At 48.3% G+C, this 69,698-nt stretch overlaps 3 protein-coding genes and 1 non-coding gene across 12 annotated transcripts; all 4 read left to right on the plus strand.

Moving 5' to 3' along the window:
* Positions 1 to 5,533: 5,533 nt before the first annotated feature.
* Positions 5,534 to 13,586, plus strand: LOC113879931 (serpin A3-7). 2 transcript variants are annotated; one of them, XM_027521793.1, is made up of 5 exons: positions 5,534 to 5,616; positions 7,414 to 8,049; positions 9,679 to 9,949; positions 12,029 to 12,179; positions 13,211 to 13,586. In XM_027521793.1, exons 2-5 carry the CDS (start codon positions 7,416 to 7,418, stop codon positions 13,406 to 13,408), a joined length of 1,254 nt encoding a protein of 417 aa, XP_027377594.1. In that variant the 5' UTR covers positions 5,534 to 5,616; positions 7,414 to 7,415; the 3' UTR covers positions 13,409 to 13,586. The 2 variants fall into 2 exon arrangements, with proteins under 2 accessions (XP_027377594.1, XP_027377593.1); XM_027521792.1 differs by having other exon boundaries at positions 5,538 to 5,620.
* On the plus strand, positions 5,543 to 36,852 carry LOC113879933 (serpin A3-5). 3 transcript variants are annotated; one of them, XM_027521797.1, is made up of 5 exons: positions 5,543 to 5,620; positions 29,155 to 29,781; positions 31,613 to 31,883; positions 33,493 to 33,640; positions 34,703 to 36,852. In XM_027521797.1, exons 2-5 carry the CDS (start codon positions 29,157 to 29,159, stop codon positions 34,895 to 34,897), a joined length of 1,239 nt encoding a protein of 412 aa, XP_027377598.1. In that variant the 5' UTR covers positions 5,543 to 5,620; positions 29,155 to 29,156; the 3' UTR covers positions 34,898 to 36,852. The 3 variants fall into 3 exon arrangements, with proteins under 3 accessions (XP_027377598.1, XP_027377596.1, XP_027377597.1); XM_027521795.1 differs by lacking the exon at positions 5,543 to 5,620 and adding an exon at positions 27,193 to 27,281; XM_027521796.1 differs by lacking the exon at positions 5,543 to 5,620 and adding an exon at positions 27,203 to 27,277.
* On the plus strand, positions 27,201 to 58,174 carry LOC113879928 (serpin A3-8). 6 transcript variants are annotated; one of them, XM_027521782.1, is made up of 6 exons: positions 42,599 to 42,761; positions 44,625 to 45,260; positions 47,105 to 47,378; positions 50,302 to 50,452; positions 51,513 to 51,581; positions 58,148 to 58,174. In XM_027521782.1, the coding sequence occupies exons 1-6, from the start codon at positions 42,614 to 42,616 to the stop codon at positions 58,157 to 58,159; spliced, it is 1,290 nt and encodes a 429-aa protein (XP_027377583.1). In that variant the 5' UTR covers positions 42,599 to 42,613; the 3' UTR covers positions 58,160 to 58,174. The 6 variants fall into 6 exon arrangements, with proteins under 6 accessions (XP_027377585.1, XP_027377587.1, XP_027377583.1 ...); XM_027521783.1 differs by lacking the exon at positions 58,148 to 58,174 and adding an exon at positions 54,829 to 55,018; XM_027521784.1 differs by lacking the exons at positions 42,599 to 42,761; positions 58,148 to 58,174 and adding an exon at positions 27,201 to 27,281 and having other exon boundaries at positions 51,513 to 51,939.
* Positions 58,175 to 64,593: 6,419 nt separating this feature from the next.
* TRNAE-UUC lies at positions 64,594 to 64,665 on the plus strand. Its single transcript has one exon. It is a non-coding gene; the product is annotated as a tRNA-Glu (tRNA).
* Positions 64,666 to 69,698: the final 5,033 nt, after the last annotated feature.

A 69,698-nucleotide genomic window follows, 5' to 3' on the forward strand; every position in this document is an offset into this window, starting at 1 on the left:
CTTTAATCCATTGTATATTCTTGCCTCCTTTGTCAAAGATAAGGTGTCCATATGTGCGTGGATTTATCTTTGGGCTTTCTATTTTGTTCCATTGATCTATATTTCTGTCTTTGTGCCAGTACCATACTGTCTTGATGGCTGTGGCTTTGTAGTAGAGCCTGAAGTCAGGCAGGTTGATTCCTCCAGTTCCATTCTTCTTTCTCAAGATAGCTTTGGCTATTCAAGGTTTTTTGTATTTCCATACAAATTGTGAAATTATTTGTTCTAGCTCTGTGAAGAATACCGTTGGGAGCTTGATAGGGATTGCACTGAATCTATAAATTGCTTTGGGTAGTATACTCATTTTCACTATATTGATTCTTCCAATCCATGAACGTGGTATATTTCTCCATCTATTAGTGTCCTCTTTGATTTCTTTCACCAGTGTTTTATAGTTTTCTATATATAGGTCTTTAGTTTCTTTAGATAGATATATTCCTAAGTATTTTATTCTTTCCGTTGCAGTGTGAGTGGAATTGTTTCCTTAATTTCTCTTTCTGTTTTCTCATTATTAGTGTATAGGAATGCAAGGGATTTCTGTGTGTTCATTTTATATCCTGCAACTTTACTATATTCATTGATTAGTTCTAGTAATTTTCTGGTGGAGTCTTTAGGGTTTTCTATGTAGAGGATCATGTCATCTGCAAACAGTGAGAGTTTTACTTCTTCTTTTCCAATTTGGATTCCTTCTACTTCTTTTTCTGCTCTGATTGCTGAGACCAAAACTTCCAAAACTATGTTGAATAGTAATGGTGAAAGTGGGCACCCTTGTCTTGTTCCTGACTTTAGAGGAAATGCTTTCAATTTTTCACCATTAAGGATAATGTTTGCTGTGGGTTTGTCATATATAGCTTTTATTATGTTGAGGAATGTTCCTTCTATTCCTGCTTTCTGGAGAGTTTTTAATCATAAATGGATGTTGAATTTTGTCAAAGGCTTTCTCTGCATCTATTGAGATAATTGTATGGTTTTCATTTTTCAATTTATTAATGTGGTGTATTACATTGATTGATTTGTGGATATTGAAGAATCCTTGCATCCCTGGGATAAAGCCCACTTGGTCATGGTGCATGATCTTTTTAATGTGTTGTTGGATTCTGATTGCTAGAATTTTGTTAAGGATTTTTGCATCTATGTTCATCAGTGATATTGGCCTGTAGTTTTCTTTTATTGTGGCATCTTTGTCAGGTTTTGGTATTAGGGTGATGGTGGCCTCATAGAATGAGTTTGGAAGTTTACCTTCCTCTGCAATTTTCTGGAAGAGTTTGAGTAGGATAGGTGTTAGCCTTGGTAAATTCAGAAAAATTGAAATCATTCCAAGCATCTTTTCTGACCACAATGCAGTAAGATTAGATCTCAATTACAGGAGAAAAACTGTTTAAAATTCCAACATATGGAGGCTGAACAACACGCTGCTGAATAACCAACAAATCCCAGAAGAAATCAAAAAAGAAATCAAAATTTGCATAGAAACGAATGAAAATGAAAACACAACAACCCAAAACCTGTGGGACACTGTAAAAGCAGTCCTATGGGGAAGTTCATAGCAATACAGGCATACCTCAAGAAACAAGAAAAAAGTCAAATAAGTAATCTAACTCTACACCTAAAGCAACTAGAAGAGGAAGAAATGAAGAACCCCAGGGTTAGTAGAAGGAGAGAAATCTTAAAAATTAGGGCAGAAATAAATGCAAAAGAAACAAAAGAGACCATAGCAAAAATCAACAAAGCCAAAAGCTGGTTCTTGGAAAGGATGGTAGGATTATTGATTAACACTTTTGATTAACTGAAGGATATTGAAATGGAAGTTGAGGAGTTAATTCTGGATTATTCATGTGAACTCTAAGTGCCAAGAGTCCTGATAAGAGATTGTTACAGAGATTTAACACCAGAAAAAAAGGGAAATTAATATGATGGAAGGAGAGATTGGAGTGGTATATCACAAGAGAGCAAAATTATCTTTTAACACAACAGTAGGTCCCTAATTTCCTTTTTAACTCCTTTTGTGGGGTTCAGAAATATGTTTGGGGTCCCTTGGGCTTAGAGGATGGTATATTGAAAAAGGATCGAAGAGTGAGTAGGTAAACAGGCTCCAGTGGTCCTGTAGTCTTAGTGGCTATTGAGAGATAATCTGGAGGGGTTCACTTCAGAGACGAGGAGCCAATGGATTCTGGATCATTACAAATTATCCTCTTATTGGCTATAGACAAGATTTTGACATGACCACCTTACATGAACAGGGGTTGATGATCTGCAAAATATCTTGTACCAATATTTGGGACCAGCAGATCAATTGGTACAGGACATTTTTGGAATCCAACAACCACCGTTCATGTAGGGTAGTCAAGTCACAGTCTTCTCTATAGCCTAATGACAGCATTAAGAAAAATGATGGCTCCCCTGGGGCCAGAGGACTAGGGAACACTCAGGTAGAACGTGGTGGCAAGATCAGAAGTCATGATGCATGTCCATTCTCATTTTCTCTTGAGAAAGAAACCTCCCATTTTCAGCTGTGACATGGGTTATCCAATGTAGAATATTGACCTCACAGCACAGCCTCCTTGCAGCAAGATATAGCCCTAGGATCAAGCTCTGGGCAATGGAGCAGAAGTGGAAAGAAGACAGGTGATATTTAGATAATTTATCTCAAAGAGTAGGGTGCCTTTCCTTTTATCCCTTGGTTTAGTCACTAGGCTGTGTCCAACTCTTGCGACCCCATGGACTATAGTCTGCCAGGCTCCTCTGTCCATGGAATCCTCCAGGCAAGAATACTGGAATGGGTTGCCGTTTTCTTCTCCAGGGGATCTTCCTGACCTAGGAATCAAACCCAGGTCTCATGCGTAGCAGGCAGATTCTTAAACACCTAAGCTATAATGGAAGCCCTAAAGTGATAGTGAAAGTCGCTCAGTCATGTCTGACTTTTTGCACCCCCGTGGGGTATACAGTCCATGGAATTCTCCAGGCCAGAGTACTGGAGTGGATAGCCTTTCCCTTCTTCAGATTTTCCTAACCCAGGGATTGAACCCAGGTCTCCCATAATGCAGGTGCATTCTTTACCAGCTGAACCACAAGGGAAGCCCAAGAATACTGGAATGGGTGACCTATCCCTTCTCCAGAGGATCTTTCCAACCCAGGAATCGAACCAGGGCTTTCTGCATTGCAGGCGGATTCTTTATGAACTGAGGTATGAGGGAAGCCCTATCCCTTGCTCTCCCGTTAAATAGAAGGTGGGTGTGGCAATGAGCCATCTGGGACCTGGCAAAGATCATGAGGAATAAAAGCACCCTGAATCCCTTACAACATGAATTACCTTGTCAACCCGCTATTTACATCTGGACTTAAAACAGAAAAATAGACTGCAGCTTTGTTTTCATGTCTATGTTCCTTGTGATTTTCTGTAACTTAAAAATATACAGTCACTTCTGGAGATATTTGGAGACTGATAGGACATAGATCATGATCTCAGGAAGGACGAGCTCTTCTTGATCATCTCAGAGCCTTTCTGTCACTGAATACTTTTTAAGTTCTGTATGGATGCAGAGGCCCCTTGGACGTCATGGAGATCAAAACTTCAATCCTAAAGGAAATTAACCCTGAATATTCACTGGAGGACTGATGCTGAAGCTCAGTCCTTCCAGTCCATCTCACCTGATGAGAAGAGCAGATTCATTGGAAAAGACCCTGATGCTGGGAAAGACTAAGGGCAGGAGGACAAAGGGATGACAGAATGAGATGGTTGGATGGCATCCCCAACTTGATGGACCTGAATTTGAGTAAACTCTGGGAGATAGTGAAGGTAAGGTAAGGTAAGTCACTTCAGTCGTGTCCGACTCTGTGCGACCACATAGACGGCAGCCCACCAGGCTCTCCCATCCCTGGAATTCTGCAGGCAAGAACACTGGAGTGGGTTGCCATTTCCTTCTCCATAACATGAAAGTGAAAAGTGAAAGTGAAGTCGCTCAGTCGTGTCCGACTCTTAGCGACCCCATGGACTGCAGCCTTCCAGGCTCCTCCGTTCATGGGATTTTCCAGGCAAGAGTACTGGAGTGGGGTGCCATTGTCTTCTCTGGGGAGATAGTGAAGGACAGGGAATTCTGGCATGCTCCAGTCCATGGTGTCACAAACAGTTGGACACAACTTAACATCTGAACAACAAACGATGCCACACTATGCAAAACAACAAAAAGTTGTTCTACTAGAGCTCAATTCAGTATTATTTGACTAAGTCTTCACAGAGATGTCCTCCCATGCCTTTCCAGTCAGGGAAGTGTTGTTATCCGCATGCATTTTAGAGTTGAAGAGTTTAAGGTTGATCGATTTCCAGCAAATTGCGTGGGTTCAAACAGCTGGTGAATAGTACTTTCAGAATTGAAGGTTACTTCATGGAAAAGCCATAAACTCAGCACAAAGCCAGTGGTTTGCAAACTGTGCTTGATGGAACCCCCAGCGGTCCCCAAGGGTCTGTCAGGGGGTGTCATGGCTCGAGGGTGGTGACTATGAGGGATGAACGGGTAGGTTTATTCCCTGAGCCCATAAAATACCTGAGATTGGCTCAATGAGACATCTAAGATATCTCATTAGGGGTGGAGGACAACCGGCTCTTTCGTTGAACACATAGTGAAGGGCAGAAGGATGAAGGTCATGGCCGAGACCAGTGGCCCCAGACACTGGAGCTCCTGACATTCTCTGGGGTCCTCAGGCTCACATCAGCCCTGTGGGAATGCAAAAGGAGTGCCTCAACTTGCAAATCAAGCTGCAAACAAATAGCTTATAGCATATTAACAACCATGTGTGAGGGCCTTCCTTGGAGGTCTGGGGGCTTAGGCTCAGCGCCCCCAATGCAGAGGGCCTGGGGTTGATCCCTGGTCAGGGAACTAGATCCCACATGCCCAAACTAAAGATCCCGCCTGCCTCAACTAAGACCTAGTGCAGCCAAATGAAAAACAAAACAAAGAAAAACATGTGTGAGTTTGTGTTTGGAGATTCCTATCACATAAAGGCGCGTGCACACATACACACTGCAAAGAAAACTCCCAACAAAGACACACAACACAGTGCTGACTTGGGATTTCCCTGGGGATAGAGTGCTAGGGAATATTTTCCAAGCTCTTTACATTTTCAGGGTTCTACATGATCCTCAATGAGGATATCAGAAACAGGAATAAAACACCAATAAGAGTCGATAACTCTTTAAAAAGAACAACAATTTGGAGAAGTTTTCAATGGTCCATTTGATGTTTTCTGAGTTGTCACATGTTCCTCAATGAGTATTTTATAAACAGAAGAAAACTCTAACACAGGATAGACTTTTTGTGTGTGCTAGTTTTATGGATATTTTTTAGGGGGAAAAAGCAATTTCGGTAACTAGATTGTTTGAGTAGATCTAATGAAACCTGTTACCAGGAATGGTCATCTGCCCATTTCCAGTCAGAGGACAGAGTCCTGTGTTGTCCCCGCCAATGTTTCACAAGCCTGGGAGGAGGGCTTTGCAGGATAAATAGGCAGCAGCACCCGGGAAACTCCAGCATCCGGGCAGGCGGCGGCTCTGGATCCACTGCCCACACCCCGCTCTCGCAGGCAGGTAATCCGTGATGCTCCCACACTGGGAGCCAAGGGACCCCTTTCCCAGGGTGGTTCTGGCCTTGATCAGGGGTCAGTAGAGCCTGAGGCAGGAGGGAGGCAGGAGGACATGTGTCTGATGCTGGGAGGGTTCTGAGTCCTCTGAAGACCAGTCCTCTCTCTGGGTCTTAGTTTTCATCTTGCAAAGGGAGGGATGTGCCACCAGGGCTTCTGGGGACATTTCTTCTTCTGACTGTTTTGGATTGTTATTCGAGCCAGCTGCGCTCCATATAGCTGTGCATCCAGCGTCAGGTCAGAGCTCCCCCAAGGGCCTGAGGTGCGTCTCCTTGCCTGGGACAGGGCACTGCTCTTAGAGAGCCCTGGGGACAGAATTAGTGCACCAGGTTCCGCTGGGCAGAGGGGTCTCCAGGGGGGTTTTCTGGGCTCCACTGCCTCTCTAGGGCCCCTGGCCAAGCAGAAGGGAGGTGAACCTGCTTAGAAATAGAGCCTTAATCTGGCTAAATAAAAAGCACCATTCCTTCAAGATAATTTTGGAAAAAAATATTTAATTCTTTTTGAAAGAAACCATTGCATCAGCACTGAACAAACTGAACTCTTGGGGAAGCTGATCGCCTCTGTCCTCAGACTTGTGTGAGGCCTTTCCCCTGGGCTCTGGCTGAGGCTCAGCTCAGGCTTCTCCCCTCCTCAATCTCCCCACTTCCCCCGTCACCACCCCAGCAGTGCTCTCTCCTCTGAATCCTGAGATGACAGGGCAGAGGTTGAAGGGAAAAGGTCACCAGTTTGACCTCAGTCTCTCTTGGAGGTTTCCCGGGCAGTATCGCGATCCTCTGTCCCCAGGGTTCACAGTCTAGCTTGTAGAGTCCTAGAGAGGGTGGCCAGTGCAGGGGGTGACACATCTGGAACTCCTCTTAGGAGCCCAGAACCTTCTTCCTGTACGTCACCTGAGCCGTTCCATATGTTGGACAGAGGTGGGAACTGAGGATCAGGGAGGTGCAGTCACTGCTCGTCACCACACAACACTCACAGTAGTCCAATAGACATCCTCGACCAGGTCCCTGAGACTCTGAGCTCACCCTGCTTCTCCCCACTAGGAGGCCTTTCCCGGTTCTTGTTGGGAGCACCCTTCACATGTCCCCGTGGCAGGGGCTGAGCAGAACGCTCTGCCCTCCTTGTTCTTTACACCAGCCCTCCTCAGGGCAGCCAGGCTCCAGCATGGCTCCCGCTGCCTCTGGTGGCCTCTCTCCTGAACCCTCACTGGGACCAGACACCTCGACAGGAGAGCCTCCCTGAGGTCACACCCTTGTCCTCAGAGGTGGGGAGAAGTGCTGTGTCCTCTGATCAGTGCAGAGCTCCTTCTTGGGGGTGACAGAGTGGGGGCACAGTGGGAAAGGAGCCCTGCTTCCTAGGCCCCTCTGACAGTGTCAGCTCCCAGGAAGAGGGAAATGGGTCTCGCTGGACAGCACCTCACACCCATCACCAGCTTCCTCGCCCTGGAGCCAGGCACCCCAGGCTCCTCACTCTCACTCTCTCCACTGCTTACTGTGTGACCTTGGGAAAGCCCCTTCCTCTCTCTGTGCCCAGTCTCTCCACTGGGGAGATTGCTAATGATCACAGCACTTGACCAAAGGGTGAGAGGGAGCCCAGAGCCTCCTCGTGTGTGTTGGGAGCCCAGCAGGGTGCCTATCCCTGGAAGGTCACAGAGCAGCAGGGCTGAGAGAACAGAGACCACGGGGGACAGTGGCGGGGGTTGGGACATCATCTGACATGCGGACTGAAAGGAGCTTTGCTTTTCAGACATGAGGACAGAGAGAACTTCCTTCCTCCTGGCTCTGGGGCTCCTGGTGTCTGGGTTCTGCTCCAGGGTCCACTGCCTCCCAGAGAATGTGACCCCAGAAGAACAGCACAAAGGGACGTCTGTGGATGGCCACTCATTAGCCTCCAGCAACACTGACTTCGCCTTCAGCCTCTACAAGCAGTTGGCTTTGAAGGACCCCAATAAGAATGTCATCTTCTCCCCTCTGAGCATCTCCATAGCCTTGGCCTTCCTGTCCCTGGGGGCTCATGACCACACTGTGACAGAGATCCTGGAAGGTCTCAAGTTCAACCTCACAGAGACCCCCGAGACAGAAATCCACCAGGGCTTCCAGCACCTCCTGCAGACGTTCAATCAGCCCAGCAACCAGCTGCAGCTGAGCGTGGGCAACGCCATGTTTGTGTCAGAGGAGCTGAAGCTGCTGGACAAATTCAGGAAAGATGCCGAGGCTTTTTACGCCTCTGAGGTTTTATCCACTAACTTCAAGGATTCTGAAGCTGCCGTAAAGCTTATCAATGAATATGTGAAGAATAAAACTCATGGAAAAATTGAGAAGCTCTTCAATGATCTTGACGTGCTCACAAATTTAATCTTGTTGAATTATATCTTCTTTAAAGGTGGGTGCCTAGTTTGGGGTTTAGAGGAATAAATATTTATTTTCTGAGACTTCAGGGCTATTTCCTGGCTTAGTCAACTGTCATTAGGCGAAACACTATAGAGAAGGCTGCCCTCAGCTTAAGGGGCTTCGGCACTGAGGCCCTGCCCCAACCATTGGCTTTGATCGTCTTTGGATTTCCTAAATTCCAATGTTCATTATAGGATGTTAGTGCAGGGAAGCTGCTAACCCTTTTTCTGATGCAGAGGGAGAGTTTTGTTTTGACTTAATCTTACCTGGCTGCTAGAGGAAGGATCTTCCCATTCCCATCATTCTTGTGTGTGTCCTTCCTGATGAGGTGGTGGTGGAGCCCTCAGGACCCTAGGCCCTGCCCACCATGGGCTGGTTCTGACCTGCCGGGGGACTTGGTCTCTGGAGGCTCCCGGTGAGGCCAGGGGTCTTCACGGTGAGAGAGACTCTGGGGAGCCTGTGCGTCCCAGGGTCTTCATCTGTGCTCTTCTATCAGCTTAGGGGGGAACAGGCCAGGCCACCATAAGGGAGCAGCCTCTACAGAAGGGAGCCTCCTAGACAGGATCCTATCCTGGCTGCAAGCTGGTCTGACGCCCGGTCCCGGTATCAGGAGGTCAACATGGCAAACCTCAGCCTGGATATTCACAAGGGGCAGAGTAGAGGCAGATGGATTTTGCACAGGGAGCAAGAAGGGCCAATAGGGATCCAGAGATAGATTATCAAGTCAGGAAGTGGTCAGCTATGGAAGAGACACCAGCTCTTGGAGACAAGTTAGTCCAGAGCTGGGGGCTCCTGGCAGAGTCCAGAGCAGCCCTCTTGGGCCACTGTAGTTGTCTGTAAATAAAAGCTTAGAAGTGAATTATTCTTAAAAACGAATCCAGGCCTGTCCTGCTATGTTTGGTTTTTGCGTTTTCTGTGCTTCCCTTTCCTTTTCCACTTCAGGACATTCTCCTTACAAGTCTCTTCCCCAGGGGCAACCGAGGCAGCCTCCCTTTCCGTCTACCCCCGCCTCTAACCTTGAGGACACAGGCAGGGGTGGAAACAAACAGGAGGTGGTGGGGATACACATTCCCTGAAGCCCCAGAGCCCTGAACTCCTCTAGAAGTCCTGGCCTCAGCGAGGATCCATCCTCCTGGGTGGAGACCCGAGTCCTCTCCTCTGTTGACCCCGCCCTGCCCTCTGGATCCCTGTGTGGCTCCTGCTCCAGCCGGGCTCGCAAGGCTGCAGGGATGTGTGTCCTCCCTGACCAGCCAATGACTAACCCCTGGTCACTAACATGTCCCCTTGAAGGGCCAGGAGGTCCCGTATCTCCCCAGGCCCAGCCTCATCCCCATCTCTCCCTTGCCCTCCATATTTCCTGTTGACTTTGCATGTAGCACAACTAACCAGCTTTGCTTCATGCCCCCCTTCTCAATCCTGACCTGCGGGGTTCACCCCATCCCCAAGGGCTTACCCATCTGCCCAGGCACATGTGCACACCCTGGCAGGCCCACACAGAGGCACATGGTACGGGGGCACAGCTGGTGCAGGGAGGGTCTTCCCCACTGAGGGATCAGGGCAGAAGAGGGAGAGGACACAGTCCTTGTACTCACAGAGTCCTCATCTATCACTTCTCCTCCAGCCCAGTGGAAGACGCCATTTAATCCTAACCATACTTACGAATCAGAGTTCCACGTGAGCCAGAACGAGAGGGTGATTGTACCCATGATGACCCTTTACCTGGAAACCCCTTACTTCCGGGACGAGGAGCTGGGCTGCACGCTGGTGGAGCTCACGTACACCAGCAACGACAGCGCCCTCTTCATCCTCCCCGATGAGGGCAAAATGCAGGACCTGGAAGCCAAGCTGACCCCGGAGACGCTGACGCGGTGGCGAAACTCCCTGCAGCCCAGGTGACTCCCCAGGACCCGGAGCTGTGGGTTCACTTGCCCTCTTGGTCCTTCCCCCTCTTCCTGGACTCCTGACTCCCAGCAGCAGGGCCTCAGGAATGTCAGGGGGCGGGACAGTGGTGGGAGAACCTGTACTGAGATGACTTTGCCCTTTGCTACCTTAGGGACTTTGGGGCAAAATTTTTCCTTCCATAGGATGATGACATTAGAGGAGGGGACGGCAAGGGGACTGAGGGTTCCTCTCACATCAACATGTATTGAGTCAGTAGGATCCTCAACAGAACACCCAACGCTCACGCAGTTCTTTCTTTGGCTCCACCTTTCGACGGTGGAGAGGAAGGGATAGAATCGGGATCAGGTGAGGGCTCAGGTGAGACAGGCTCTGAGGACCAGCTTGACACTGTCTTTCCATCATAGCCACTCATTTATTCATTTATCCACTTGGCACTGGTTGAATTAATTAATGAAGATCGTGTTATGTCTAAGGGCATGATTTAGATCCCGAGTCGGCAAATAAAACACTAAATTCCCACCTTCATGGTGCTTAATTTGTGACTGGGGGAGACCGATAAGAAATAAATAACTAAGTAAGTTTGTACTCAGAGAGATGGGAAATGGTGAGGTGAGGGAAAATAAAGGAAAAAGAGAAGGAAAATTGGATCCAGGGGTAGTTTGTGATTATAATTAGGATAGCACTTAGGTGATGTTTGAGGTGAGGGACTGAGTCATGTGGATGTTGTGGGGAAAAGCATTGCTGACCAAAGGAACAGCCAGTGCAAAGCCTCTGAAGCAGGAGTGAGCCTGGTGTCATTGAGGATTAGTGAGGCCAGAGCAGGAGAGCAGAGGGAGTGCGAGGGGAAGTTGGGAGAGGTCAGGGTCCTTAGGGAGGACTCAGGTCAGTTGGAGTCTTGCAGATCCCTTGACTCCCCCACCATCTAAGAGAAATGGAAACTCATCACAAGGTTTTGAGTCAAAGAGCGAAAGAGCTGAGTGATGTTTTAGAAGAACCACCCAGGGTGCTGAATGGAGAGCAGATGGCAGAGGACCTGAATGGAGGCAGGGAGGCAACCAGGAGCCCAGTGGGGTCACCCAGGGGAGGGCGCTAGGGGCTGGACCAGGAGGAGCCGGCAAGTATAGGGAGGGGTTGAGTTCTGGGTAAACTGAGGGTAGACACAGACCAGGAGGTGGGATTCAGGAGACCGATCTCAGGGGGACAAGAGAAGGAGAGGCAGCTGGGCCAGGGTCTGCAGGATCGGGTAGGGAGGGGGTGTGGGTAGCTGTGCGGACACCCCACAGTTTAAGGGGAGACTCCTCATATTTGGCATCTAAAACCAGATAGCCTGACAAGACTGTTAAGGGAAATACAGAGAGAGGGAGGGAGGCCTCAGGGTGGGAGACAGCATCTCTTGCTCCAAGAACCTGCCTGCGGTTCTGCTCAGAGCTGAAGCTGTTCTGTCCTCAACTGGGAAGGCAAGATGGAGACTCTGAATTGGATGATTCATGTCCCCAAGTCCCCTGACTGCAGCCCCCAGCCCCCCATATCCCCTCCAAGCCCCTGTTCAGCTCCTTCCTTCCCTGCCGCCCGCACTCAGGCCGGCCTTGGATTGTGGAACTGCCCCTCTGGCTTCCCACATTCCTGCAAGTGCATCCACCTCCTCCTAGGATCCTCTTCACCCAGTTAGATCCATCCCTTCCCCTGAGACTCAGGCCACATGCCATCTCCTGCAGGAAGCCTTCCTGGTGCCTGTGAAACAGCCCCCCCGGGCACAATCTCCTAGCTACTGTGAAATCCCTGTTGGAGGAGGGTGTTTTCCTTGCCTGCAACCGTGCAGGGGAGAGGCAAGGACCTTTGTGGGCAACACCACAGCCCCAGCCCTAGGGACATTAGACTCTTGCCGTCAGGAATGCATAATTAGGAATTAAGGAGAGTTAGCCTGAGGGGTCTAGACACTGAGGAAGGATGTTCATCTTTACAGTATTAAGGAGGTGGTTGGAGATGAAACTACAGAAGATCAAACTGTGAGGTGGAAGAAAGGCAGACACTGTCCAGCGTGAATTCAAGTTTATCTTTCTCATTCCTAGACTTATACATCGACTCAGGCTGCCAAGGTTTTCCATCTCCAGCCACTACCAGCTGAAAGACATCCTTTCCCAGCTGGGTATCAAGAAAATCTTCACCAGCGATGCGGACTTCTCAGGAATCACAGATGACCACAAGCTGGCAGTTTCCCACGTAAGTCTAAACTTTGCACAATTCATCCTTTTTATAGGAGCTTGAATGGGGGCAGACAGGCAGATGTTTGGCTAATTCTGAATTTGCAAATTCATTGAATTTCCTATAAATCAATCACCCTCCCCAGGACTGAGTTACAATCATCTTGGGAGTTGTCCCCACCTTCCCTGAAATATAATTTGACCAGGAGTCCATTATTGGGAAAGAATTCCCCTGGAGTGGAATCAGTGGACCCCGTTGCAAGCTCTACTTTTCATGCCTAAACAGGCAAATAAAATCCTGTGGCCCTTAGTTCTTTTCATCTACAAAATATGGTGATAGTTCTTACCCAGCATGAAGAAACTGGCAGAGCAGGTAAGAGGTACTAACAATGGCTCAGGGCCATCATGATGAATATGCTAAGAGCAGGAGAGAAGGACCCCAGGGGTCCTGGTACAGCCATCCTAGAAGCAGAGAAGTTAGAATGAATGGGGGTGGCTGGACAGCCCTGCAGTCTCCCCTGCACCCCACCTGCCAGAGGGCCTGGTAAAGGAGGCACAGGGGCCCATGGGGCCTTGTGGTCCAGGGCTGGGAAGCCAATTCTAGGCAAGGTAGCTGAGGGCTCAGGGACACGTCAGCTGGGGCCACAGTGGCGCAGAAAGCAGTGCCGCTCATCTGCAGCTTCGGTATAGAAGGACTGTGGACGGTTCCCTGTAAGAAAAGTGCCTCGATCTGGCCCCTCCCCCTACACTAGGGGGTGCTTGGGGGACAGCAGAGTCTGTGAACTCAGACAGAGAGGGATCCAGATCCAGGAGCCCCTGCTCTTTGCCTCTCTGACCCTGGGCCCAGGACTCTCAGCTTCCCTTTCCACATCCATGCATCACAACGGCAAAGCAGCTGATAGTTGGATGGGAAACAGACAGATTGAACAGGTTGACAGCACAGTGACAGACCAGGAGCAGGTGGATGAACGTCGGTCCTCAGAGGCGCTCAGGCCCCTGCTCACACCCTGCCTCCCCGTCTCCAGTGGTAATGTTCCGGTGTCCCTACAGGTGATCCACAAGGCCGTGCTCGACGTGGGCGAGGAGGGCACGGAAGGAGCTGCTGTCACAGCTGTTGCAATGGCTACCTCATCACGCTTGCCCACGCTAACTGTCATTTTCAACAGGCCCTTTCTGCTTTCCATATTCTGCAAAGAGACTCAGAGCATCATCTTTTTGGGCAAAGTCACCAACCCCAAGGAAGCCTAGAGCTCCCCTCCTCCCTAAGGAGCTGGGTGCCCAGGTCCCTGGAAGCAGCCTGGCCCCCTCTGCTCATCCCTGGAAGGTGACAGCGACAGTGCTAGGGGCTCCAGGTGCACGGGCGCTGTATGTCCTGGTGACAAGGAGGCTCTGGGCCACAGAACAGCAATAAAGCACCTTCCTTGGACTGGAGGCTTTCCTGTGCGTCTCCGCCCTGCTGCTGGGCCCCAAGGCCAAGCCTCCCGCCCTACCACACACGTTCAGCCCACCCCCCTCTGGGCCCCTCTGCCTCAGCCTCACCAGCCGGCCCAGGAGCAGGCTTTGCACCTGTGACCAAGCCCACTGGACCTCAGGACTAGAACTGCGAGGGGCCCTTGATGCCGATGACCACTTCCAGGGGCTCTGGGTCCAGGTCAAGTTTCACTCCTTCCTCCCCAGGGCTGGGATGTGCCGTGGTGCTCACTTGCATGGGCTCTGACACTGACCTCTTCTGGCACATGCCCCTGGACCCCTCCTTCTTGCGGCTGAGTTAGGCCTCCTTCCCCAGGATCACCCCTCTGCTGCCCAGCACCCCAACCTGGGAGACCAGCTACTCCCAGGATCCCAGCTGAGCTCCTCCACCGCCTGGCGAATTCCACCTCCTCCCCTGACAGAGGATCCCCATCAGCCACCAATATGGCGCTCCTAGGAGTCAAAGAGCAATAGACACACAATGTGTAATAACAGCAACACACAGCCCATCAGCCCCCTGACGAACTGGGGCTGTGAGATCCCCGGGGAGAGCACACGGTAATGATGACGTCACCCAAACTGACGTCTCTTGGAAGAGATCTCTCTTCCAAGCAAGCTGCTAAGACCTCTACCTGGAATAACCCATTTACGTCACATGAGATACCTGCTGTTACTCATCCCATTTTACCAATGGGCAAACTGAGGAACAGAGAGGCTCAGTAATTCCCCCAAGGCCACAGATCCCCACAGCTAGAAATTACTGCCAGCAAGATGTTATCCCAACCAGATGGATGTCAGAGGAACATGCTAAATCACACAGCCACTCGGCCCATAAAGATTTTTGCAGCAATGGGCCTCATGGGACTTAGAATATATGGGGGAGATGGGTGATGAAGAAAGGGATTGGAGGCTGAGAGGGGAGGACCAGACTCAGTGGGCAGTCAGGGAAGGCTTCCTGGAGGAGGGGATTGCAGTGCTGCCAGCAGAGGAAAGGTAGAAGGTTGTGGGTGAACAGAGAGCAGAGTGTTGCCAGCAAGAGAACAAGCGAGGGAGGCATTTTCAAGAAAGGGAAAGAAATTGGGCACAACTGGAGCAGAAAGTGAGGGTCGGCAGGGAGCACAGGGCCATGATGGAACCGCTGGAGAACCGGGGACCTGGGACTCAGTGAGGGTTCTGGGAAAGTTCCATGGGGTCCTAGGCAGCTTTAAAGGGATTTAAACAGAGGGTTGATGTGAGGAGATTTGCATGGTTCCCAGGAGGCAGCGAAGGCATCTGCTCAGGGGAAGTTCAGGAGAGAACCAGGCAGGAGGGAAGCATCAGGATTGATCCTCCCAGGATGGACAGGTGAGCACAGATGGAAGGAGGTCCCCTAAGCTGAGTGCCAAGGGGTGCAAAGAGGAGGACACCCAAAGGCAAGGCACCAGGGAGAGGAACAGAGTGGGGAGGAGCGGGGAGCCAGGGAGGAAAGCCGTCACCCCAGGACCACAGGAGAGGCAGACAGCGGACAGGGAAGGGGACTTAGGGGTAAAGGGAGAATGAGTGGTTTCTGGGATGCAGTGACTAAAGCCACAGCGGGGCGGGGCAAGGACAAGATGAGCAGAATGAGGGAAGCCCCGCCCTGGCTGGAAAGCCAGAGAAGGAGAGCTAAGAGGGGGTGCAGTCAACTTTTCTAGAGTTCAGCCTTCAGCCTGGCAAGAGCTGGGCTGGAGTTGGCTTGTGCGTGATAAAGATGCTGCTAGTTCTTTGGGTCTGTTTGTGTGAACTTAGGAGAGACTCAGGGGGTGGGGTGACCAGCCACAAGGCTGCAGCCTGGCACAGTCCTTAGGGATAGATATCAGATGTGGCTTGACAGCACCCTAACCCGGGGCTGCACAGGAACAACCCAGGGGGCTGGTGCCCAGAATCCCTGGAGAGAGCCGAGTGCGTGGGATGGAGGAGGTAGGAGGGGATCCTGACCAGTGGAGGATGAGAGTTAAGGTCAAGACTTCCCCCGTGAGGGACAGGTGGGTTTCCTGATAGGATGCTCTGGTGTCTCCTTAGCTCCAAGGTCTCTGCTGATTTCCAGTGTTGGAGCCAATATCACTTGCTGAGTGATATTTGCCCTGCAGGTAGGTAGGGGGAAGCCTGAGATGGGACAGAGGGGACCATGATGTCATGTAGATCTGCCAGGCTCCGCAAGGGGTTCCCTGACGTCTGATTTCAGGAATTCCTGGTGCTCGCCCTTCCGAGTCATGGACTCTCTGTATCCCTCCTTAGCAGCCTCCTTGTGGAGTTTGAGATGCCAACTGCATGGCTGAGGATGGAGGTGGAGAGGCCTGAAAACATGGCCCAGAGAGACATGCAGTCATGGGTCTGAGACTCAGTGTGGGCGGACACAGCCTAGGGCAGAAAGAGTTGAGGGTGAGAGATGTGGGGTCACTGGAATGGGCACAAACAGTCTGTTGGGTGTCGGTGAGATGGAGAAAGGCCACTCTGCCCCGTGGCACAGGGGTGGGCCTCCTTGGCCCTCAGTTTTCTCATCGACAGTGGGATAAACGGTAGAGTGTGTGTGTGAGAGAGTGTGCGTGTGTACATGTATGAACATGTGTGAGAAGACAGGAGGTCACTGAAATGGTTCTTCCCGAGTCGGATGGATCCAGAGGCAATACGAACATCCCGAGAGTCTTTCTCTTGAGAATTACGTCCTCTCCTGCCTGAATGCTGATGCTCATGGCTGTTTGCCCCTTGGCCGGGGCCACCTGGCATTGCCTGGAGGAGACTGTGAGCTGCCCCAGCTCAGGGCTGCGACCCTCCTGTCCTGGGTCCAGGTGTGCAAGGAGCTGGTTACAGCCCAGGGTGCATCTGCATCCAGGTCTGGGTGCTCCTGAAGGGAGATGAGCAGCTTTTTTTTTTTTTTTTAATGCAGCAGAAAAGTTAGTATGTACTCAACAGAGAGAGTGTTTGCAACACTTTTACAGCTCGAAGGCCTTCTGCTTCCTGAGCTGGCCTGGTGGCAGGGGTGACACTCAGGTGGCCTCCAGACTGAGTGCAGAAGCAGGGTGAACATGGGTTAATGGGTGTGAGCCAGACTCCATCTGCTCCCAGTTTTGTTTACTTCAGTTCAGTTGAGTCGCTCAGTCGTGTCTGACACTTTGCAATCCCATGGACTGCAGCACGTCAGACTTCCCTGTCCACCACCAACTCCCGGACTTTGCTCAAACTCACGTCCGTTGAGTCAGTGATGCCATCCGAACATCTCACCCTCTCTTGTCCCCTTCTCCTCCGGCCTTCAATCTTTCCCAGCATCAGGGGCTTTTCCAAGGAGTCCGTTCTTTGCATCAGATGGCTGAAGTATTGCAGTTTCAGCTTCAGCATCAGTGCTTCCAGTGACTGTTCAGGACTGATTTCCTTTAGCATGGACTGGTTTGATGTCCTTGCAGTCCAAGGGACTCTTAAGAGTCTTGTTTCCTATGACTTATTTTTATTCTGCTCATCTACTGCCTGGACATAAACACACACAGTCTCAGTTTTCCTTGACTTGTCAGGATCTTCAATTCTTTCTCTTGATGTTCGCTTGATGTTGTAAAGGGAAGGAACACAAGGGTTATGATGATATGCACGGTATCCACGCCTTCCCTCCTTCCTTCACTCACTCATGAGCCCCCATTTCATGCTGAGGATGCATTAAGCACTGGGAATCAAACCACAGTGTTTCCCTCAAGGACTTTTGGTTTCATGGAAAAATTCAGGCATTGCACAAATAGAGAGGATGACATAAACTCACATACATATCAGCAGCTTCAGTCATTATTAACATGGGGCCAATACAATTATTCCCTGCCTCCTAACCCTTTCCCTCTTTGGGATTTGTTTTGTAGCAAATCTTACACATCTTGTTATTTTAATCATAAGAATTTTAAAAATACTTAAAACGGCATATCACGCTTAAAAATAAGCATAAGTCCTTATTTTTATCAAATTTCAAGTTATCACTCCCCTGATGGGTGCGTAAACTTAAAAATCAAATTCTTTTAAAATTAGGATCCAAGCAATGTCTACACAATGCCTACACGAGGCATTTAATTATTCTGTCCTTAGATCTCTCTCTACTGAAGTGAAATTTACATAACATAAAATTAACCATTTTAAAGTATAAAATTTAATGATGATTATCACATTCACAATGCTGTGAAACTATTATTTCTTTTTAGTGTCTAACCATTGTAATCACCCCCAGAGCAAACCCCATACCTTTTAAGCTCTCACTCCATTCTACCCTTTCCCCAGGGCATGGTAACTCCTAATGTGATTTTGGTGTCTCTGGATTTAACATCTGGATATTTTATATAAAGGGAATAATACGATATGTGACCTTTGGTGACCAGCTTCTTTCAGGTATCATAATGTTTTCAGGATGCATCCGCGTTGCGTGTGTATCGGTGTTCCGCTCCTTTCTGTGGCTGAGGCGTGTTCCGTTGTCTGCGTATACAGCACCGTGATTATGCATTTGTCACCTTGCTGATCGTTTTCTGTTTTAGGTTTCTGGGGTTTTATAAATAAGCTGCTCTACACATTCACGTGCACACTGTTCTGTGGACGCATGTTTTCATTTTCCCTGGGTGTGTACATAGGCAGGGAATTGCGGGCTCACGTGCTCACTCTGCATTTAGTGCTTTGAAGAACCACCAAACCGATTTCTAGAGCAACTGCACCATTTTCACCAGCAGTGTACGATGGGTTCATTTCTCCATATCCTTGACAGCACATGTTGTTTAGTATCTATTATTAATATATCCCTCTTAGGTTTGAGGTAGTGTCTATTGTAGTTTTGATTCGCGTTTCCATAAGGGTGAATGATGGGTTTCTCAGGTAGCGCTAGTGGTGAAGAACTCGCCTGCCAATGCAGGAGACCTAAAAGAAGTGAGTTTGATCCCTGGGCCGGGAAGATCCACTGGAAGAGGGCGTGGCTCCAGTATTCTTGCCTGGAGAATCCCAAGGACACAGCAGCCTGGTAGGCTATAGTCCAGCTATAATTTTGCTCACAAAAAGGGATTAGTGATATGACTGGGGTAGATCTTCTGACTTTCTATTTGTTTTGCCTTTGATCCATCTGTAGTTTGTGTTGTTTTGTGTTTCCTCTTGCTGTATTTTTGGGTTATTTGAGGAGTTTTCATGTTTTTGTTTCACTCAACTGTTGGATTAAAACCTATACTTCTTAGTTTGTGTATTTTTTCAGTGTATTGAGAATGTACAATAAATCTTTAACTCATCAACACATATCTGATAATACTATATCACGTCAAGTAAAGCATAAAACCTTATCTCAGTATTCTTGTTTTTCTCCCTTTTGTCCCATGTGCTCTTGTTCCTTTTCTATAATTTACACGTGTTAAATCCCATAATACACTACAGCTTTTATTTTCTATGCACAGTTAATTGCCCATCAAAGAATTCACAATCAGGAAAAAAAAAAAAACATGTTTATTATTTTTGGCACTCTTTATTCCTCTTTACAAATTTTTATTTGCCTATTTACTTTCTGTCCCAAGAACTTGCTTCAACACTTTTTGTAATGCAGGTCTACTGGTAATGGATTGTCTTAGATCTTGTTTGTCAAAAAAAAATCAGTACTTTGCCTTCATTAAAAAATATTTTTGCTGGTTATACAAATGTCATCTTATAAAACAACATGCATTTCTTGTTACTGTCTCTCACAATTTTGTCACTCAATTCTGTTGGGCTCAGTAAGGCTGTTTCCACTCTGGGTGTCTCCTGTGCTTACTCACGGACCATGGCTGACTGAAGCCATCGGACGCCTCCTTACTCACGTGCCTGGTGGTTGATGCTGCTGTGAGCAAAGATCTCAGCTGAGCTGTGGTCAGGACACGCACATGGCTTACTTCCATGTGGCTTGGCCTTCCTCACAGTGCTGGTCTAAACTCAGAAACCACAGGCATCACTTGCCCTCCACCATAACGGTTGACAGTCATAATGGCCCAGCCAGGAACTGCCAAGATGACACACTAAGGTGGAAAGTATTGTTTTGGTTCTCTGCAAAATATTTTCTCCCAAGTATTCCCCATATTATCATTTAGATTTATGTTTTGCTTTCTTTTTACTCCTTTTTCTTCTCCTTAGGTTTCCTACTGTGACTAAAATTGTCTTACTTTGTTTTTTGCCATATCATAGTCGATTTGTTTATTTAGTATGTCCTTCTTTGCTCTATGGGTTTTCCTTTCTCTATGGTCTAAATTGGGTGTTGGGTACAAATGTTCTTGGAAATTAGATAGAAGTCTTTCATCCAAAGTGTACTTTTTAAAAAATTAATTAATTAATTTTAATTGAAGGCTAATTACTTTACAATACTGTGGTGGTTTTGGCATAACTGACATGAATCAGCCATAGGTGTACAAGTGTCTCCTGTCCTGAACCGCCCTCCCTCCTCCCTCCCATCCCATCCCTCCGGGTTGTTCCATTGCACTGGCTCTGAGTGCCCTGTTTCATGCATCGAACTTGGACTGATGATCTATTTCACATATGGTAATATACATGTTTCAATGCTGTTCTCTCAAATCAACACCCCCTCGCCTTCTCCCACAGAGTCCAAAAGTCTGTTCTTTATATTTGTGTCTCTTTTGCTCTCTTGCATATAGGGTCATCGTTGTCATCTTTCTAAATTCCATATAAATGTGTTAATATACTGTATTGGTGTTTTTCTTTCTGGTTTACTTGCCTCTGTATAGTAGGCTCCAGTTTCATCTACCTCATTAGAACTGATTCAAATATATTCTTTTTAATCAGTTCAGTTCAGTTTAGTTGCTCAGTCATGTTCAACTCTTTGCAACCCCATGAATCGCAGCACACCAGGCCTCCCTGTCCATCGCCAACTCCCGGAGTTTAATCAAATTCACATCCATCGAATCGGTGATACCATGCAGCCATCTCATCCTCTGTCATCCCCTTCTCCTCTTGCCCTCAATCCCTCCCAGCATCAGAGTCTTTTCCAATGAGTCAACTCTTCGCATGAGGTGGCCTAAGTATTGGAGTTTCAGCTTAAGCATCAGTCCTTCCAAAGAACACCCAGAACTGATCTCCTTTAGGATGGACTGGTTGGACCCCCTTGCAGTCCAAGGGACTCTAAGAGTCTTCTCCAACAACCACAGTTCAAAAGCAACAATTCTTCGGCGCTCAGCTTTCTTCACAGTCCAACTCTCACATCCATACACGACCACAGGAAAAACCATAGCCTTGACTAGATGGACCTTTGTTGACAAAGTATTGTCTCTGCTTTTGAATATGCTATCTAGGTTGGTCATAACTTTCCTTTCAAGGAGGAAGCGTCTTTTAACTTCATGGCTGCAGTCACCATCTGCAGTGATTTTGGAGCCCAAAAAAATAAAGTCTGACACTGTTTCCACTGTTTCTCCATCTATTTCCCATGAAGTGATGGGACCGGATGCCATGATCTTCGTTTTCTGAATGTTGAGCTTTAAGCCAACTTTTTCCCTCTCCTCTTTCACTTTCATCAAGAGGCTTTTTAGTTCCTCTTCACTTTCTGCCATAAGGGTAGTGTCATCTGCATATCTGAGGTTATTGATATTTCTCCCAGCAATCTTGATTCCAGCTTGTGCTTCCTCCAGCCCAGAATTTCTCATGATGTACTCTGAATATAAGTTAAATAAGCAGGGTGAGAATATACAACCTTGACGTACTCCTTTTCCTATTTGGAACCAGTCTGTTGTTCCATTTCCAGTTCTAACTGTTGCTTCCTGACCTGCATACAGATTTCTCAAGAGGCAGGTCAGGTGGTCTGGTATTCCCCTCTCTTCCAGAATTTTCCTCAGTTTATTGTGATCCACATAGTCAAACGCTTTGGCATAGTCAATAAAGCAGAAATAGATATTTTTCTGAACTCGCTTGCTTTTTCGTTGATCTATCAGATGTTGGAAATTTGATCTCTGGTTCCTCTGCCTTTTCTAAAACCAGCTTGAACATCTGGAAGTTCACGCTTCATGTATTGCTGAAACATGGCTTGGAGAATTTTGAGAGTAGAGGTTAGACTCTCAAAAAAAGAATATTAAAAATACAAAACAAAATCAATCACAAAAGTTAAGAAATATATATATGGAATTTGCTTTAAAAATAGGGTCTTTTTTTGCAAGGTAATAGTACGTTATAAAAATGAAAATTAAAGGAGTAATAAAGAACTTATAAATTAAAAAAAATTTAAAAGTGATAGTAGTAAAAATATATCTAAGAATTTCTCTGGAGCTTTTGGGGCAGTGTAGAGTGAGTTCAGTTTCAGATAGTTCCTTGTTCCAGCTTGTATTTCTTCTCAAGGTCTATGCTGATGCTAAGTCACTTCAGTCATGTCCAACTCTGTGCAACCCCATAAACGGCAGCCCACCAGGCTCCCCCATCCCTGGGATTCTCCAGGCAAGAACACTGGAGTGGGTTGCCATTTCCTTCTTCAATGCACGAAAGTGAAGAGTAAACGTGAAGTCGCTCAGTTGTGTCCGACTCTTCATGACCCCATGGACTGCAGCCTACCAGGCTCCTCTGTCCATGGGATTGTCCAGGCAAGAGTACTGGAGTGGGTTGCCATTGCCCTCTCCATCTCAAGGTCTATAGGCCCCTTCCAATGCTTAGTCAATGTTAACTACAGAGTTTTAATCTGTTGCACCTGTCACTTCCAGAGCAGTTCCCTCTTCTTTGTTTTTTTTTGGTTTCCTCTCTTTCCAAGCCTCTTCAGTGCCTAATTTCCGCCCTGACACCAGGGGGCGAAGCTGGTCACTTCATTTAGGCTCACTTGTTCAGCTGTGTTGTGGGGAGGGAGGAACACTGCAAACATCACTGGCGTGTGTCAGGAGTGCTCGCAGTGTGTGGACCACACTGATTTTGCCCCAGCTCACAGCGGCATGTGCTTTCCGGGTCTACACTGCTCAGGCTCCAGGTTGCTCTGCAGGGGCACTGTCCAAAGCAGGCCTGCATTCCGTGCACTTTCCAGGTCTAAGCTGCTCAGGTTGAGTTTCTCGTGTACTCCACAAGGGCACAGATTCAGCTGGGCGTGTGATTTGTGCCCTTCCCAGATCCGAACAGCTCAGGTGACCAGGTGCTTGGTGAGTGCACTGTCCCAGGTGGGCCATGCATGTTAATCACCTCCCCGGTCCCAGCTGCTCTGTTTCCACCCCCTCACTCCCATCCCGGAGAGCACCGTCTCAGGTATGCTGTGTGTCTCCTCTAGGGAGCTGATGTCAGGCTGCGACCCTCCTGACGGATGTCAACCATCCAGGATCCCAGGAAGACATGGTTAGTAACTGAGGGCCTGCTCACATTTGGTGGAGGGTGCCGTCTCTGGGGCCGAGATTGCCCCTTGCCTTCCAACTCTGGCTGTGGCTTACCTGCCTCTCTGCCTCCGGTGGTGGAGGAGGGGCCTGTATGCAGGTGGCTAGCTTTCCATTGGTGTTCCCTCAATCCTTTGTTCCGTGAGAGGGCCAGGTTGCACATTAGGTTAGAGCCTTTTGCTGGAAAGTTCTCTCTCTCTCTTTTTTCTCTCTGGATATCCCACAGTTTGGGTTGCTCTCTCACCTAAGTTCCCTCAGATTGTCCTCAGGGGATTCAGGCCCAGTCCTTATCCTAAGCATGCAGCCCATGCCTCCCTGTCCAGCCCCCACTTGCTGGTGACAGAGGTGAGTATCTGGGCTACTTCTCTGCTGGCAGTTGTGGTTAGGTGCATATTCTGTGGTGTTTTTTTTTTCTTTTCCTCCCAGTTATGTTGCCCTCTGAGATTCCAAAACTCTCCACAGACCTGACGATGAGAGGGTTTCCTGCTGTGTGGAAACTTCTCCTTCATGATTCCCTCCCCAGGATGGGTCTCTATCATCCCTAACTCATTTGCCTCGCTGTCTTTTATTAATTCTTCTACCTCCTTTGGAAGAGAATGGGCTGCCTTTCTGGGTGCCTGGTGTCCTCTGCCAGCATTCAGAAGTTGTTTTGTGGAAGTCACTCAGCATTCAAATGATCTTTGGATGAATCTGTAGGGGAGAAAGTGGTCTCCCTGTCCTATTCCTCCGCCATCTTGGGACCGTGCTCCAAAGTACACTTTTTTTTCCCCTCACCAAGATAGAAAATTATCTTCCCCCTGCCTTACATCTAGGGTTTGTTTTCCAGCCTAATAAGATAAAACCATCAAAAATTGTTGTTGTTCAGTCTCTAAGTAATGTCCGACTCTTTGTGACCCCGTGGACTGCAGATTGCCAGGCTTCCCTGTCCTTCAACATCTCCCCAAGTTTGCTCAATCTCATGTCCATTGAGTCGGTGATGCCATCCAACCATCTTATCCTCTGCCTCTCACTTCTCTCCTCCTGTTCTCAATCTCTCCCAGCATCAGGGTCTTTTCCAATGAGTTAGCTCTTTACATCAGGTGGCCAAAGTCTTTGGAGCTTCAACTTCAGCATCATTCCTTCCAATGAATATTCACGCTTGATTTCCTTTACGATTGACTGTTTTGATCTCCTTGCAGTCCAAGAAAGTCTCAAGAGTCTTCTCTAGCACCACAATTCAAAAGTATCCATTCTTCAGCATTCAGCTTCCTTATGGTCCAACCTCATCTGCCTCTTGAGAAATTTATATGAAGGTCAGGAAGCAACACTTAGAACTGGACATGAAACAACAGACTGGTTCCAAATAGGAAAAGGAGTTCATCAAGGCTGTATATTGTCACCCTGTTTATTTAACTTATATGCAGAGTACATCATGAGAAACACTGGACTGGAAGAAACACAAGCTGGAATCAGGATTGCCAGGAGAAATATCAATAACCTCAGATATGCAGATGACACCACCCTTATGGCAGAAAGTGAAGAGGAACTCAAAAGCCTCTTGATGAAAGTGAAAGAGGAGAGTGAAAAAGTTGGCTCAAAGCTCAACGTTCAGAAAATGAAGATCATGGCATCCGGTCCCATCACTTCATGGGAAATAGATGGAGAAACAGTGGAAACAGTGTCAGACTTTATTTTTCTGGGCTCCAAAATCACTGCAGATGGTGACCGCAGCCATGAAATTAAAAGACGCTTCCTCCTTGGAAGGAAAGTTATGACCAACCTAGAGAGCATATTCAAAAGCAGAGACATTACTTTGCCAACAAAGGTTCATCTAGTCAAGGCTATGGTTTTTCCTGTGGTCGTGTATGGATGTGAGAGTTGGACTGTGAAGAAAGCTGAGCGCCGAAGAATTGTTGCTTTTGAACTGTGGTGTTGGAGAAGACTCTTGAGAGTCCATTGGACTGCAAGGAGATCCAACCAGTACATTCTGAAGGAGATCAGCCCTGGGATTTCTTTGGAAGGAATGATGCTAAAGCTGAAACTCCAGTACTTTGGCCACCTCATGCAAAGAGGTGACTCACTGGAAAAGACTCTGATGCTGGGAGGGATTGGGGGCAGGAGGAGAAGGGGATGACAGAGGATGAGATGGCTGGATGGCATCACTGACTCTATGGACGTGAGTCTCAGTGAACTCTGGGAGTTGGTGATGGACGGGGAGGCCTGGCGTGCTGTGATTCATGGGGTCACAAAGAGTTGGACACGACTGAGTGACTGATGTGATCTCACATCTTTATATGATTACTGGAAAAACCATAGTGTTGACTATACACACCTTTGTGAACAAAGTGATGTCTCTGTCTTTAATATGCTCTCTAGGTTTGTCATAGCTTTCCTTCCAAAGAACAAGTATCTTTTAATTTCATGGATGCAGTCACTGTTCACAGTGATTTGGAGCCCAAGAAAATAATATGCCTTTGTTTCCACTATTTCTCCTTTCATTTGCCATTGAAGTGATGAGACTGATGCTATGATCTTAATTTTTTGAATACTGAGTTTCAAGCCAACTTCCCCTCTTGACTCCCATTAAATGGAAGGTGGATGTGGCAATGAGCCCTCTGGGACCTGGCAAAAAACATGAAGAATACAAGCAGGCTGGGTCCCTGACAAATTGGAATCACCATTTCAACCCACCACTGCTTAAATCAGGACAAGAAAAAAATAAACTGTAGTCTTGTTTTAGCCACTATTTTCTTTGGGGTTCTCTGCAACTTCAAAATGTACAGTCAATTCTGGAAATCACTGGAGACTCAAAGGGCACAGATCATGAATTCAGGACAGATGAGGCCAAACTCTTCTTTACCGTCTGAGTGTCTTACTGTCAATGAACATCTATGAGATTCAGTAAGCATGCAGCACTATGAAAAAGAAACAAAATTCTGTCCTACCTGAGCTTACACCTAGAGTTATTTGATTAACTCTTCATAACATGCCTCCCCCACCTCTTTCCAGAAAGCAAAGTGTTCTTATCTGCATTTTAGAGATAAAGAGATCAAAGTCCACGAATCTTCAATAAATATTGTGGGATCACACAGCTGGTAAGCAGTGCTATCTGGATTGACCCTTACCTCATTTCAAAGCCATACCCTCACCTCTAAGCCATCACTGTGCTGCTTCCTTCATAGGCATGTCCAACACTTTGCAACCTCTTTGGACCTTAGCCTGCTGTGCTCCTTTATTCATGACATTTTTCAGACAAGAATGCTGGAGCCCGTTGCCATTTCCTGCTCCAGGGATCCTTCCTGACCCAGGGGTCGAACCTGGGTGTCCTGTATTACTGGCAGATTCTTTTCCTGCTGAGCCATCGGGGAAGCCCAACATCATTGTCAGTTGGTTGCAAACTATGCTTGGTAGAACCCCAGTGGTCCCCAGAAGTCTGGCAGGGATTGTCATGGCTGGAGGGATGTGACTATGATGGGTGAAGGGACAGGTTTTTCCCATGAGCACAGAAAATACCTGAAATTATCTCATTGAGACAGCTAAGGAGACCTCAAGGTCAAGAAAGGAGGACAATCCACTCTTAGGGTGAACCAATAATGAAGGACAGTAGGGTGATGTCCAAGTCACAGCAGGTCCCCCAAACAGATGGTGCTGGAGACCAGAGGCCCCACACACTGGTATTCCTGACACTCTTTGGGGACCTCAGACTCACAGTACTTCTGTGGGAGTGGGGGAGGAGTGCTTCAACTTACAAATCAAGCTGTAAAAAATAGTGTATTGCACACTCACACACACACTTCAAAGAAAAGTGACTAATAAACACAACACAATGTTAACTTGGATTTCCCTGGGCGCTAGCGTTCTGGGAAATACTCTACAAGCCCTTCTCTACATTTTCAGGGTTTCTCCATGATCCTTAAAGAGGATATCAGACCAGGAATAAAACACTAATAAAACAGAGTCAATAACTCTTTAAAAAGAACAATAATTTGGAGTAGTTTAAGTGATTCATTTGATGTTTTCTGAGTTGTCGCATCTTCCTCAGTGAGTATTTCAGAAGCAGAAGAGAACTCTAACATGGGAAAGGTTTTTATGTGTGTTTATTTACTGGCTATTTTTTTAAGGGGAAAAACATCTATTTCGTTAACTAGATTGTCTGAGTAGACATAATGAATCCTCTTACCAGAAATGTTCATCTGCCCATTTCCAGTCAGAGGCGTTGTTTCCTCCTACATTTCGCAAGCCAGAGAAGAGGTCTTTGCAGGATAAATAGACAAACGCAGTCATGAAACCCCTGCATCCAGGCAGACGGTGACTGCGGATCCATCCCCACCTCCCGCTCTCACAGGCAGGTAATCCATGATGCTCCCACACGGGGAGCCAAGGGACCCCTTTCCCAGGTGGCTCTGGCCTCGGTCAGGGGTCGGTAGAACCTGAGGCAGGAGGGAGGCGGGAGGACGTGTGTCTGATGCTGGGAGGGTTCTGAGTCCTCTGAAGATCAGTCCTCTCTCTGGGTCTCAGTGTTCATCCTGCAAAGGGAGGGATGTGCCACCAGGGCTTCTGGGGGCATTTCTGCTTTTGAGTCTTTGGGGTTGTGATTTGAGCCAGCTGTGCCCCATCCAGCTGTGCATCCAGCGTCAGGTCAGAGGTCCTCCGAGGGCCCTGAGGTGCGTCTCCTTGCCTGGCACAGGGCGCTGCTCTCAGATAGTTCTGGGGACGGAATTAGTGCACCAGGTCCCTCTGGGCAGAGAGGTCTCCAGGGGCGATTCCTGCTCTTCACTATCCCTCCAGGACCCCCGGCCAAGCTAACTGTCAGGTGCGTCTGTTCGGCATTGGAGAGACAGGCTTCTCAGAGGCAGAGGCAACCCTCCAACCAGAACAGATGAAAAAGCACAATTCCTCCAGGAATAAGTCTTGGGAGAAAATGGTTAACCTGTTTGGGAAAAAACCATTGTATCACTCCTGAGTAAACTAACAGTTTAGGCAATCGATCGCCTCTCTCCCCAGGCTTGTGTGAAGGCCTTTCCCTTGTCTCTGGACAAGAATCAGCTCAGCTTCCTGCCCTACAGCCGTCGTCCTCTCCCCTCCAATCTCCTCCCATCTCTGCCTCTTGTCTGTCTCGCCTTCCCCCTCCCACCCCAGCAGCCCTCTCTCTTCTGAGATGAAGGGCAGAGGCTGCAGGGAAACAGCCCTCTTTGCTGAGGCCACCAGTTTGACCTCAGTCTCTCCTGAGGCTTCTGGCAGTAGCTTGGTCCTCTGTCCCCAGGGATCACAGTCTGGCTTGTAGAGTCCTAGAGAGGGTGGCCAGTGGAGGGGGTGACACGTCTGGAACTCCTCTTAGGAGCCCAGCACCTTCTTCCTGTATGTCACCGGAGCCATTCCAAATGTTGGACAAAGGTGGGAACTGAGGATCAGAGAGGTTCAGTCACTGCTCGTCACCACACAGCACTCACAACTGGCCAAAACAAAATCCTCGACCAGATCCCTGAAGCTCTGAGCTCACCCTGCTTCTCCCCACTAGGAGGCCCTTCCCGGTTCTTGCTGGAAACAGCCTCCACATGTCCACGTGGCAGGGGCTGAGCAGAACGCTCTGCCCTCCTTGTTCTTTACACCAGCCCTCCTCAGGGCAGCCAGGCTCCAGCATGGCTCCCGCTGCCTCTGGCGGCCTCTCTCCTGAACCCTCACTGGGACCAGGCACCTCGACAGGAGAGCCTCCCTGAGGTCACACCCTTGTCCTCAGAGGTGGGGAGAGGTGCTGTGTCCTCTGATCAGTGCAGAGCTCCTTCTTGGGGTGACAGAGAGGGGGCACAGTGGGAAAGGAGCCCTGCTTCCTAGGCCCCTCTGACAGTGTCAGCTCCCAGGAAGAGGGAGATGGGTTCTTGCTGGACAGCACCTCACACCCATCACCAGCTTCCCCACCCTGGAGCCAGGCACCCCAGGCTTCTTACTCTCACTCCTCCACTGCTTGCTGTGTGACCTTGGAAAAGCCCCTTCCTCTCTCTGTGCCCAGTCTCTCCACTGGAGAAATTGCTAACGATCACAGCACTTGATCAAATGGTGAGAGGGAGCCCAGAGCCTCCTCGTGTGTGCTGGGAGCCCAGGAAGGTTCCTACCTGTGGGAGGTCACAGAGCAGCAGGGCTGAGAGAACAGAGACTACGGGGGACAGTGGCGGGGGTTGGGACATCATCTGACATGTGGAGACTGAAAGGAGCTTTGCTTTTCAGACATGAGGGCAGAGAGAACTTCCTTCCTCCTGGCCCTGGGGCTCCTGATGGCTGGGATCCGCAGTGTCCACTGCCTCCCAGAGAATGTGGTGGTGAAGGACCAGCGCAGAAGGGTGGATAGCCACACGTTAGCCTCCAGCAACACCGACTTCGCCTTCAGCCTCTACAAGCAGTTGGCTTTGAAGAACCCCAATAAGAATGTCATGTTCTCCCCGCTGAGTGTCTCCATGGCCTTGGCCTTCCTGTCTCTGGGGGCCCGTGGCCCCACCCTGACAGAGATCCTGGAAGGCCTCAAGTTCAACCTCACGGAGATCCAGGAGACACAGATCCACCAGGGCTTCCAGCACCTCCTGCAGGCGCTCAATCGACCCAGCAACCAGCTGCAGCTGAGCGTGGGCAACGCCATGTTTGTGCAGGAGGAGCTGAAGCTGCTGGACAAGTTCATAGAAGATGCCCGTGTGCTGTACTCCTCCGAGGCCTTCCCGACCAACTTCGGGGATCCTGAAGCTGCCAAGAGTCTAATAAATGACTATGTGAAGAAAAAAACCCAGGGGAAAATTGAGGAGCTGTTCAAGGACCTTTCCCCAAGAACGGTGTTGGTCCTGGTGAACTACATCTACTTTAAAGGTGGGTGCCTGTTTGTCTCAGAAGGAAACACACGCTTAGTTTTGTGTCTTCAGAGCGATTTCTATTTCAGCTCAGCCAGTTCTGTTGCTGGGCAGTACAGAGGAGGATGTCATCAATGAGGACAGCTTGGGCACTAAGACCCTGTCCCTGTCATAGTCCTTGTCTATTTGGGGGTTTTCTAAATCACAGCTGTCATTGCAACACACAAGGGCTGGGGAGCTGTTAATCCTTTCTGAGCCACAGTGAAGCGAAAGTCACTCAGCTGTGTCTGACTCTGTGACCCCGTGGGCTGTAGCCTGTCAGGCTCCTCTGTCCATGGAATTCTCTAGGTCAGAATACTGGAGTGGGTCGCCATTCCCTTCTCCAGGGGATCTTCCCAACCCAGGGATGGAACCCAGGTCTCACGCATTGCAGGCAGATTCCTTACCACCTGAGCTGTAGGGAGCCTTTTTATTCTCAAACTTGCCTGACTACCTGGAGAAAGGAGCTTTCCTCTAAGGTCACTCTGGAGTGGCCAGGAACCCCAGCTTCTTTCAACACATACAAGGAAGGCCACTGCTCTGTACACTGTGGGCTGTGTGTGACCTGGACTCCGTCTAAGGGCACTTGGTCTCAGCGGGTGGAGGTGGGGCTGTTGGCTGGCTTCATGCTGTGACAGCCTCTGAGCAGCCTGGCCAACTGCTATGGCCAGCAGCCGTTATAGCTATGAGCGTAGCATTGGCAAGGCCAACCCCAGAGGGAAGCCTCAAGGAAGGACAATACCCAGGACAGACCCTTTTCCAGATTCTAGCTGGTCCAGGGCCCAGTCCCATTGGTAGAAACCCAACATTGCAAACCTCATCCTGGAAACTCATAAGGGGCAGAGTGAAGGCAGGAAGATTTCACACATGGAGCCAGGGGTGCCAAAGGGGACACGGAATAAAGACACAAAGAATGATCATTGAGCAAGGGGGTGGTCGGGTGCCTAAGGGACACCCGCTGGGGGGACATATTCGCCCTGAACTGGAAACTGCTGGCAGAGCCCTGGGTAGCCCTCCTGGATCTGTATTTTCCTCTGTAAATGAAGACATATATTCTCAGTTCTCTGGAAAATTGTTAATTATCCAGGCCAGATCTACTATGTTTCTTCCTTGACTTTTCTGTGTTCTAATCTTCTACCACCCTGACCTGTCCCAGGACTTTCTCCTCCCCAGGGGTACCCCACCAGCCCAGCTCTCCCTCTCCTCCTGTCTGTAACCATGGGGACACAGGCAGGGGTGGAGACAAAGCAGGAAGGAGCGGTGGGTATATCCTCCATGAAGCCCCAGGGCTCCAATCTCCCCAAGAAGCCTACCCTCTGACACTAAGGTCTCCATCTTCCTTAGGGGATACCCAAGCCCCCTCCTCTGCCCTCCGGGTCCCCGTATGGCTCCTGCTCTAGCCGGGCTCACAGGCCATGGGAACGGGTGTCCTCCCTACAAAGCCAACGACTAACGCCTGGTCACTAACATGTCCCCTTGAAGGACCAGGCAGTTCCATATCTCCCCAGGCCCAGCTTCATCCCCATCTCTCCCTTGCCCTCCACATTCCTGTTGACTTCACATGTAGCACAACTAACCAGCTTTGTTTCATATCCCGCTTCCCAATGCTGACCTGCGGGGTTCACCTCTGTCCCCAAGGGCTTACCCACCTGCCCAGGTGTACATGCACACGAACAGGCCCATCATAGAGGTACACGATATGGGGGGCTTCTGGCATGGGAAGGGTCTTCCCCACTCAAGGACCAGGGCCGAGGAGGGAGAGACTGCGGCTCTTGCACTCACAGACTCTTCACCTGTCACCCCGCCTCCAGCCCAGTGGAAGACCCGCTTTGACCCCAAACACACTGAGCAGGCAGAGTTCCACGTGAGCAAGAACAAGACGGTGGAGGTGCCCATGATGACCCTTGACCTGGAAACCCCTTACTTCCGGGACAAGGAGCTGGGCTGCATGCTGGTGGAGCTCACGTACAGTAGCAACGACAGCGCCCTCTTCATCCTCCCTGACGAGGGCAAAATGCAGGACCTGGAAGCCAAGCTGACCCCGGAGACGCTGACGAGGTGGCGAAACTCCCTGCAGCCCAGGTGACTGTCCCCAGGACCCAGAGCTGTGGCTTCAGCTGCGTTCTCGGTCCTTCCCCCTCTTCCTGGACTCCTGACCCCCAGCAACAGGGCCTCAGGAATTTGAAGGGCAGGGGCAGGACGGGAGAGCCCACCATGATGACCTTGCCCTTTGCTGCCTGCCTGGCTCGGTGCTTAAATCCTTCTGTAAGTTGATGACATCTGAAAGGGCAGGAGCTGAAGGTTCGCCTCACACTAAGAAGGGCTGAGTCGTGAGGACTCAACATGATGCCCAGCACTCACGTTCTTCTCCCCACGACTCCTCCTTTTGAAGGTAGAAGAGTTGCAGAAACCAATATGCAAGAAACCAAGCACCACATTCAGAGAGTTGGAGAACTCAGGTTTATTATGCCGGTTGGCCCAGAGGAGTTAACACTCTAAGCTCTGAGCCCTGAACAAAGGGGTTACAGAGTTTTTATAGACAGACTGTAGCAGACTATAGTGGACAACACTAGCTGTTAATACACTGGTTTAATCTAAGCAATTTCACGCGCATGGGAAGAGAAGTCAAAATGGGGTGGAGGATGCCTGCCCTTTGCATGGACAGGCACGATTAAGCAGGTTTGCAGGGGCTGGGCAACTGCCAAAAGCTGAACAAGGGAGAGTGAGATAAGCTCCAGTTCCTAGTATTCAAAGTCCCCACTTTCTGAGACTCCGTGACCTGTGTGATCCAGGCTTTGGAAGAAGCAAGCTGAGTTACAGAGGCAGAACGGGCAGGAGGCTATGTAAAATTTTAATTTTTCCTCTTCAGAAGGATCGAATAGAATCAGGTGAGGGCCCGGGTGTGATGGGCTCTGAGGACCACACTGGCACTGTCTTTCCATTGTAGTCACTGATTTCTTCACTCACCCAGTCAGCACTGGTTGAATAGGTTAACTGAGGACATACTCTGCCTCAGGGACTAACTTAGACCCTGTGGTAGGTCAGCAAATAAAACGCTAAATTCTCTGTCCTCATGGCACTCTATAATTGTGGAAGACAGACTGGAAATAAATATAAATTCTTTGCTAGGTTGAGAGGGGACAAATGGGGAGGTGGGGAGAGTAACGCACAGTAAAAGGGAGAAGAAAACTGTATCCAGAGGTAGTTTGTGATCATAAATAGGGTGGCCCTTAGGTGACGTTGCAGTGAGAGACTGAGCCTTCTGGATGTGTTGGGAAAAAGCATTTCTGGCCAAGGGAATAACAGGGCAAAACCTCTGAGGCAGGAGCGAGCCTGGTGTGGTTGAGGATTATTGAGGCCAGAGCAAGACAGCAGAGGGAGAGAGAGGGGAAGCTGGGCAAGGTCAGGGTCCCCCCCCGAGGGTGGACTCAGGTCACTTGGGGCCTTGCAGACTCCTTAAGCTCCCCCTGCCCTGGTGCCTGCCTGGCATGTTAGACTCCTGCAGATTGGAATGGATAAACAACAAAATAAAGGGATTTAGCCTGAGGGGTCTAGAAACTGAGAACAGGAGTCCTTATTCCAGGGAGAAGGGGGTTGGTTAAGAAGAATCCTTGGAAGACCATGCTGTGAGGTGGGAAAAGGCAGACATCTTTTCAAGCAGGTGTTCAAATTTATTTTCCTTGTTTCCTAGACGAATACATGAACTCTACCTGCCAAAATTTTCCATCAAAAGCAACTATGAACTGAATGACACCCTCTCCCAGATGGGCATTAAGAAAATATTCACCGACGCTGACCTGTCAGGAATCACAGGGACCGCGGACCTGGTAGTCTCCCAGGTGAGTCTTTAAAGTGTGGACAGTTCATCCTCCTATCAGAGCGCAAAATGTGGAGGCCAGACAGATGACAGGTCACATTGAATTTGTAAAATATTGCTTTTCCTGCAACTCAGTCTCCCTCCCTGGGACTCCCCAAGCCCAGGAGAGCTGGGTTACAATCACGATGACATCAGGTCCCACCTTCCCTGAATTATAAAGTGACACAGAAGCCTGTCATTGGGAAGGACCCCGAGTGGAAACAGCAGTGGACCCCATATCAGGCTCCATCTTTCACTGCCTGTAGAGGGGAACGATCACATTTCTGCATCCCCCAACTTTTCATCTTTAAAAGGAGCATATAGTTGTTGGTTCCTGTTTGGTGCCTAGCGGAGCAGGTAAGAGGTCATAGGTACTAACAAAGTCTCTAAAGCAACCGTGGTGAAAATGCACTAAGAGTAGGCGAGAAAACACCCAGTGTCCTGGTGCTGTGATCCTAGAGGCAGAGAAGCCAGAGTGAATGGTGGGGTGGGGGTGGCTGGGCAGCCCTGCAGGCTCCCCTGCACCCCACCTGCCATAGGACCTGGTAAAGGAGGCACAGATGCTATGGGGCTTCGTGGTCCAGGGCTGGGAAGCCAGTCCTAGGCAAGGGAGCTGAGGGCTCAGGGACACGTCAGCTGGGGCAGGAGAGGAGTAGCAAGCAGTGCTCACCCATCAGTTGCTTCGACATGGAGGGACTGTGGACAGTTGCCTGCAAGAAGAATGCCTTGACCTGGCCCCTCCCCATATAATAGGGGGAATTCGGAGGCAGCACAGTCTCTGGGTTAGGAGAGTGAGTCCCTGTTCTTTGCCTCTCTGGTGTTGCACACATCACTCACAGACTTGGCTTTCAGTTTGCACATCTGTGTATCACAACTATGCAAACCAGTTGACAGTTTGTTGGGAGGACAAATAAGTAGAACATACAGACTCCAGAGTGACAGGCCAGCGGCAGGTGGGTGAATGTCAGCCCCCTTAGAGGGGCTAGGTGACTGCTCACCTCCGCCTGCCCCGTCTCCAGTGGGTACTGCTCTGGTGTCCCCACAGGTGGTCCACGGTACTGCGCTGGACGTGGACGAGGAGGGCACGGAAGGAGCTGCTGCCACGGGAATCGGCATAGAAAAACTGTCCTTTCAGAAAACCACTGTGCGTTTCGACAGGCCCTTCCTGATTGCCATAGCTCTCAAAGACACCCAGAGCATCATCTTTTTGGGGAAAGTCACAAACCCCAGTCAAGCCTAGAGCTCTGCTCTGAGTTGTGGGTCCCCTCCCTAAGGAGCAGGGTGCGCAGGTCCTGGGTGCAGCCTGGCCCCTGGGCACTGAGGATCCACCCTGCCTGTCCCCACCTGCTCACCTCTGGGAAGGTGACAGTGATGATGCTGGGGGCTCTACATGCACAGGGAGTCTGCATCCTCTGGGTCACCTCCTGCTGTGAGGCTATACCCATCATGGGAACTTGCCTTATAACCTTTCAAATGTCATGATGGCTACTTCATAATGGCTAGAGTGATTTTAAATGATAAATCTATTTAACAATATAAATTAATAGAACTTTTCACTTTAATGCAGCATGAACAGAAAAGTTAATATGTGCTCAGCAGATAGAGTGTTTGCAAAACATTCACTATGGAGCATCCACTTCATCCTGAGGATGCATTACGGATTGGGTAACAAAGCACAGTCTCTCCCTCAAGGACTGTTTTGTTTTCATGGAAAAATTCAGACATTACATAAACAGAGAGGATGATATAATGTCACGTACATATCAGCAGCTTCAGTCATTATCAACATGGGGCCAATATAATTATTCCCTACGTCCTAACCCCTTTCCTCTTTTGGGTTTGTTTTGTAGCAAATCTTACACATCCTGTTATTTTAACTCTAAGAATTTTTAAAAATACTTAAAATGGCATATCACACTTAAAATAAACATAATTCTTTAATATTATCCAATATCAATTATTACTCCCCTGCTACTGCTGCTGCTAAGTCACTTCAGTCGTGTCCGACTCTGTGTGACCCCATAGACGGCAGCCACCAGGCTCCCCCATCCCTGGGATTCTCCAGGCAAGAACACTGGAGTGGGTTGCCATTTCCTTCTCCAGTGCATGAAAGTGAAAAGTGAAAGTAAAGTCACTCAGTCGTGTCCAACTCTTAGGCTCCTCCATCCATGGGAATTTCCAGGCAAAGTACTGGAGTGGGGTGCCATTGCCTTCTCCGATTATTCCCCTACGTGGTGCCTAAACTTAAAAAATTTTTTTCTGAATTAGGATGCATTGTAGACACAATGTCTGTGCATGGCATTTAATTACTTTATCTCTAAGTCTCTCTCTCCATATTGAAGTGAAATTTATATAACAAAATTAGCCACTTTAACATGTAAAATTCAGTGGTGATTAGCACATTTACAATGCTGTACAACTATCACTTCTTTTTAGTTTTGACAGTTTTATTCACCCCCAAAGGAAACCCCATATCCACTAAGCTCTCACTGCCCATTACAACCTTTCCCCAGGACCTGGTAACTACTAATAGACATTTCTGTATCTCTGGATTTAATATCTCAATATTTTATATAAAGGGAATGATACAATATGTGACCTTTGGTGACTGGCTTCTTTCCCTCAGCATGATACTTTCAAGGTTCATCCACCCTGCCTGTGTTTCAGTATTTCATTCCTTTTTCATTTGGTGGCTCAGATGGTAAATAACCTGCCTGCAGTGTGGGAGACCTGGGTTTGATCCCTGGGTTGAGATGGTCTCCTGGAGGAGGAGGGCATGGCAGCCCACTGCAGTATTCTTGCCTGGAGAAGCCCATGGACAGAGGGAGACTGGTGGGTTACGGTCCACGGGGTTGCAAAGAGTCAGACACAGTGAAGCAACTTAACAGCATGCATGCAAGGTCATTCGACATTTACCTCTTTGAAGAACCGGCAAACCTATTTCCAGAGCAACTGCACCATTTGACTTCTTCATCAGCAATGTACAAGGGGCCCAATTTCTCCATATTCTTGAAACATGTGCTGTTGATTTTCTATTATTATTATTATTAATACAGCCTTCTTGATTTGAGTTAATGTCTTGCTGCGGCTTTGATTTCCCTGAGATGGTGAGCATGTGCTTAGTGCTTAGCAGTCCCTTGTGTATGTTTTCTGAAAAAATGTCTATTAAAGTCCTTTTTCCACTTTTTCACTGGATTTTTTGTCTTTTATTATTGAGCTGTAAATATTCCTTAAATATTCTAGATACAATTTCCTCATCAGATGTATGATTTGCAAATATTTTTTCTCATTTTGTCGGTTTTCTTTTCACCCTCTTGATAGTTGACTTGTGATGCACAAAATAGTTTAAATTTGATGAAGTCCAATTTACCTATTTTTGCTGTTACTGCTCATGCTTTTGGTGTCAGATCTAAGAATCTGTTGCAAATCCAAGATCATAAAAATTCACTTCTATGATGTACTCTAAGAGTGTTATCTGTTTAGCATTTATACTTGGGTCTTTGATCCATTTTGACTTGTTTTATATATGGTGTGAACCATCACCCTGACCCACTCTATTTTCAAAGAAATATATTACAATGTATTTTAATTGAGACTTTAGTATCTGTGCCCATTATAATATTTAAAGCTTCTTGAAAGCTGGTATCCTGATATTTGTACACCGTTGAATTCTCAGCAGGACTACAGGCATCACACATAGTGGACTTAATGAACGTTTGGTAAATAAATGAGTGAATGAGTGAGTGAGTAAGTCACTAATTTTAGTCACAGAAAGGTATTATTGATATGACTGGCACAGATCTTCTAACTTCCTATTTGTTTTATATTTGATCCATCTGTATTTTGTTTTTTTCTTTTTCTCTTGCTGTATTTTTGGATAATTTGAGGAGTTTTCATGTTTTTGTTTTGGTCAACTGTTGGATTAAAACCTATACTTTTTAGTTTGTGCATTTTTTCAGGGTATTGGGAATGTACAATAAATCTTTAACTCATCAATATGTATCTCCTGATAATACTCTATCACTTCAAGTAAACTATAAACCTTATTTCAATATTCTTGCTTTTTCCTCCCTTTGTCCCATGTACAATTGTTCTCCTTTCTATAATTTACACATGTTAAATCCCATAATACATTGCAAAACTTTTATTTGCTACACATAGTTAATTGCCCATCAAAGAGTTTCACAATAAGAGAGAAAAAAAAAACACTTTTCATTATTTTTGGTACTCTTATTCCTCTGTACGAATTTTTATTTGCCTATTTACTTTCTGTCCCAAGAACTTACTTTAACACTTTTTGTAATGCAGGCCTACTGGTAATGGATTGTCTAAGATTTTGTTTGTCAAAAAAAAAAAAAAATCAATACTTTGCCTTCATTAAAAAATATTTTTGCTGGTTATACAAATGTCATCTTATAAAACAACATGCATTTCTTGTTACTGTCTCTCACAATTTTGTCACTCAATTCTGTTGGGCTCAGTAAGGCTGTTTCCACTCTGGGTGTCTCCTGTGCTTACTCGCGGACCATGGCTGACTGAAGCCATCGGACGCCTCCTTACTCACATGCCTGGTGGTTGATGCTGCTGTGAGCAAAGATCTCAGCTGAGCTGTGGTCAGGACACGCACATGGCTTACTTCCATGTGGCTTGGCCTTCTTCACAGTGCTGGTCTAAACTCAGAAACCACAGGCATCACTTGCCCTCCACCTTAAGGGTTGACAGCCATAACGGCCCAGCCAGGAGCTGCCAAGATCACATACTTGGGTGAGAAATATTGCTTTGGTTCTCTGCAAAATATTTCCTCCCAAGTATTCCCTATATTATCATTTAGATTTATGATGTTTTGCTTTCTTTTTACTCCTTTTTCTTCTCATTATGCTTCCTACTGTGACTAAAATTGTATTAATTTCTTTTTTTACCATGTGTGTGTATATATATATATATATATATATATATATATATATATATATAGTCTAATTTATTCTTTAGTATGTCCTTCCTTTTCTCTATGGTCTAAACTGGGTGTTGGGTACAAAGTTAGTTTTCCAGCCTAATAAGATGAGACCATCAAAAATTGTTTTTGTTCAGTCTTTAAGTCATGTCCAACTCATTGTGACCCCATGGGCTGCAGCTTGCCAGGCTCCTGTGTCCTGCAGTATTTTCTTGAATTTGCTCAAATTCATGTGCCTTGAGTTGGTGATGCCATCCCACTATCTCATCCTCTGCTGCTCACTTCTCCTCCTGCCCTCAATCTTTCCCAGCATCAGGGTCTTTTCCAGTGAGTTGGCTCTTTGCATCAGGTGGCCAAAGTATTTGGAACTTCAGCATCAGTCCTTCCAATGAACATTCAGGGTTGATTTCCTTTAGCATTGACTGTTTTGATCTCCTATCTGTCCAAGGAACTCTCAAGAGTCTTCTCTAGCACCACAATTCAAAAGCATCAATTCTTCACGGTTCAGCCTTCTTTATGGTTCAGCTCTCACATGTGTTCATGACTACTGGAAATACCAAGCTTTGACCATACAGAGTTTTGTGAACAAAGTGATGTCTCTGCTTTTTAATATGCTTTCTAGTTTTGTCATAGCTTTCCTTCCAAGGAGCAAGCATCTTTTAATTTCATGGGTGCACTCATTGCTCAGTTGGAAAAGAATCTGCCTGCAATGCAGGAGACCCGGGTTTGATTCCTGGGTTGGGAAGATCCCCTTGTCAACTACAGATTGGCACTTACCAAGAGCATTGCCAAGGACTGAACAACAAAGACGTTTGCCATCTGCCCCTATGGAGATTGAACCCCATGCTGCTATAGCTGTTGACCCTCAGCAACCCCTGAGGGAGTTCAGGGTGCAGTGAGGCGCTCTGTGCTCCAGGGACTCTGGTGGGACAGGTCTTTAGACAGTTGGAGGTTTTTAGGAAGAGATTTTATGATCTCAATCCTTGCATCTCCTCATATCTAGAGAAGCACTAACTCCCTTCAAGTTGACATCAGACCCTCATGACTAACAAAAACCTTTTGTAAATTGAGTGCTTTATGGTACTGAACTCCCCCTTCACCAAAACCTTATATATTGACTTTTCAGAGCTGTCTGAGATGCTGCCTCCAGGGCTGCAGGCCTCATTTTGCCCCACAGCTCTCAAGTTGTACATCTTTTTTTAGTCAACACCCTGGAGAAGGAAATAGCAATCCACTCCAGTATTCTTCACTGGAAAACCCCATGGGCAGAAGAGCCTGGCAGGCTACAATCTTCGGAGTCTCAAGAGTCAGACACAACTTAGCAAATAAACCAGCACCAGTCACTGTCCGCAGTGATTTGGAGCCCAAAAACATAATATCTGTCACTGCTTCCACTGTATCTCCTTCTGTTTGCCATGAAGTGATGAGACTGGATGCTATTTTTTTGAATATAGCATCGTGACCAAATGACCTTAGTTTTTTGAATGCTGAGTTTCAAGCCAGCTTCCCCTCTTGACTCCCATTAAATGGAAGGTGGATGGAGCAATGAGCCCTCTGGGCCCTGGCAATAAAAACATGAAGAATACAAGCAGCTTGTGTTAGCCACTCAGTCATGCCCGACTCTTTGCGACCCCATGGACTGCAGCCCACCAGGCTCCTCTGTCCATGAGATTTTCCAGGCAAAGATACTGGAGTGGGTTGCCATTTCCTTCTCCAGGGGATCTTCCCAACTCAGGGATTGAACCCGGGTCTTCTGCACCACAGGCAGATTCTTTACCGACTGAGCTACAAAGGAAGCCCATAGGAAGTCAATAGCCGCTGCTGCTGCTGCTGCTGCTAAGTCGCTTCAGTCGTGTCCAACTCTGTGTGACCCCATAGACGGCAGCCCACCAGGCTCCCCCGTCCCTGGGATTCTCCAGGCAAGAACACTGGAGTGGGTTGTCATTTCCTTCTCCAATGCATGAAAGTGAAAAGTGAAAATGAAGTTGCTCAGCTAGTCCCTGACAAATTGGAATCAACATGTCAACCCACTGCTTAAAATATTAGGACTTACAAGGGAAAAATAAGCTATAGTCTTATTTTAGCTACTATTTTCTTTGGGATTCTCTGTAACTTCAAAATATATCATCAATTCTGGAAATTACTGGAGACTAAAAGGACATGGAAGGAAAAGAACTGAAAGGACTGAAAGGAAAAGTCATGACCAACCCAGACAGCATGTTAAAAAGCAGAGACGTTACTTTGCCAACAAAGGTCCGTCTAGTCAAGGCTATGGTTTTTCCAGTAGTCATGTACGGATGTGAGAGTTGGACTATAAAGAAAGCTGCCAAAGAATTGATGCTTTTGAACTGTGGTGTTGGAGAAGACTCTTGAGAGTCCTTTGGACTGTAAGGAGATCAAACCAGTCCATCCTAAAGGAGATCAGTCCTGAGTGTTCATGGGAAGGACTGATGTTGAAGCTGAAACTCCAATAGTTTGTCCACCTGATGCAAAGAGCTGACTCATTTGAAAACACCCTGATGCTGGGAAACATTGAAGGCAAGAGGAGAAGGGGACGACAGAGGATGAGATATTTGGATGGCATCACCGACTCGATAGAATGAGTTTGAGTAAACTCTGGGAGTTGGTGATGGATCGGGAGGCCTGGTGTGCTGCAGTCCATGGGGTTGCAAAGAGATACAACTGAGCGACTGAACTGAACTGAACTGAGAGCTTACACCTAGTGTTATTTGACTAACTCTTCATGGAGACACCTCCCCCACCTCTTTCCAGTCAGGGAAACTTTCTTATCTGCATTTTAGAGATAAAGAGATTAAAGTCCACGGATTTTTGATAAATATCCTGGGATCACACAACTGGTAAGCAGTACTTTCAGGATCAAAGCTCACCTCATGCCAAAGCCATACCCTCACCTCAAAGCCATCATCGTGCTCAGTGGTATCCAACTCTTTGCAACCTCTCTGGACCTTAGCCTCCTGTGCTCCTTTGTCCATGGGATTTTTCAGGCAAGAATACTGGAGCAGGTTGCCATTTCCTGCTCCAGGGATCCTTCCTGACCCAGGAGTCGAACCCGGGTGTCCTGTATTACAGGCAGATTCTTTTCCTGCTGAGCCATCAGGGAAGCCCAACATCACTAAGTCAGTGGTTTGCAAACTGTGCTTGGTAGAACCCCAGGGATCTCCAGAAGTCTGGCAGGGATTGTTAGGAATTGTCATAGCTGGAGGGATGTGACTATGATGGATGAAGGGACAGGTTTTTCCCATGAGCCCAGGAAATACCTGAAATTATCTCATTGAGACAGCTAAGAAGACCTCAAGATCAAAAAGGGAGGACGATTAGCTCCTAGGATGAACCAACAGTGAAGGAGAGCAGGGCAGTGTCCAAGTCACAGCAGGTCCCCCAGACAGATGGTGCTGGAGACCGGAGGCCAAACACTTGTACTCCGGACGACCTTTGGGGACCTTGGGCTCACACCCCTTCTGTGGGAGTGGGGGAGGAGTGCTTCAACTTACAAATCAAGCTGTAAACAAAGAGTGTATTGCATTTTAAAATCCTGTCCTATCACATATGCAAATGTGCACACTCACACACACACACACACTTCAAAGAAAAGCGACTAATAAAGAAACACAACACAATGTTAACTTGGATTTCCCTGGGCGCTAGCGTTCTGGGAAATACTTTGCAAGCCCTTCTCTACATTTTTGGGGTTTCTCTGTGATCCTTAAAGACGATATCAGACCAGGAATAAAACACTAATAAGAGTCAATAACTCTTTAAAAAGAACAATAATTTGGAGTAGTTTTCAATGATTCATTTGATGTTTTCTGAGTTGTCACACGTTCCTCAGTGAGTATTTCATAAACAGAAGAAAACTCTAACATGGGAAAGATTTTTTTGTGAATTTATTTACTGGCTATTTTTTAAGGGAAAAAAAAAAAAAAAAACAACCCTGTTTCGGTAACTAGATTGTTTGTGTAGACCTAATGAATCCTGTTACCAGAAATGTTCATCTGCCCATTTCCAGGCCTATATTTCACAAGCCAGAGAAGAGATCTTTGCAGGATAAATAGACAAACAAAGAGACGAAACTCCAATATCTGGGCAGGCGGCGGCTTCGGATTCACTGCCCACATCCCGCTCTCGCAGGCAGGTAATTCGTGATGCTCCCACACTGGGAGCCAAGGGACCCCTTTCCCAGGGTGGCTCTGGCCTCGGTCAGGGGTCAGTAGAGCCTGAGGCAGGAGGGAGGCAGGAGGACGTGTGTCCAATGCTGGGAGGGTTCTGAGTCCTCTGAAGATCAGTCCTCTCTCTGGGTCTCAGTGTTCATCCTGAAAAGGGAGGGATGTGCCACCAGGGCTTCTGGGGGCATTTCTGCTTTTGAGTCTTTGGGGTTGTGATTTGAGCCAGCTGTGCCCCATCCAGCTGTGTATCCAGCATCAGGTCAGAGGTCCTCCGAGGGCCCTGAGGTGCGTCTCCTTGCCTGGCACAGGGTGCTGCTCTCAGATAGTTCTGGGGACAGAATTAGTGCACCAGGTCCCTCTGGACAGAGGCTCCGGGGTCTCCGGGGGGGTTTCCCGGGCTCCACTGTCCCTCCAGGGACCCCAGCAAGCAGACAGGAGCTGAGTCGTCCAGCACTGAAAGGACAGACTGCTCAGAAGCAGAGGCAACCATGCAATCAGAACAAATGAATACTCCAGGAATAGTTTTGGAAGAAAATGGTTAACTCATTTAGCAAAAACCATTGTACCACTCCTGAGTAAACTAACAGTTTAGGCAATCGATTGCCTCTCTCCCCAGGCTTGTGTGAAGGCCTTTCCCTGGTCTCTGGACAAGAATCAGCTCAGCTTCCTGCCCTACACCCCTCCTCCTCTCCCCTCCAGTCTCCTCCCATCTCTGCCTCTTGTCTGTCTCGCCTTCCCCCCTCCCACCCCAGCAGCCCTCTCTCTTCTGAGATGAGGGGCAGAGGCTGCAGGGAAACAGCCCTCTTTGCTGAGGCCACCAGTCTGACCTCAGTCTCTCCTGAGGCATCTGGGCAGTATCTCGGTCCTCTGTCCCCAGGGATCACAGTCTGGCTTGTAGAGTCCTAGAGAGGGTGGCCAGTGGAGGGGGTGACACGTCTGGAACTCCTCTTAGGAGCCCAGCACCTTCTTCCTGTATGTCACCTGAGCCGTTCCACATGTTGGACGGAGGTGGGAACTGAGGATCAGAGAGGTTCAGTCACTGCTCGTCACCACACAGCACTCACAGTGGTCCAAAAGACATCCTCGACCAGGTCCCTGAGACTCTGAGCTCACCCTGCTTCTCCCCACTAGGAGGCCTTTCCCGGTTCTTGCTGGAAACACCCTCCACATGTCCACGTGGCAGGGGCTGAGCAGAATGCTCTGCCCTCCTTGTTCTTTACACCAACCCTCCTCAGGGCAGCCAGGCTCCAGCATGGCTCCCACTGCCTGTGGCGGCCTCTCTCCTGAACCCTCACTGTAACCAGGCACCTCGATGGGAGAGCCTCCCTGAGGTCACACCCTTGTCCTCAGAGGTGGGGACAGGTGCTGTGTCCTCTGATCAGTGCAGGGCTCCTTCTTGGGGGGACACAGAGGGGGCATGGTGGGAAAGGAGCCCTGCTTCCTAGGCCCTCTGATAGTATCAGCTCCCGGGAAGAGGGAGATGGGTCTCGCTGGACAGCACCTCACACCCATCAACCAGCTTCCCCCCCCTGGAGCCAGGCACCCCAGGCTCCTCACCCCCACTACACCACTGCTTGCTGTGTGACCTTGGAAAAGCCCCTTCCCCTCTCTGTGCCCAGTCTCTCCACTGGGGAGATTGCTAATGATCACAGCACTTGATCACAGGGTGAGAGGGAGCCCAGAGCCTCCTCGTGTGTGTTGGGAGCCCAGCAGGGTGCCTATCCCTGGAAGGTCACAGAGCAGCAGGGCCGAGAGAACAGAGACCACGGGGGACAGTGGCGGGGGTTGGGACGTCATCTGACATGCGGACTGAAAGGAGCTTTGCTTTTCAGACATGAGGGCAGAGAGAATGTCCCCCCTCCTGGCTCTGGGGCTCCTGGTGTCTGGGCTCTGCTCCAGGGTCCACTGCCTCCCAGAGAATGTGACCCCAGAAGAACGGCACAAAGGGACGTCTGTGGATGGCCACTCATTAGCCTCAAGCAACACTGACTTCGCCTTCAGCCTCTACAAGCAGTTGGCTTTGAAGAACCCCAATAAGAATGTCATCTTCTCCCCTCTGAGCATCTCCATAGCCTTGGCCTTCCTGTCCCTGGGGGCTCGTGGCCCCACTGTGACAGAGATCCTGGAGGGTCTCAAGTTCAACCTCACAGAGACTCCCGAGAGAGAAATCCACCAAGGTTTCCAGCACCTCCTGCAGATGCTCAGTCGACCCAGCAATGAGCTGCAGCTAAGCGTGGGCAACACCATGTTCGTGCAGGAGCAGCTAAAGCTGCTGGACAAGTTCAGGGAAGATGCCTTGGCGCTGTACACCTCCGAGGCCTTCTCGACCAACTTCAAGGATCCTGAAACTGCCAAGAGTCTAATAAATGACTATGTGAAGAATAAAACTCGGGGGAAAATTGTGGACTTGTTCAAGGACCTCGACCCACTCACAAAGGTGATTCTGGTGAATTACATCTACTTTAAAGGTAGGTGCCCAGATTGGTATTCAGAAGGAAATGAACAAATTTTTTTTTTTTTTTTTTTGGTAATTTCAGGCTATTTCTGTTCTGGGTCAGCCAACTGTGTCATTAGGCAAAATACTATAGAGGAGTGGACTTCCCTGGTGGCTCAGTGGTAAAGAACCTGCCTTACAATGCAGGAGACATGAGATCGATTCCCGGATTGGGAAGATCCCCTGGAGGAGGAAATGGCAACCCACTCCAGTGTTCTTGCCTATAAAATCCCATGAAGAGAGGACCCTGGTGGGCTAGAGTCCACTGGGTCACTGAGTCAGACAGGACTTAGTGACTGCACACGAGCCCTCAGTTCAGGATGCTGGGGCATCAAGACCCTGCACCAACCATTGGCTTTGATCGTCTCGGGATTTCCCAAACTCCAATGCTCATTATAGGACGTTAGTGCACGGAAGCTGCTAACTCTTTGTCTGACGCAGAGGGAGAGTTTTGTTTTGACTTAATCTTACCCGGCTGCTAGAGGAAGGGTTTTCCCATACTCATCACTCTTGTGTGTGTCCTTCCTAATGAGGTGGTGGTGGAGCCCTCAGGACCCTCGGCCCTGCCCACCATGGGCTGGTTCTGACCTGCCGGGGGACTTGGTCTCTGGAGGCTCCCAGTGAGGCTGGTGGGCTTCACGGTGACACAGACTCTGAGGAGCCTGCACTTCCCCAGGGTCTTCATCTGTGCTCTTCTATCAGCTTAGGGTGGAACAGGTCAGGCCACCATCCGGGGGCAGCCTCTACAGAAGGGAGCCTCCTAGACAGGATCCTCTCCCAGCTTCAAGCTGGTCTGATGCCTGGTCCCGGTGACAGGAGGTCAGCATGGCAAACCTCAGCCTGGATATTCACAAGGGGCAGAGCAGAGGCAGATGGATTTTGCACAGGGAGCAAGAAGGGCCAATAGGGATCCAGAGAGGATCACTGAGTCAGAAGTGGTCAGGTGTCTAAGACCCACCAGATGTGGAGCACAAGATTGCCCTGAGCTAAGGATTCCTGGCAGAGCTCAGAACGGCCCTCTGGGGCCAACGTTTTCATCTGTAAATGAAGGCCAAGAATGGAATTGCTCTGAAATGTGAATTCGGGGCTGACTTTCCCTGGATTGTTCTTTGTATCTCCTGTGCTTTCTTCTACCATCCCATCCTAAGATTTTTCCTCCAAAATCTCCTTCCCAGGGGCACACCAGCCAGCCCTGCTTTCCCTCTGCCCCTGCCTCTCACCATGAGGACAGAAGCAGAGGTGGAAACGAAGCAGGAGGTGGGGGTGGATACACATTCCCTGAAGCCCCAGAGCCCTGAACTCCCCTAGAAGTCCTGGCCTCAGCGAGGATCCATCCTCCTGAGTGGAGACCCGAGTCCTCTCCTCTGTTGACCCCGCCCTGCCCTCCAGTCCCCGTGTGGCTCTGGCTCCAGCCGGGCTCACAAGGCTGTGGGGACCTGTGTCCTCCCTGAAAAGCCAATGACTAACCCCTGGTCACTTGTTCCCTTGAAGGACCAGGAGGTCCCGTACCTCCCCAGGCCCAGCCTCACCTCTGTCTAGCCCATGCCCTCCACATTCCTGTTGATTGCTCATGTAGAACAACTAACCAGCTTTGCTTCGTGTTCCTCTTTTCAATCCTGATCTGTGTTCACTTCCATTCCCAGTGTTTACCTACCTTCCCACGTGTATGGTCACACCTAGCAGAGCCAGCCCTAGAGGCACGTGGCATGGGGGCTGCTGGTGTGGGGAGTGTCTTCCCTCTCAGGGACCAGGGGAAGGGGGAGGGAGAGGGCACAGTCTTTGCACTCACAGTCTCCTCACCTATCCCTCCGCCTCCAGCTCAGTGGAGGACGCCCTTTGATCCCAAACAAACTTACAAGTCACAGTTCCATGTGAGCAAGAACAAGACGGTGGAGGTGCCCATGATGAGCATTGGGGACCTGGTGACCCCTTACTTCCGGGACGAGGAGCTGGACTGCACGCTGGTGGAGCTCACGTACACCAGCAATGACAGCGCCCTCTTCATCCTCCCCGACGAGGGCAAAATGCAGGACCTGGAAGCCAAGCTGATCCCAGAGATGCTGACGAGGTGGCGAGAATCACTGTACCCCAGGTGACTGTCCCCAGGACCCAGGGCTGTGGGCCCATCCTTCCCCCTCTTCCTGGACTCCTGAACCCCAGCAACAGGGCCTCCAGAATGTCCAGAGGGTGTGGGAACTGCTGGGAGAACCCATCCTGGAATGACCTTGCTCTTTGCTGCCTGTGTGTGTCTGGGCTTGAATTTCTCCTTCTACAAGATGATGACCTCAGAGGGGACAGTGGCTGAGGTTTCCTCTGCCTCTAACATGTGCTGAGTCATGAGGACCCTCAACACAACCCCAATACTCATGCACATTCTCTCTATGGTGCCACCCTTTGTAGGCGGAGGGAGGAAGATGGAACTGTAGGCAGCTGAGGGCTCAGGTGAGACAGAGGCTGAGGACCAGCTTGGCACGGTCTTTCCATCATAAGCACTCATTTATTCATTCATCCACTCAACACTGGCTGAACAGATTAATTCAGGATATGCTACGCCCCAGGGACTATTCTCATAATAATAATAATTTAGACCCTGAGGGTAAGTAGGCAAATAAGCCCCTACATCCCCTACCTTCACAGTACTTACTTTGTAATTGCAGGAGATAGACAAGAAACAAATAAAATAACTGAATTATTTGTTACTTTCAGAGGTGAGAAATGCAGAGGTGAGGGATAATAAAGGAAAAAGATCATTATTCCCAAAGGTAGTTTGTGATTGTAAATAGAGTATCCTTGGGTGATGTTTGAGGTGAGGGACTGAGCCATGTGGATGTGTTGGGAAAAGCATTCCTGGCCAAGGGAACAGCCAATGCAAAGCCTCTGAGGCAGGAGCCAGTCTGGTGTGGCTGAGCATTAGTGAGGCCAGAGCAGCAGAGCAGTGGGAGTGAGAGGGGAAGCTGAGCAAGGTCAGGGAAACCAGGGGGAATACAGATTACATGGGTCCATGCTGAAGCTGAAACTCCAGTACTTTGGCCATCTCATGCGAAGAGTTGACTCATTGGAAAAGACTCTGATGCTGGGAGGGATTGGAGGCAGGAGGAGAAGGGGATGACAGAGGATGAGATGGCTGGATGGCATCACTGACTTGGTGGACGTGAGTCTGAGTGAACTCCAGGAGTTGGTGATGGACAGGGAGGCCTGGCGTGCTGTGATTCATGGGGTCACATAGAGTCGGACACGACTGAGCGACTGAACTGAACTGAGGCAGACCCCTTGACTCCCCCCATCTAAGGGAAATGGAAACTCGTCACAAAGTTTTGGCCCAAAGAGTGAATGATCCGAGTAATGTTTTAAAAGGATCGCCCAGGGTACCTAGTGAAGAACTGCCTGCACAGGACAAGCATGAGGCAGGGAAGGCACCAGGAGCCCAGGGGGGTCACCCAGGGGAGCCGCTGGGGGTTGGACCCGGAGGAGCAGCAAGTGTGGGGAGGGCTCTGGCTCTGGGTAAACAGAGGGTAGACACACAGGCCAGGAGGTGGGATTCAGGAGACCTATCTCAGGGGGACAAGGGGAGAGGCAGTGCTGGGCCAGGGTCTGCAGGGGCGGGTAGGGAGGGGGTGTGGGCAGCATGAGGGGGGCAGGGGTGCCCCAGACCCAGAGTCCCACTCCTAGGCTCACACTCCCCCGGCCACTCTCTGTGCTTCTCTGGGGCTCAGCTCCCTGCTATGAGGGGAGGGGTGTCCTTGACCCTCCGTTCTGAGTGTGGGATCTGCAGACCCAGGGGGGATGGGTGTGGGAGGCACTTTATAAACCATAAGGGACTAGAGATCTTCCCACAAGTGATGTAGAAGCTGTAGCTCCTTCCCTACTCCTATCCAGGGGACCTGACACCTTGGGGCTCCTGATTCCCAACCCCTCCACCCTGTAGATCCCAGGAGACCCAGGACACAGGACCCCCTCGCCCTGCCTGTGATCCCTTCCCAACCCTTCCCCCTCCAACCCCAAGAGCTACCATAGGGCAGGAGACCAGCGAATAGTGGTAAATGGAGAGAATATTCACCACACACCTTGATTTAAAGCCCTGAGGGGACATGGATCTACACACTCCTGGTCCATGGAGGATGTTCAGTAATATCTTATTGAGTAAATGGATAAAGGATGAGTGAATAAATGAGAAATGACAACGAGGAGAATCGTTACCTCTGTATTTCTAAAGGACCCAGAGCTTAAGGGGAGTCACAGCCTCGTCATATTTGGCATTTATAAGACCAGACACCCTGACAGGAGTCTTAAGGGAAACACAGAGAGAGAGAGAGAAGGAGGGAGGCCATCAGTTCAGAATTGCAGCATGCCAGAGAGAAGGAGGGAGACAGCATCTCTTGCTCCAAGAATCTGCTGGTGGCTCTGCTCAGAAGCAGCAGCCCTACTCCCACAGAACTCACCAGGAAGGCAAGACAGAGACTCTGAATAGGATGATTCAGGCCCCCAAGTCCCTTTATTGCAGCCCCCAGCCCCCAAGCTCCCCTCCAAGCCCCTTTCAGCTCCTTCCTTCCCTGCCACACACACTCAGGCCACTCTTGTGCTGTGGATCAGCCCCTCAGGCTTCCCACATTCCTGCAAGTGCATCCACCTCCTCATAAGCTCCTCTTCACCCAGTCAGATCCATCCCCTCCCCTGGGACTCAGGCTCCATGCCACCTCCTGCAGGAAGCCTTCCCAGTGCCTGTGGAGCAGCAGTCTCCCAGCAGTTGTGGAATCCATGCTGGAGGAGGGTGTTTCCTGTGCCCTGCAAGCTTGCAGGGGAGGAACAGGGCCAGGTCCCAACCTCTGTGCACTGTCCCTAGGTTAGACTCCTGCAGAAAGGAAAGGATAATTAATGAATTAGAAAGAGTTAGCCAGATGGGTCTAGAAACTTGAGGAAAGGAGTACTTTTCCCCCCAGGGGTAAGGTGGTGGTTGGAGAGTAAACCACGGAAGATCAAGCTGAGTCAAGCATGAGTTCATTTTTCATATTTCCTAGAGGGATACATGAACTCAACCTACCAAGGTTTTCCATTGCCACTGACTATAAGCTGAAAGACATACTTTCCCAGCTGGAAATTAAGAAAGTCTTCACCCAGGAGGCGGACCTGTCAGGAATCACAGATGACCACGAGCTAGAGGTTTCCCAGGTGAGTCCAAATTCTGGACAATTCATCCTTCTTTTAGGAGCTTGAATGGGGGCAGACAGGCAGATGCGTGGCTAATTTTGAATTTAGAAATTCCTTGACTTTCCTATAATTCAGTAGCCCTTTCCAGGACTCCCCAGGCCTAGGAGAGCTGGATTACCATCATATTGGGGGTTGTCCCCACATTCCCTGAAATATGTAAAAGGGATTCCATCACTGGGAAAGACCTGGGTGATATCAGCAGTGGACCCCATGCCAAGCTCTACTCTTCACTCCTATAGAGGCAAATCCTATAGCCCTCAGTTTTCTTCATCTGTAAAAGGAGGTGATAGTTCCTATCCAGCATGCAGAATCCAGCAGAGCAGGTAAGAAGTAATAGGTACCAACAGTGGCTCAGGGCCATCGTGATGAATATACACTAAGAGCAGGAAAGAAGAACACCAGAGGTCCTGGTACTGCGATCCGAGAAGCAGAGGAATCAGAGTGAATGAGGGGGGCAGGTGCTGGACAGCCCTGCAGTCTCTCCTGCACCCCACCTGCCAGGGGACCTGATAAAGCAGACACGGTGCTAAGAAGCCAGAGGGGTTCAGGGATGGCGAATCACGTCCTAGGCAAAGTAGCCAAGGCCTCAGGGACATGTCAGCTGGGACAGGAGAGGAGGAGAGCTGTTTCCACCCAAATCTGCTGCTTGGACCTGGAGGACTGTGACAGTTCCCTGCAAGAAAACAAAATGCCTTGATGTGGCCCCTGCCCCTACACTAGGGGGAATTCGGGGGCATCACAGTCTCTGGACTCAGAGAGGGTTCCACAATCAGGGAGTCCTGGCTCTGTGCCTCTCTAACCCTCGACCCACCACTGACAACCTCACTTTGCACACCTATGCATCACGACGGCAAACCAGCTGACAGTCTGATGGGAGGACAGACAAATTGAACAGGTTGATAGTGCAGTGCAGACCAGGAGCAGGTGGATGAACGTCGGGTCGGTCCTGAGAGGCGCTCAGGCCCCTGCTCACATCTTGCCTCCCCCATCTCCAGTGGATAATGTTCTGGCGTCCCCACAGGTGGTCCACAAGGCCGTGCTCGACGTGGGCGAGGAGGGCACGGAAGGAGCTGCTGCCACGGGAGTCAAGGTGGGAATCACATCCATAAACAATCACATCCCCTTGAGCTTCAACAGGCCCTTCCTGATTGCCATAGTTCTCAAAGACACCCAGAGCATCATCTTTTTGGGGAAAGTCACCAACCCCAGTCAAGCCTAGAGCTCCCCTCCGAATGGTGGGTCCACTGAAGAAGGAGCTGGGTGCCCTGGTCCCTCGGAGCAGCCTGACCTCTGTGCACCGAGGAGCAGCCCCCCATCCAACCCCACCCGCTCACCCTCGGGAAGGTGACAGTGACAATGCTGGGGGCCCCTGTGCACACGGGGTCTGCCCTGCTCAGGAGGAGGCACTGAGCCCTACGCCAGCAATAAAGCACCTTCCTTGGACTGGACTCTTTCCTGTTGTCTCTGCCCTGATCTGCCTGACTCCATGCCCTGCTGCTGCCTGGGCCCCAGGGACAAGCCCCTCTGACATCCTACACACACTAGGCCCACCCTACTTCTGAGGCCCTCTGCTTCAGCCTCACCAGCCAGCCCAGGAGCCAGTTTTGTGCCTGTGTCCAAGCCCACTGGACTGCAGGCCCAGGACTGGGAGAGGCCCAGCTGCCCAAAGCCCACTTCCAGGGGCTCTGATTCCAGGTCCAAGGTCACGGCTCTCTCCCCAAGACCTGGGATGTCCCCTCGTGCTCACTTGTAGGGGGCTCCAACCTGACCTCTTCCGGCACAGCCCCTGGACCCTTCCCTCCTGCAGCTGATCTGGGCCTCCTCCCCCAGGATCACCCCTCTGCCACCCAGCACCCCAGCCTGGAAGACCAGCTACTTCCAGGTTTCCAGCTGAGCTCTGTCACCTCCTGACCAGTTCTACCTCCTCCCCTGCCAGTGGATCCCCATCAGCAGGCAGAAGAGGTGTCCTGGGAGTGAAAGAGCAGTAAGCACACACGTGCAGTAAGAGCAACACCCAGCCCTGCCTCCCCTTGCTGTGATCAGGGACTCTGTCATCTCCAGGGAGAACAGCTCCGGGCAATAAAGACATCATCCACAAATGCAGGATTGAGGTCTCTATGCCAGGCAGCCTGCTCGGACCGCATTTAGTCCTTGAGCTGATCACACGAGATACTTGCTGTTCCTCATCCTGTGTTACCAATGAGGAAATAGAGGCACAGAGAGGCTCTGTAATTCCCTAAAGGCCATACTGCTAGAGATTATTGCAGGCAGGATATTATCCTAACCAGATGGATGTCAGAGGAACACTAAACCACAAACCCATTTTGCCTATAAGGATTTTCAGCTATGGCCCTCGTGGGACTTAGGGTATAATGGGGAAGATGGGTGATGAACAAGGAGGCTGAGAGGGGAGAACCAAACTCAGGGGAAGTCAAGGGGGGGCTTCCTGGAGGAAGGGATCTCAGTTCTGCCAGTAGAGGAAAAATAGAAGGTTGAGGGTAAACAGAGCGGAGAATATTTCCAGCTAGGGGAAAAAAAAATGAGTGGAAAAGTATCAAGTAGGGAAAGAAACTGGACGCAACTGGAGCAGGATGTGGAGGGGCTGCAGAGAGGTTGGGGCCATGATGGAGCCGCTGGAGAACCAGGTCCCTGACACTCAGCTAGGGTTCTGAGAAGTTTCCATAGAGTCCTAGGAAGCTTTAAAGGGATTTAAATAGAGGGTCAAGATGAGGAGAAATGACTGGTAGGAAAATGACTCCAGCTGCTGTATAGAGAAGAGATTCAGGGCCAGGACAGGATGCAGGCTGGGCTTTAAAGGGGATGTTGCAGGAAATGGGGCCAAAGTGGTCCAGGCTGTAGAGGGAGAGGAGGGATGAGTGGAGAGCAGGGTTCACGTCCTTGATCTTGCCTGCTAGGAGCTTGGCTTAGGACTCTTGCAAATGTCGTGATGTCATGGCAGCTTCTTCATTTTGGCTAGAGTGCTTTTTAAATAGTAATGAATAATCTACTGAGCTTTCTACTTTAATGCAGTGTAAACAGAAAAGTTAATAGGTGCTCAGCAGAAAGAGGGCTTGCAAAACTTTTGTAATTCAAAAGCCTTGTCCTTCCTGAGCTGGCTTGGTGGCGGGGATGGCACACAGGTAGCCGCCATACGGAGTGCAGAGGCAGGAATTTTATGGGTATAGATGTGTGAGCAAGACTTAATTTTCTCCCAGCTTTGTTCATTCTGATTTTGTTTTTAATTGATTCATTGATTGCCTGCATTTAAACACATCCAGTCTCACTTTTCCTTGACTTCTCAGGATCTTTGATTCTTTCTCCTGATGTTCACTAAAGGGAGGGCGCAGCAGGGGCTGTGATGAGATGCTTGGTTTTATCCATTCATTTGTTCATTCATTCATTCATTCCCTTGGAGTGCCCACTTCATGCCAAGGGTCTATCAAGTACTGATGAATAAAGCACAGTCCTGTCCTCAATGATTTTTTTTGCGTGTTTTAGATTTTTATTACAGAAGAATTCAGATAGATACAAAAATAAAGAGGATGGCATGATGACCCCCCACACACATATCACCAGCTTCAGTCATTATCAGTGTAGGGCCAGCATCATTTTTCTCTACCTCTCAATCACTTTCCCCCTTTTTGTTGTTTTGAAGTAAATCCTACACATCCTTTACATTCTAACTATAAGAATGTTAAAAGTCATACCCAAAATAGTACATCATACTTTGAAAATAAAACATACTTCTTTAATATTTTCAAATATCAAGTCTTTGCTTCCCTCAGTGGTTCCCAAATGTTTGTTTGTTTGTTTTTTAATTGGTTTCTTTCAATTAGAATCCAAACAATGTTTACACAGGGAGTTTAGTTACCCTACATCAAATTTTCTCTTCTTTCTCTCTGAAATTGAGATGTTATTTAAATACCTAAAAATTAATCATTTTAAAGTATAAAATTCAATGGCAGTTGGTACATTCCCAATTGCTGTGCAATCATCACTATGTTTTACTTTCCAACTTCTAAAAAATCATCTCTAAATTCCCTGTGGGCTCATTGGTATAGAATTTACCTGCAATGCAGGAGATTTGGGGTTTGATCCCTGGGTCAGGAAGATCCCCTGGAGAAGGAAATGGCAACCCACTCTAGTACTCTTGCCTGGGAAATCCCATGGACAGAGGAGCCCGGTGGGCTACAGTCCATGGGGCTTGCCAAAAAGAGTCAGACACGACTAAATGACTAAACAAACAATGAGGCCTATACCCATTAAGCTCTCACTCTCCACTACTGCCTTTCCCCAACACTAATAAGTAATTGCTAATATGCTTTCTCTGTCTCCAGATTTAAAGTCTGCACATTTTCTGTAAAGGGAATCATACAATATGTGACCTTTCATCCCTGGCGTCATTCACTTCGCTTGATGCTTTCAAGGTTCGTCCACGGGGTATGCGGCCAGTCCTTCATTCCTTTTCATGGCTGAATTCCATTGGCTGAATTCGGTCCATTGTCTGAATACATCATATTGTGTTTATCCATTTGTCAGCTGCTGGTCATTTATCTGTTTCCGGTTTCTAGGTGTCACGCTACTGCAAACATTCAGGTACAGGTTGTTATGTGAAAATATGTTTTCGTTTTTCTTGGGTGTGTACATGGGAATGGAGTTGCTGGGTCATATGGTAACTCTACCTTTAGTTCTTTGAGGAACCACTAAGCTGATTTCCACCGCAGCTACACCGTTTTACATTCTCCCCAGCAGTGTACGAGGGTTCTAACTTCTCTGTATTCTTGACCACACTGGTTGTTTATTTATCATTATTATTGGTATTATATATTATTATCATTATCATCATTATTCTAGTAGATATCAGGTGGTATCTCATTGTGCTTTTTGCTTGCATTTCTCTATGTATGAATGATGGTCAGATTTTTTTCTGACCAGATGGCTTCCCTAGTGGCTCTAGTAAAAAGAATCCTCCTGCCAATGCAGGAGATGCAAGAGACACAGGTTTGATCCCTGGGTTGGGAAGATTCTCTGGAAGAGGAAATGGCAACCCACTCCAGTATTCTTGCCTGGAAAATTCTACAGACAGAGGAGCCTGGTGGGCTAGAATCCTTGGGGTCGGACACAACTGAGCACACAAACACACACGTGCACACACACACACACACACACACACACACACACATAGATTTTGTTCAGTCCTTACCGGCCATTTGTGTATCTTTTTTGGAAATGATACTCAAGTCCTGTCTTTAGTTTTTCACTGGATTGTCTTATTGTTGAGTTGTCAGTATTCTTTAAGTATTACAGATACAATTTTTTTAATCAGATATTTGATTCGTAAATATTTTCTCTCATTTTGTAATTTGTCTTTTTGCTCTCTTGATAGTGTCTTTTGATGCACAAAAATTCTAACTTTGAAAAAGTTCAATTTATCTCCTTTTTTGTTGTTGCTCATGATTTTTGGAGTCAGGTTTTAGAATCCATTGCCAAATCCAAGGATGTTAATTTTGCTTTTCTCTGATATTTATCGGTTTAGTTGTTATACTTAGGTCTTTGAACTATTTTGAGTAAAGTTTTTAAAAATACACATTTCTTTATCCAGTTGCACAGGGTCTTAGCTGCAGCACGTGAGATCTAGTTCCCTGACCAGGGATTGAACCTCGGCCCCCCGCATTGGGGTGTGAAGTTCTAGCCACTGAACCACCAGGGAAATCCCTGAGTCAAGTTTTATACATGGTTTGAGATAGAAGTCCATCTGATCCACTCTGTTAACAAAGAATAAAGACAATATGTATTTTAACTGCAAGTTTACTCATCAGTGCCCATTACTACACTCAAAACTCTTCGAGAGTGGGGACTCTGACACTTTTGTACAGGACTATATTCTCAATAAGATTACAGGAGTTAAGCCTGAATATACATTGGAAGGACTGATGCTGAGCAAACTCCAGGAGTTGGTGATGGACAGGGAAGCCTGGGGGGCTACAGCCTGTGGGATCGCAAACAGTTGGACGTGACTTAGCAACTGAACAGCAACAACAGGGTTAGCACACAGTGGGCGCTCAACAAACACTTAGTGAGTGAGTAAGTGCTGGCTTAAAGCTCAGCATTCAGAAAACTAAGCTCATGGCATCTGGTCCCATCACTTCATGGCAAATAGATGGGGAAACAGTGGCTGACTTTATTTTGTTTTGGGGGGGCTCAGTGAATAGCTGTAAATGGACAGAATATTCACTAGACACCTTGATTTACAAGCACTGAGGGGACATGGATCTACACACACCTGGCCCATGGAGGAAGTTCAGTAAGTCCCTGCCTGGCCCCGCCCTTCCCTGCAGCCCACCCTCAGGCTGCCCTTATGCTGTGGAGCAGCCCCTCTTGCTTCCTTCTTTCCTACATCTTCCTGCCTCCTGCCCTCCTCTTCATCCAGCCAGCTTAGTCCTCTCCTTGGGATCCAGGCTGGATGCCACCTCCTGCAGGAAGCCTTCCTGGTGCCCGTGAAGCAGCCCCACCAGCATAGTCTTCCAGCAGCTATGAATCCCTATCAGAGTGAAGGTGTCTCTGTGTCCTGCAGACTTGAGGAGCAGGGCTCTTATGGAATTCAAGTTTGGGCTACTGGCCCCCAAGAATCCAGTACCAGAAAGACAAGTGTTGGTTGGAGAAGGAAAGCTTGCTTTATTCAAGAGTCTGGCAACATGGGGAGAAGTTGGATTCATTTCCTAGAACCAATTCCTAAGACTCTGGTTGACCACGAAAGTTTTTAAAGGGAAAAAGGGGATGTAATCTCAGTTAACCATCGAGATTATGGGTCAGATTCTTCCTGTCTCCCACTGAGTTTACACCTGTGGACTCCTTGTGACTTTTTAGATGCTATCTTGCTCACAGCATCTGCTCCCCAGACACTGGAGGGGAATCTAGGGAAAGGGTCTAGTCACCTGATAATTCCTTATTCTTCATTTCTACTTCTTTAATCAAAGAAAAGAATCCACAGATTAGTTAAGGTACTGTGTGATCAAGAGCTTTGAAAGGGGTGCTTAGACCAGAGGTTAGTTCAGCATGGGGGCACCTGGTGAAAAGCTTAGATATAGCTTTGGGCTTCTCTGGTGGTACAGTGATTAGGAATCCGCCTGTCAATGCAGGGGGCACGGGTTTGATCCCTGGTCTGGGAAGATCCCACATGCCATGGAGCAGCTAAGCCTGTGCTCCACAACCACAGAAGCCACTGCGGAGAAGCCCGCATGCCGCAGAGAGTAGCCCCCACCCGCCGCAACCAGAGAAGGCCCGTGGGTAGCAACGAAGACCCAGAGCAACCAAAAAGAATGCATATGCATAGCTTTGCTACAGTGAAAGACAAAAAGGTCGCTTTCAGCCACCAGCTTGCTGCAAAGAAGGGCTTAAGGGGCTTACAAGGTCAGGCCCAGGAACCGCCACAGCCCAGCCCTGGCACACTACCTGGCATGTTAGACACCTGCAGACGCGAATGGATAATTAATGAATTAAGGAGGGTTAGCCCGAGGGGTCTAGAAACTGGGGAAGGGGCGCTTATCACAGGAAGAAGCGAATGGCAGAGAGAAAACCAGACCTGCTGTGAGGTGGCAGAAAGTTAGGCAGGCCCCGAGTCCAGCGAACGTTCAAGTTATTTTTCTCAATTCCTAGGCAGATATGTGATCTCCATCTGCCAAAATTCTCCATCTCCAGAGACTATCATCTGGACAACATCCTTCCCCACCTGGATATGATGAAAGTCTTCACCGGCAAGGCTGACCTGTCAGGAGTAACAGGGGCCCAGAACTGGGCAGTTTCCCAGGTAGGTCTTTAAACTTCCGACAATTCATCCTTTGCATCAAAGCTTGAAAGGTGGAAGGTCAGACAGATTTTGGACAATCTTGAATTTGCAAAATAACTGCATTTCTCATTATAAAATCACCCTCACTCTCAAATCCTCGAGCCAAGGACAGCTGTGGTCCAACAGCGTTGGGGACCGGTCCCCATTTTCCCTAAATGAAATGTGACCCAGAAACCAGTCACCGGAAAGACCCTGCTGTGGGGTCAGCCGTGAATCCCCACCCTCCACAGTGACGTTTCCCTGGTGGCTCAGAGGGTAAAGAAACTATCTGCAATAAGAGAGACCCGGGTTGGATCTCTGAGTTGGGAAGACCCCCTGGAGAAGGGAATGGCCACCCACTCCACTATTCTTGCTTGGGAAATCCCATGGACAGAGGAGTCTGGGGAGCTATAGTCCGTGGGGCCCCAGAGAGTCAGACACAACTGAGCGACTAACACTTTATTTCAACTTTCATGCTCCAATTATATTGCCCACGGCAGCAAATAACTACAGTCCTCTACCCCTGAATCCTGTCATTTTTAAAAGGAACGTGATACTTCTTGGCTCATGTGCGGAGCCCAGCAGAGAAGGTAAGAGATAATCATGACTAACAGTGGCTCAGGGCTACTGTGATGAAAATGCACAATGAGCAACTAGAGAAGAACACCCAGGGTCCTGGTGCTGTGACCCTAGAGGCAGAGAAGCCAGAGAGAATGGTGGGTGGGGGTGGCTGGGCAGCCCTGCAGGCTCCCCTGCACCCACCTGCCATAGGACCTGGTAAAGGAGAAACAGGAGCTATGCGGCCTCGTGGTCCAGGGCTGGGAAGCCAGTCCTAGGCAAGGGAGCTGAGGGCTCAGGGACACGTCAGCTGGGGCAGGAGAGGAGCAGAAAGCAGTGCTCGCCCATCTGCTGCTTTGACATGGAGGGACTGTGGACAGTTACTGACACGGCCCCTCCCCCTGCACTAGGGGGTGTTTGGGGAACAGCAGAGTCTCTGGACTCAGACAGAGGGGAATCCAGATCAGGGAGCCCCTGCTCTTTGCTTCTCTGACCCTGGTCCCAGGATTTACAGCCTTTGACTGCACTTTACACAGCCGTGGGTCACGTCTATGTGAACCGACTGAGAGGTTGTTGGGTGGACACACTGAACAGGTTAACAGCAGAGTGACAGGCCAGCGACAGAAGGTGGATGAAGGTCTGTCCCCTTAGAGGCGCTAGGTGACTGCTCACCTCTGCCCAGCCTGTCTCCGGTGGGTACTGCTCTGGTGTCCCGACAGGTGGACGTGGGGAAGCTGGGCGCAGAAGCAGCTGCTGCCGCAAGAAGTAAAGTTAACCTGTTCTCTGGATTCATATGCCCAATGACCATGGTGCGTTTCAACAGGCCATTTCTATTTTCCATACTCAGCAAAGATTCTCAGAGCATCATCTTCTGGGACAAAGTCATCAACCCCAGTGAAGCCTAGAGCTCCACTCTGAGTGGTAAGGAACTGGGTGCCCAGGTCCCTCAGGACAGCCTGTCCCCACCTGCTCACCCCTGGGAAGGTGACAGTGACTCTTCTGGGGGCTCTACATGCACAGGGAGTCTGCGTCCTGGTCACGAGGAGGCTCCGAGACCTCTGACAGCGATAAACCACCTTCCTTGGACTGCACTCCTTCCTGTGTGTCTCCACCTTGATCTGCCTGACTCCACGCCCTGCTGCTGCCTGGGCCCCGAGGATAAGCCCCTGACCTCCCACACATGCTCAGCTCACCCCAGACTCTGGGCCCCTCTGCCTCAGCCTCCCCAGCCAGCCTAGGAGCAGGCTTTGTCCCTGTGACCGAATCCACTGGACCACAGGCCCAGGACAGGGAGGGGCCCTGCTGCCTGCTGCCCACTTCCGGGGACTCTGGTTCCATGCCTGGGTTCACTCCTCCCTTCAGGGCCTGGGATGTGCCCTCATGCTCACCTGCAGGGGCTCTGACCCTGACTTCTGCTGGCACAGCCCCTGGGCGTCCCCATCCTGCAGCTGAACTGGGCCTTCCTCCCCCCAAGACCACCCCTCTGCCCCCCAGCACCCCATCATGGGAGACCAGCTACTTTCATAAGAGTGAAAGAGGCAAGCAAAAAACCTTGCTTAAAACTCAACATTCAGAAAACTAAGATGATGGCATTCAGTTCCATTACTTCCTGGCAAATAGATGTGGAAAAAATGGAAAGTGACAGACTTTATTTTCTTGGGCTCCAAAATCACTGGAAAGTGATTGCAGCCATGAAATTAAAAGATGCTTACTCCTTGGAAGAAAAGCTCTGACAAACCTAGATGGCATATTAATAGGCAGAGACATCACTTTACTAACAAAGGTCTATGTAGTCAAAGCTACGGTTTTTCCAGTAGTCATGTATGTATGTGAGAGTTGGACATAAAGAAGGAGAAATACTGAAGAATTGATGCTTTTGAACTGTGGGGCTGGAGAAAACTCTTGAGAGTCCTTTGGACCGCAAGGAGATCAAATCAGTCAATCCTAAAGGAAATCAACCCTGAATATTCACTGGAAGGGCTGATTCTGAAGCTCCAATACTTTGTCCACCTGATGTGAAGAACTGACTCATTGGAAAAGATCCTGATGATGGGAAAGATTGAAGGTGGGAGGAGAAGGGGATGACAGAGGATGAGATGGTTAAATGGCATCATCGACTCAATGGACATGAGTTTGAGCAAGCTCTGGGAGATGGTGAAGGACAGGGAAGCCTAGCGTGCTGCAGTCCATAGGCTCGCAAAGAGGCAAACATGACTGAGCGACTGAACAACAACAGCAACACAGTCAAAGGCTTTTGCGTAGTCAATGAAGCAGAAGTAGATGATTTCCTGGAATTCACCTGCTTTCTCCACAATCCAACGAATATTGGCAGTTTGATCTCTGGTTCCTCTGTTCTTACTAAAACCAGCTTGTATATCTGTAAGTTCTCGGTTCACTTACAGCTGAAGCCTAGCTTGAAGGTTTTTTAGCATAACCTTACTAACAGTCCCAGGGACGGGGGAGCCTGGTGGGCTGCCATCTATGGGGTTGCACAGAGTCGGACACGACTGAAGTGACTTAGCATAGCATAGCATTACTAACATGTGAAATGACCGAAACTGTACAACAGTTTGAACATTCTTTGGCATTGCCCTTCTTTGGGGTTGGAAAGAAAACAGACTTTTTCCAGTATTGTGGCCACTGCTGAGTTTTCCAAATTTGCTGACATATTGAGTGCAGCACTTTAACAGCATCGACTTTTAGGATTTTAAATAGCTCAGCTGGAATTCTGTCACCCCTTCTAACTTTGTTTGTAGTAATGCTTCCTCAGTCTCACTTGACTTCACACTCTAGGATATTTGGCTCTAGGTGAGTGATCCCATAGAAGACGGAAGACGTTAATCAGAGATGATGAGGTGGGGATGGATGGGATGCCGAGCATAAGAGGGGAGCCCTCTGACCAGAGGCATGGACGCCTTCCATCCTAGAGCGAGGACAAAAGGGTGAGAGTGTGGCTCCAATCATGTGACCAGAAGGTGAGAGCGCTCCCCTCAAATGACTCCTGCTTTCCCTGTGCTACAGAGAGATGTTATCTACTTACTGAGTCCTTCTTGGAGATGCAAATGGACCAGAAGTCTGAGACAGGGGAGACAAGGAGACATCAGGAAACCTCAAAGTTCTAGCAGGCCGGAGTGGGATCCCTCGGGAGCTAGAGGTCAGGTCATTGACCTCTGTAGGGGTGTGATTTCCAGTATCTCAGCAGTGCAGACCCGGACATAAAGAGGGCAGAGGATGCTCTGGAAGTCACAGCTTCTCCTGGTTACAGGCATGGAGGAAACATGAGTGGCTGGCACAAAGGGGAAATAATTCTATTGAAAATAATGACCAGAGAGTTTTTCAAATGATGGGATTTTATGTTTCAGACTGGGGAGATCAGGAGGGATGATAGGAGAGTCTAATGGGGAAAGATAGAGTAATCTGGAAACAAGACAGTACTTTGAGTTTGAATAGGCAATGGTACCTTGAGCTTGAATACACAGGATGACTTGTATATAGCTATATTTCCCCCTGCCAGCAGTTATCCATGGTGACTTTGGAGTCAGCAGGCTTCAGCTGAAATCTTGGTTTGACATTTAATAGTAACACAGCCTTGGCCAAGTTACCTGACTCTGTGAACTACCACTGCCCTTAAATGACCAGAGAGCATCTTCCCCAAAAGACCAACAGTTAACAACTATTGCTGTCACTACCAGTGCTTTTATTGTTATAGTTGTTCAGTTGCTAAGTCATGTTTGACCCTCTCCGACCTCATGGACTGTAACCCACAGGCCACACATTTCAAAGGCTGGATTCCACAGACCCACCCCACTGCCTGCCCTCACAGCCAAACCAGACACCTGCTCTGACATCTAAGTATATGAAGTCCTATTGGCCCCAGGGTGCTGTATAACGGCTGTGGTTTAGATGACTGAGGAGCACACTGAAGCAGCTACCACCATGGGCATCAAGATTCATTTCTCTGCTAGGAGCACCTAATCCATCACTGTGCATTTCAACAGTCTCTTCCTGATGGTCATCAGTTTCCAGGACAGCCAGAGCATCCTCTTTCTGGGCAAAGTTGTCAATCCCAATAAGCAATGGAAGTAAAATCACAATTTGCAAAGAAAATTGTACCAGGACTTCCCAGAAAGACATGCCATACCAAAGAGGTACTCACTTAGTCCAGAATGGATTTACAGCAGCTTGTTAAGCCCCCTGTGTACCCAGATAAGGCCACAGCAAACTGATTTAAGAGTAACAGCAGAGACTCGTGGGCTGCAAAGCTAAGACCACTGACTTCTCATGCTGTTTGTAAACTCTGATCATGCTTTCTATCACCCTAAAGGCACTATGAACTAACTTCAGCAAATGAAATCCTGCATTTCTACTAACTTCCCCGTTTGAGACATTACTGAGATGCTGTCAAAACGATCGTCCCTTCCACTCAGCGTTTTAAGACCAGATTTGTGTGATCCATGGGGTCCTCTGGTGGTCTGAGTGAGGTACTGCAACGCCAAGAAGGTAGAATTCACGGCTGAGGCTGGTGGTTCCCAGCAAACGTGCGGTAAATAAGAGAATCAGGATGTCTGGACTCTAAACCCAGCTGAGTTCTGGAATACCGAGTGATCCTGTGGAGCTGCCTTGCGCTCCCTGAACCTCTGTGATCTGTGCGTGTAAAATCATGCTAACTAGTAAAGTGGTTAACCTTGAGTCTGCTTGGATGCAATTCCCCCACGTCCTCAGACCCAGTGCTTTCTTCACACAGTTCAACACTGCTCTGCCTAGGCGGAATGGCCCACAGTTAGGAGACAATCGAAGGAATTAGGGTGAAGAGGGTAGTTGGTCAAGGGATTATAGATCAGCGTATATAGACCTGTAAATAGAGGGAAAGGGACCTCTTGAGACACAGCTAGGAGATACCACAGATTGGACTGAGGCATCAATTATTCATGAAGAAGTAAGGACAGTCTGCAGTAAAGATGACACTCAGGTTGCCAGCTTGGGAGCTTAGGAAACTGGAGAGAGCCATTTGGAGAGATGGTAACACAGGAGGAGGAGGATATGGGAGGAAGAGGATGAGCTCCTGCATAGACCTTCGATGCCTGGCATCGTGGCCCGCAGCCACGACGATAAGAACCGTCAGCATTTGCTTCTAGGGATCTGCCGATGAGTAAGGAACTCTGGGCAGGACCCGGAAATCTGCTAATGCGTGGGCGAGACGAGACTTCCTAGTGACAGTGTGAAGAGAAGGGAGCCTGGGGCCCCGTGATCAGGAATGACCACACTTCAGGGACAAGAAAAAGGAGGAGAGGGCACCCAAAGAGACAGAAAAAGACGAGGAGGAGGGTCACAGGGACACGGTGGGAGAGAGAAAAAGGACAGAGAGGGTTCACAGGACAGGCTGGACCTACCAAGTGGGGGTCTGTGGTGACTTGCAGGAGCAGTGACAGTTGAGGTGTGGGAGGAGAGAGTAGGGGGTAGAATTTCAGAGAGAATGAGCGATGCCAAGGGGCAACGCAAGGGGAGACATTTCTCTCTAGCAATTTTGCATCAAAAAAAAATGACAGACAAGGGGGAGCTAGAGGAGGTATAAAGGAAGACATTTTTTTTTTTTTTTTTTGAGATTCAAAGGTTTTTAAATGATTATTTGTCTTCCTGAAGACTTTCTCTTCTAAAATCAAATCATTTGGATTATAAACATTCAGGGAAATGAACATGCTTAAAATAAGGTGTAGGGAATTCCCTGGTGGTCCAGTGGTTAGGACTCAGAGCTTTCATTTCTGGGGCCCAGGTTCAATCCTTGGTCAGGGAACCAAGATCCACAAGTCTCACAGCACAGCCAAAATAAAGTTATTTAAATAAAATAAAATAAGGTGTATATTTACTCCTCGCTGACCTTTATTCCGTCAAAATGATGATATAAAAACTATGCATATACATCAGATATACTTCAATGTTAAAAAATCTACATAGGAGAAAGATTTTTTCCTTAAAAAAGCTGTAAGTAAAGTGTTAGTCACTCAGTTGCGTCTGACTCTTTGCAACCCCATGGACTCTAGTCCACCAGACTCCTCTGTCCAGCGGATTTCCCAGGCAAGAGTACTGGAGTGAGTTGCCATTTCCTTTTCCAGGGCATCTTCCCAACCCAGAGATCAAACCCAGGTCTCCCACACTGCAAGCAGGTTCTCTACTGTTTGAGCCACTAGGGAAGTGGGAAAAAAAAGCAGTAGAACACATATATTTTTTAAAAATTGAAAGTTAAGTGAAAAGTGAGCATGTTTGAATGCCGATGATAAGAAGCCTAGGGAGAAAAAATGATTGACAAGTCACAGAAGGAATGTATTAATCCACAGATATCAATCAAACTGGTTTCGGCATTAATGGGGCCTTGAACGGCAGGGGACCTGCTGAGACAACTAGTGTGAGGTTTCCTGTCTCATGGGTGGACAATCACTGAGAGACCCTGGCCCTAGTGTCCTGGGAGATGCTGGGAAACAGAGGATCCTGGGAAGATCTAGGCCCACAGCAACCCCTGGAGGGAGGGTTGACCCTGACTCGACTAGGCAAGCTGAGCGTGCCTGTCTCTGGGCTTCCCAGGTGGCTCAGACGGTAAAGAACATGCCTGCAATGAGGGAGACCTGGGATTGATCCCTGGTCAAGAAGATCCCCTGGAGAACAAAACGGCAACCCACTCCAGTATCCTTGCCTGGAGAATCCCATGAACAGAGGAGCCTGGGGGGCTATAGTCCATGGGGTCGCAAAGAGTCAGACATGACTGAGTGGCTAACAGGCCAGAGCAAGAGCAGGAAAGTTAGAGAACTAAGGTCTGCCCCAGGAGATTTATTATAAATTCTCAATCAACTGAAAAATAAATTTACAACAAAGAAGTATAGCTTATAAGCCAACAGTTGAGTAAAACAAAAGCACATAAAAATTCCTCAAAAAAAAAAAAAATTCCTCAAAGAATCCAAAAATAGAGCAAGAGGAAAAAACACAAAACACAGCTGAATCAAATAGAAAACAAATAGAAAGTTAGAAGGTTTACCCTAACTATGTCAATGATCATATTCAGTAACAAACTACAGTAAGTTATTCATTCATTTATTCACCAAATATTTATTGAGTACCTATTACCTGTTAATTGCTATAGTCTTATTGAGAACACAATAAAAAGAGTCAGAATCCCAACTCTCAAGAAACTTTGAGTGTAGCAAAAATATTCAATTCAATTTCAATTAAAATACATCATAATATATTCTTTGAAAATAGAGTGGGTCATTTTGGACCTTTCCTTCAAACCATGTACAAAAATGATCTCCAAATGGATCAAAAACCTAAGTATAACAGCTAAACCTATAAAATTCATAGGAGAAAATGTAGAAGAAAATATTCATGCCATTGGATTTGGCAATGGATTCTTAGATCCAACACCAGAAGCATGATGACTGTCAACAAAGAGAGAGAAGCTAGAAGTCACCCAAGTTAGAACCTTTCGTGAATCAAAAGACACTATCAAGAGAGCAAAAAGACAACCTACAGAATGAGAGAAAATATTTGCAAATCACATATCTGATGAGGGAAGTATATCTAGAATATTTAAAGGTTACTTACAACTCAATAATAAAAAGATAAACAATCCAATGAAAAACTGGACAAAGGACTCAAATAGACATTTTTCCAAGGAAGATACACAAAAGTCCAAGAAGCACTGAACCATCATTCATCCTCAGGGAAATGTAAATCAAAACCACAATGAGATACCACCTTGCATCTACCATAATGGTAAAAATAACTAGCAATAATAGAAATAACCAGTGTTGTCAAGAATATGGAGATATTTGAACCCTTATAAATTGCTGATGAAATGTAAAATGGCGCAGCTGCTGTGGAAATCAGCTTGTTGTTTCCTCAAAGAGCTAAAGGTAGAGTTACCATATGACCCAGCAATTCCATCCCTAGGTGTACACCCCAGCAAAATGAAAACATATGTCCGCAAAAATACCTGAACAAGAATGGCTAGAGTAGCATATTCATAATACCCCCCAAAATGAAACGGGCAACTGTCCATCAGCTAACGAATGAATAAGCAGAGTATGGTATACTCAATGGACCATTATCCAGCCGTATAAAGGAATGAAGTGACACGTATACACATCCACTGACATGTACACAACGTGGATGAACCTTGAAGACATCATGCTAAGTGAAAGAAGGCAGACACACAAGATCTCATGTTGTATGGCTCCATTTACATAAAATGCCCAGACATTAAATTCAGAGATAATGAAGTCTGGCATCGACCTATTAACCCCTGTGCATCCTGTCTCTGCTCTCAGTCTGCAGGTCACTCTGTGCCATGCCTGCCACCAAGCCAGCTCAAGAAGGACAAGGTTTTTGAATTGCAAAAGTTTTGCAAACACTCTTTCTGTTGACTACATATTAACTTTTCTGTTCATGCTGCATAAAAGTGGAAAGTTCTGTTGACTTGTACTTGCTATTTTAAAAACCACTCCAGGAAAGTAATCAGGCCATCATGACATTTGAAAAAGTCATAAGAGAAGCTCCTAGGAGGCAAGTTCAATGACCTGGGCTACACTCCTGTGACAGGCACAGTATCACAGCAGGAGGTGTCCCAGAGGAGAGAATGACCCAGGAGAGGCTGGAGTGTGGCTCCCATGAGCTCAGCCTTCCCTGGTGTAAAGAAGGTCCATCTGCATCTCTGGTTTCAGCTCCATGGCCACCCTGAGTGGTCAGGGGGGCAAAGGAGGAAACTGAGACTCAAGGAGTAGGACTGCAAATCCCTGAGCCTCAGCGCAGGACCTCAGCCTCAAGCCCAGCACCTCCCAGTCTCACAGCTCTTTATCCTCCACCTATGGATTCCCACACACCCTACATTGAGGTGCTGGTTGTTCTCACTGTTGGTGGTGCTGAGGGTGGGTGATGGGCCAAGGGAGCCTCAGAACAGTCCTGGTCATCCCAGGAGACCAGACTGTCACAATCCCCCTGCAGGGATGAGCTTCTGTGTCAAGGGCGATGCAGACCTGCTGTCTGTCCCCAGCTCCTCTAAGGTTCAGGTGAAGATTTCAATTTCAGTTGAGAGTGGGGCCAGGGGTGGGGCTGGACTCTCGGCCACCAGCCAGCTTGGTGAGCCGGCCACAGGGTCACCTCCTCCCAAAACACACTTCTGCCCCTCAGGGTCCAAGAGCTACACCTGTGGGCAACAAGCTGTGGGATACCAGTGAGAGGGTAACAGGCAGGAAGGCCAGGGGTCTCCAAATAGAGGAAATAGCCTGCAAGTGTCAGACATTTTTATCTCTCTTAAGCGGCAGGAGGAAACAAACTAGCAATATTTTTTCCTTCTCTATACAAATTTAAAGGGAGGTTTCTCTTAAAATATTGTGTTGCTATAATGACACCCGGGCTTCGCCTGAAGTTAGCTATTCTCGAGTCTAGAAATAACCAATGCCAATTTCTTATGGAAATGTTTGTCTTAAGCTATGCTAATGTACTATGCCTTTACCCCAAACTCTGTCTCCAAGTCGGTTCAGCCTCTTGGCCCAGAACCTACTTGACAAACCAGTATGGATATTGTTCCCCTAATCTATGTAAATGAAACTATTTGTATGGTGGTCTGCCCTTCTTCAAGATTCAAGTTAATCATTTTATGGCCCAGGATAAACCATTTGGTGCCAAGATTATCCCAAAATGCATCTTATGGGTGAGGGGCCTGGTGCCATTCTGAATTTTAAGACATTCCTTTCTTTCATTAACAGACTGCTAGTGACTATATAACATCCAGCTAAAGACTAGCAGGGGGGTACTCTTTCTGCCCCCTTCTGATGCCTATGTCAGAAGCTTTCTCTATCTCCTTTATACTTCAATAAAACTTTATTACACAAAAGCTCTGAGCGATCAAGCCTCGTCTCTGGCCCCGGATTGAATTCTTCTCCTCCGGGGGCCAAGAATCCTGGTGTATTCGCGTGATTCAACAACAACCTTTCACCAGCTCACCCTACCTCCATGAGCTTGATCATGTTCCTCTCTCTGCTGAAATCCCTTTTTGGCTCTCTCCTGATCCATCATCCCATCTCAGCTCAGGGACCACCTCTTCCAGGAAGCCTTCCAAGAACTAACTGCCCTCCATGCCTCTTTCAGTCTCCCGTCTAGGCCTCATCTTGCTGCCATTGCTCATGGCTGTAATCAGGGCTCTGCATTTCCATCTCTCGAAAAATGGGGCCACTTCCTCCCAAATGGGGCCCAGGCTGCCCGTCCTTCATATGGTGTTGACTGAATATTTGTTCAAAGATGAAGTCTATAGAGAATAAAGGAGCTTATCTCCGGGGCTGATTTTTCCTTTCTGAACTTCCTGATGTTCAAGCTGGTTTTAGAAAAGGCAGAGGAACCAGAGATCAAATCGCCAACATCTGCTGGATCATCGAAAAAGCAAGAGAGTTCCAGAAAAACATCTATTTCTGCTTTATTGACTATGCCAAAGCCTTTGACTGTGTGGATCACAATAAACTGTGGAAAATTCTGAAAGAGATGGGAATACCAGACCACCTGACCTGCCTCTTGAGAAACCTGTATGCAGGTCAGGAAGCAACAGTTAGAACTGGACATGAAACAACAGACTGGTTCCAAATAGGAAAAGGAGTACGTCAAGGCTGTATATTATCCCCCTGCTTATTTAACTTATATGTAGAGTACATCATGAGAAACACTGGACTGGACGAAACACAAGCTGGAATCAAGATTGCCAGGAGAAATATCAATAACCTCAGATATGCAGATGACACCACCCTTATGGCAGAAAGTGAAGAGGAACTAAAAAGCCTCTTGATGAAA

This window comes from Bos indicus x Bos taurus, chromosome 21 (genome assembly GCF_003369695.1).
Source record: "Bos indicus x Bos taurus breed Angus x Brahman F1 hybrid chromosome 21, Bos_hybrid_MaternalHap_v2.0, whole genome shotgun sequence".
In the NCBI taxonomy this organism is placed as follows: Eukaryota; Metazoa; Chordata; class Mammalia; order Artiodactyla; family Bovidae; genus Bos; species Bos indicus x Bos taurus.

Coding starts and splice junctions, on each gene's coding strand:
- LOC113879931 (XM_027521793.1), top strand. CDS start 7,416: ATGAGGACAGAGAGAACTTCCTTCCTCCTGGCTCTGGGGCTCCTGGTG. Junction 9,950..12,028: donor CGAAACTCCCTGCAGCCCAG/GTGACTCCCCAG, acceptor TCTCATTCCTAG/ACTTATACATCGACTCAGGC. Junction 12,180..13,210: donor ACAAGCTGGCAGTTTCCCAC/GTAAGTCTAAAC, acceptor GTGTCCCTACAG/GTGATCCACAAGGCCGTGCT.
- LOC113879928 (XM_027521781.1), top strand. CDS start 42,614: ATGTTCATCTGCCCATTTCCAGGCCTATATTTCACAAGCCAGAGAAGA. Junction 45,261..47,104: donor GAATTACATCTACTTTAAAG/GTAGGTGCCCAG, acceptor CTCCGCCTCCAG/CTCAGTGGAGGACGCCCTTT. Junction 47,379..50,301: donor CGAGAATCACTGTACCCCAG/GTGACTGTCCCC, acceptor CATATTTCCTAG/AGGGATACATGAACTCAACC.
- LOC113879933 (XM_027521797.1), top strand. CDS start 29,157: ATGAGGGCAGAGAGAACTTCCTTCCTCCTGGCCCTGGGGCTCCTGATG. Junction 29,782..31,612: donor GAACTACATCTACTTTAAAG/GTGGGTGCCTGT, acceptor CCCCGCCTCCAG/CCCAGTGGAAGACCCGCTTT. Junction 33,641..34,702: donor CGGACCTGGTAGTCTCCCAG/GTGAGTCTTTAA, acceptor GTGTCCCCACAG/GTGGTCCACGGTACTGCGCT.